A 60,367-nucleotide genomic window follows, 5' to 3' on the forward strand; every position below is an offset into this window, starting at 1 on the left:
GGTCTGAGGACCATGTCCTCTGTGATGCAGCCACTGACCAGTTCTGGGCTGGTACTGGGTTATGTACAGACCTGCACCTTGGCAGAATTATCTGGTGCGCTCCCTTACCCCTGCATCAGCAAAACAGAGGAGGTAGATCCTCTTATAATAACGTACTGACCTACAGGACGTTGTTCTTTAGGCACCAATACTGTACTGTGTAAAATTGTAAAAAAATTTAGAAGCATGATTTCCTTTCTGTAGCTAAATAGCCTCTGTGGAGTTTGAGTACACCCCCGGAGCTAGCCCTGTAACTGCAGATACCCTTTCTAGAGCATGCTGGTATAATGAATGCTTCTATATACCATATGTACATCCATTAACTTTTGGCTCTGTGATAGCCATTTTCGTGTTCAGAGTTAACTGTTCATTATGACTTTTTTTTTTTTTTACCCGGTGTCTGATGCATGTTGTTATATTGCATTACAGCAATTTCTTTTTTTTTTAATACATTTTAACAACTGATCTTTTTAAAGGATTGTGGAAAATACAGACAAATTGAGTCACCCACAGTTTCTCTGACATACTAAAAAATTTCTTAGAGTAGCAAAGAAACCTTCCACAGAAGGTTAAGCTACAGTCTTAACATATTCCATGCTTTTCAAAATTCTCTTTTTAATGCTTCAGACAGGGTTCTTTGGTGCTGAAATAAGGCTGATGTCATTTAAAGATGCTCATAAAACTAATTTCAAAGATAGATCAAATAGTCACAGATTGCTAGCAGCTAGGGAAGCCTATTGGAGAATTACCATTCATTGGCTTCTCCTGTTGTTACTTTCCATTCTGCTCTTGGTTTCTACCAGACTCAGACTACCTTTGCTTTGACATTTTTAGATTCTTAAAATAAGAACAAGGTTTAGTCTTGTTGCAGGAGCTACATATTCCAGTCCCTTCCATTAATTGTGAACTTAAATAGAATGTACAGACAGCTTATTCAGAATAGAATAGAATAGAATAGAATAGAATAGAATAGAATAGAATAGAATAGAATAGAATAGAATAGAATAGAATAGAATAGAATAGAATATTTCAGTTGGAAGGGACCTACAATGATCATCTAGTCCAACTGCCAAATTCCTGTCCAGCATGAACAGTCCCATGGTTTTGATCGTTTCAGCTGCTGCCACATGAAGTTTGGAAACTCAGAAATTTAAAGTGAAATCAATGAGGCACATACAAAAAGAATAAAATGAAACTGCTACATGCTGGCAAGGGTGTACTTACATTTACTTCACAGTAATGTCATCATTACCTAGCACTTCCTTAGGCTATGTTCTTAAGAACAAGTTTAAAAGTATTAACGATGTATACAGAAAGTTGTACAAGTCTATGCAAAGGCTGATGTGAGAAATAGTACCAACCTCAGCTCACCATCCATCTGCTCAGATTGGACTGCTAAAGTTTACTAAAAGTGATGAAAATTAACATGTGGAGTTAAGGAAGGGAAGATTTAACTTCTGGAGTTGAAGGCAAATCATAGAATTTAGGTTGGAAGGGATCTCAAGATCATTTTATCCAGTCTTCTGCTCAAATCTTGGACAACTTTGAAGTGGGAGCAGATTGCTCAGGCCCTTTGGTTGGGTTCTGAATATCTTTTTCCTGGCTGCATCTTCTGCCCATTGCCTCTAATCCTTCCTCTGTGCACCTCTGAGGAGCATCTGGCTCTGTCTTCTCTGCAACTTCCCAGGAGGTAGCTGTAGACAGCAATAAATTGTTCCTGAAGCCATTTCTACTCTGGGCTGAGCAAACCCAGCTCCCTCAGTCTTTCCTTCCAGATCACGTGCTCCAGCCCCTGAGCATCTTGGTGGTCCTCCAATGGGCTCAGTATGTCCAAGTCAAAAAAGCCCAAAGCTGCACACATCATTGCAAATGCTGTCTCACAAGTGCCAAACAGAGCCAAGATGCACCTCCCTTGTCCTGCTGGCTACACCCTTGCTATCGCAACCCAGTATGTGGTTGAGCACTTTTGCTGCAAAGGCACTCTGCTGACTCATGTTCAGCTTGATCTCCAGAAGGACCCCCAGGTCTTTTTCTGCAAAGTTGCTTTCTGGCTCAGTTCCCACCCTGTGATGTTATATGGGGTTACTCCATCTTAGATGCAGGACTACATTTTCCCTTGTTGAGATTCCTAAAACATTTGTCAGCCCGTTTCTTCAGCTTGTCAAGGTACCTCCCATGGCAGCCGCATCATTCAGCGCAATGACTGCTCCCCCCAGCTGGATATCATCTGTGAACTTGTGGAGGCCACATGCTGTTCCACTGTCAAAGCCATGAATGGAGAAGTTAAGCAACATTGGTTCCAATTCAAATGCCCAAGGAATACCACTTATAAATAGCCACCACAATACTTTCAGCCTGTTGCTCCAGCCTTTTTTTTACTCACTTTGTGATTCACCCAGCTAGTCCCTGTCTTCCTAGTTTAGCTCCAAAGATGCTGCAAGAGACAGAGTCAAAAGCTTGCCAGAGTGAAGGTAAATGACATCCACTGCTCTGCCCTCATCTTCAAGTGCAGTGATTACATTATAGAAGGAAATTAGGTTGGTTAAGCACAACTTGCGCTTGGTAAATCCATGCGCTCTTTTCCCAATCACTTTCTTCTCCCTTATGTACCTGGACGTGGCTTACAGAAGGATTTGCTGTTGATGTGTGTTAATAAATTGATCCTCAGAGTATGTTAATATAATTATAAACATTTTATTGTTCTGTTTTAGTGCAGCATCTTTGGCCTCCCTCACATTTTCAATTGCCACTTTCTCAATGAAGAGGCAAGTATTCTATTTCTGTTTGTGTTTCTGCCTGTAAACAGCATAAAATAGGTGTCCATAAACACTCTACTGAAGTCCACAAAGTCCTGTTCATTTATATGAGCTGAGAATCTGTTCCAGCTGTTGCTTCATGAATTCTTGAGGTAATTCATATACAGAGTGATTATTCTGTGTCCATGAGTGCCTCCATTCCTATGATTTTTGGGCAGGTATTACAGTATCTGGTTGGTCTTTGTCATGTGAGCATACTTTAATATTGCCTCGAACAGATAGATCCTCTTTCAGTGTCAGGCTTTTCAGGTTTTCGTTTTAACCATCCTGCTCTATTTTATAGGTGAGACCTAAAATTCTGAGACAAGACCTGAGGCAAAATAAAGGTTTGTGGCTAGATGCGAGGTTGATAAAATGTGCACAGCAGAAAAGAAGTGCATATTTTGTGCACCTACTCATATGCAATAGCTGCCTTTTTAAAAGCACAACAGTTTAGGGTGTCACCTTCCCTTCTGGGAGTCCATTTAGCTGCCGTGTAGAGTTGTGACTCTGACGTTGAGGACAGGTGACTTCATTCCCAGCAGAGCTTTGTAATCCTGGTAAAATCTTCCTGAATATTAATTGCCTCTTGCGCTAAGAATGGATGGCTCACAGGCTGACACCAGGCCCAGCACCACGACACCCTGCAACGGGCTGTGCAAACCCCAGCAGCAAGCAAGGTGCGCCTGCACAGCTGCCCTCCCGGGGAATTTCCCTGCCTATCCCCAGCCTGGAGAAATGGACGGATGGCAACTTGGACTGAGTGTGGACAGGAACTTGTGGAAGACAGTTGCAAGGTCCTTTACAAGGTAATGGCTGTTTTTCTGATTTCAACAACTAAATATTCTTATCTTGTACTATCTTTTTCTGCTCTTCTTTTGTTCTCTTAAAACACCATTGTGTTATACACGCACATACAACCACCACAAAAATTTCTGTTGAGAACCCTGCCAACTAAAAAGCTTTAGAGCAGCCACTGCATGAAAATGTACCCTCATACGTTTTGTGAAAAATCTGGAATTTCACTATACAGCATAGGAAATGTCATTTTTTTATATGTGTCTCTCTTGCCTACAACTACCTAGTGGATCTTCAAGTTCTTTCCAAGTAGGGTCCTGAGGCTCATGCACTAACTGGTCGTGCCTGAATACAGTGCTGGAAAGACCAGTGAACCATGGGTTTGTACCAGTGAGTGGGCAAGACTTGGCTAACTTAAGGGAGAACCCAACATTTTTGCTCTATTCCATTGCAAAGAGCTGGAACTGGCATTTCTTTTCTCTACGCTTAATTTCACCATACATAAAATGAAGTTAATAATACCTGCTTATCTCTGTAGGGTGTTATCTGGCTAACCTGCTGTTATAAAATTTATAACCCTGTGGCAAATACTTCCACATGATCTTCTGAGGATAGGACAAGGCAGGCCTCTAACGAGGACTGGCATCCAGTCTGTCCATCAAGAGGGTACGGATCTACAGAATGTCCCTCTGGCAGAGTGAAAGGTGGAGCATGCACCAGGTTGCACCGGTTCAGAGGTCCAGAGGCTGACACAGCCTTTATGCAACTCCTTTACCATGGTTTTGTCCTCCACACATCACACAGATACAGGGTATGCCCAGCACTGTTGCTATCACCCATGCTCACACAGTTGCAGCTGGAGACAGCGTAATAGCACACAGCTTGGGTGATCAGCACCCCTCCACCTAACTATGTTGCTATAAGCAGCTTCTGCAGGGGACAATGCCCTGTATTTCAGGCCACTACTAGTGCAGAAGCAAAGGTGCAAAATCTTCCCTACAAACAGCTACACGCCTTCAGGAGGCTGACACACCCAGTGAAGTGGGTGCAGTAGCAGTGACACACACCTATGGAAAAGGCTGGATTTGGTAGTTAGCGAGGCGCTGCAGATCTGACTATACATGTTGCTGTCATTTCAACATAGTGCCCTCAAAACATCAGCTGAGAGTTTGGCATAGCCATTCTCCAGCATGTACACATATGAAGCCCTCATTGCAAAAGCGTGCTTGCCACACCTCACAAATGATAGATGCTGTGACAGATATCATTGCAGATAAAAGTCTTAGCTATGTAAAAGTATGAGAAACCATGTAAGAAAAGTATCAGTGAGGCAGAATGAGATAGTATGCATACAGATTTTTATCATCCTTGTGTCCATGAAACACTCGTTTTTATAAGGAAGCTGAGACACAGGTAAAGCTGTGAACGTGTACCTGCTGGGTATACAACACACCTCAGGTGTGAAGTCTCCCACAGAGGAATTAATTATAAATTAGTCTCTTAGAATGGGGCTGGGAAGTACTGGAATAATGGCTCTTCTGGACCAGTACAGAACAGCAGCAGTTGAAGCTGGATGGAGCCCAGCTCTGCAGGCCAACGCTTCCAGTCACTGTCCAGATTTGTGAAAAACAGGGTTAGTTCTACAGTTTAAAACCTGTAAACATAATGTAGTCAAACCGTAGTTATATTTTCTTGGGAATAAAACCTGACGTAGCTTGAGAGAAAAGCTATCCACCATCTCCCTGGTCTTCTTCTTGGGAACAAATTTTGGGGTCGAAAGATAGAGAAGAACTGTCAATAAGTATATACTTATGAGTCCTGTGGAAACAAAAGTTGTATTGACTTCACTGGGAATTCTCTCTGATGGATCTGGCCCTTTGAGCATTTAAACCAGGATATTAAAACATATATTTATTCTGATATTTCAGATAAAGGCACAGCAAAAATAGCTGATGCTTAAAACATGAAGTTGATACAGACCAGAAATCAAATTCAGTGCTGGTGCTGGCAAGTGAGGTGGAACCTAGTGAGAACTTACATCAAAGGTAAGTTTTGGCCAAAGCCTGCACTGAGTGTTAACATCTCTGGATACTTTCTGATGCATCATTCTAGTATATTTGGTTTGGAAAAAGCTGTTTTGATGTATTTGAATGCATGAAAGGACAGAGGGCATCCAGCAGATGGTTTGGAAGACAAAAGCGCTGGATCTGTTTTTGATCCTGCCGAAGACTCCCTGTGCAAAAGCTGTGTAATCCCTGTGTGCCTGAGTTACCCCACCTCAAATTATGGGGTTAACAACATGTTACATAATAAACAAAAAAAAATTAATTAGTGCTGAGAGACACATTGTTGGTTTTAATGTTACTATTTAAAAAAATTATAGTTGTTTTAAAACGGCCTCTTTTAAGCATGTATGGTATAAAGCTGCCTTAAGCCAGTGTCTGTATTGAAGCAGATAGCAGCGGTACTATTGCATATGCATACACTTAAGCCTGTACTTGTTGATTCAAAGCTCAGACAAGCTTTTTTCTGCCCAGCTAGCAGTATTTATAAGGCATATCAGCTAGAAAGCTTCAGTGCAAGAAGCGTATAAATGTGACAGGCTGTGCAAGAAAATCCCGTGCACTGCAAATTGATGTGCTAATTTATTTCATCATTTTCCCTCTTAAAACATTCATGGAATCAAATGAAAAAATATAGTAGTTCAAGAGTTGAAGTAATCAAAACACATTTCTAAACTTGAGGCCTTTTGAACAATTAAATAATAATAACACTTAAATATTTGTGTGCCACCTTTACTGGTAAGTGAATAGGTTGTCCCTTACCGCATGGTGTAACATTTGGATCTTCTGTCAGATGCAGTGATTCAAGCCCTTTTATGGTTTCTCACCAGGAAAGTTCCTGGTTGTTGTGATTCTTTTTGTCGCAAGGCAAAGTTCACTTACTGCTGTTTTTGTCTTTTGGTGAGCTGCCTAGAGGGATCACTGGCGGCAACATACAAAGCTCTGACTGCTTTCTTCCTACTACACTTCATAAATATTATCCAACATATCTGTATTTCACTTTCCCCTTACAACAATCTCATTGCAAACCTGAAACAAAACCTGAGCGGGAATACTTGCAATTAGGACAGAATCATCTGCTCATTCATCAGACATTGGAATATGCTTCGCTGAAATTAATGAATGACTGCTTTTTCACATTCATTACTAAAGGCAGCAATCACCTGGACTACGTAACATGTCTATTGCTATTTATACATGTCATGAAGAAGTGGGAAATGGCTTGAGATAGTTCTGAAATGAGATATCTCATTATTTTTTTTACAAAAATATCTGGGAGTAATACAAACAGTTTGTATCTGGAATGGGAACTGGGAGGAGACCTTCCTTGGGGCAGGCTGTCCCACAGCTTCCTGTTACTTTCTGCACCTCTCCTGAGGCACGCAGGCTTGCCCGCTGCCAGCACAAGACCTGGAGCGCTGGACAAATGGCTGGAGTACAGCTGGGAATTCAGGAATTCCTCTGGTGTCAGCTGCCACAGACCTGTCTTTTCCAAGTGGAAATTTGTCCATCTGAGACGTCCAGGTTTTAGGAACGTGTAGATTACCAAGCAGAAGATGACAACGCTGGCTAAATAATTAAAGAATCATCTTTTTCTGACTACCATGCTGCAGATTTCCTTGGAGACTGCCTCGATGCTATGCCTTTGGGTGCCTTCCTCCTTCTGCTCCCTTTAAGTAGAAGACATAGGTCTCAGCTTTCTTAGAACGAGCACATCCTGCTGGGAGCACAAACGTAGGAAACTAGCTAGGATGTGTTTGGAAGCCCTCAGACACAGACCGAATTTTAAAAGCCTGTCCACGTGCTTGCAGGCTGAAAGTTTAACTAACGAGAATAGTTTGTCATAAAATTCATCACATTTTTTTAGAGCCAATGTCAAAGCACAAAAGCTGGTTAGATTGTTCATCTTCGTCCTGTTCTCCAAGCTCTGCAGCTCTGTTGTAGCTCTTTTCAAGGCTTAATTGCTTTGTAAAATTATCTATGTACAATCATATTGCCAATATAAAGGAATTAATTGCAATCAGGAAAAGTTATCTTATCTGAAATGGATGAAACAGTAAACTGGATTGTATAAACATTTTATAAACAATAATTATTGGTTTCAATTGTGCAAAAAAAGACTTCCATGGGATAAATAAATAATCATTTTAATAATAAAGTAAGCATATCTGGGCTGTAATATAAATAATAATTATGATTATGTATTAATATTGCTAATATGTCTTGTTCCTTTTTGTTCTTTGGTAGGCTGTGGATCTTGACTCCTTGTGTTAGTGGTAGTCCACATCTTGCCTGACATCAGGGATGGCAGGAGAGTGCGATCGTTTGTCACGTGGATTCATTCAGTAGTCCATTCTGTTTCAAACATGTGGCCAAGGCAAATGGCCATACACCAGTCTGAGGATTATGACTCATTCTGCTGGTTTCCTCTTGATTTTAATGATAATGTTAAAAAAAGTCCTGAAGCCGTGCTTTAGGCAAAGCCAAAGGCGTGCCAGGTTCCTAACTGCCCAGCGGTACACGGCAGTGGTTTCACCTGAAGGAGGCACAGGAACCACAGCTAACACCACGCTGCCTGCTGGCTACTTGGGAAGCAGGTTGCTGTTCAGCGTGCCCTACCCAGTGACAGATCCATTTCAGAGCTCTCACCAGCCCTCCTGCCATGATCAGTGCCATCAAAACAAAGCGTAATTCAAGTCAGTGCGATTCATACAGAGTTTTGATTGACTCTTCTCACGTGAGAGAAGTGGCAGCTGTCTGTACATCAGCATGGGGCAACCTTGCTTCGGCTCCGACTTTCAGGCAGCACGGGGATAAGTCGGACTGCCCTGTCCATCCAGGCCTCCAGCGGTTGACGTAGCTCCTCTTCCTTCTCCCAGTGCAGCCAGTCCCTACTCCCAAACACCTGCTGGTTTCCAAACTCCAGGCGCAGCAGCTCTGCCCGCGGTGGAGTGAGTAGCCATGGCCAGCGTGTCTCTCCCACCCATAGGGCTGGGATCGCAGCCGCCAGGGCGGTCCAGGAGTGGAGCGGAGCAGAGGGTGACTCACCCAGGGATGCGAGCTGTCCTCGCCACGGCCAGGTGGCAACAAGCGACACAGGTGCTGGTGCGCTGGGGGAGGGAGGGGGAGATACCATCTGATGTGCTGCCTGCCAGGAGGAAAGCTTGCAACCCTCAGCGGGGAGAACGACGCTGAGGGCGTCACGCAGCCACCCGCGCTACGCGGATCGCGGGAGAGGGAGGGCGAGGGACAGGCTGGCAGGAGGAGAGGCGAAGGGCATGAGGAGCAGCTGGTGCGCCCGCACCAGGCAGAGGGGTTGTTCGGGTTGAAATGTAGGGTGCAGAATGGGTGAACCGGGACTGCGCCCGCGGCCATGCCAGCCCTGGCCACTGAGGCTCCTTCTCCTGCAGCCCGCAGCCACGGTCCAGGCGGTCAGTTGGGGGTGTTAGGAGGATGGGGCAAAACTCTTTTCAGTGGTGCCCAGTGACAGGACAAGGGGCAATAGGCACAAAGTGAAGCACAGGAAGTTCCGTCTGAACATGAGGAAGAACTTCTTACCCCTGAGGGTGACGGAGCACTGGAACAGGCTGCCCAGGGAGGTGGTGGAGTCTCCTTCTCTGGAAATATTCAAGACCCGCCTGGACAACGTCCTGTGCAGCCTGCTGTAGGTGACCCTGCTTCGGCAGGGGGGTTGGACTAGATGACCCACAGAGGTCCCTTCCAACCCCTACCATTCTGTGATTCTGTGAACCCCTCTGCGCCATGAAGTGACCATAAAGGCTGCGGTCCAGCGGACGGAGTGAGGAGCGTGTGAAGACAGCTGGAGGAGGCCGGGCAAGTCGCTGGACAGGCAAAGTGCCGCCAGCTGCTGCCCGGCGGGGCAGGGAGATGGGGAATTCCCATTTTTATTGCTGGTTTTATCAGCGCCGGGAGAGGGAAGAGGTTTCAGCGGAGGCTTCTCGGCGTGGTCAGCTGCAGGGCCAGCACCTCCGCAGGCACAGCCTGAGGTGAAGTGAGCGCCGCTCAGGGATGCCTCGGCCTGTCCCTCAGGGGCGAGCGGGACGGGAAGGAGAGAGGAAGAAAAATGCAAACTGCTAAAAATGAGAAAAGGAAGAAAGGAAATAAAAGTTGACTGAAACATTTATTCCCCCGTCTGGTGAAAATATACCTATTTTTTTAAAAAAAAAAAAGGCAAATTAAGATAACGAGCATCTCCTTCCCACCCCGGACGCCCACGGAGGGAGGCGAGGGCTCCCCGCGCCACCCCGCACCTGCTCCCGCCGCCCTCCCCTCAGCCGGGAGGCGGCTGGGCCCCCGCACTGCGCCTGCGCGGCCGGGCCGGGCCGGGCCGGGCCGCATCCCGCGGGCAGCCGCCGGCGCTGCGGACGGTGTTGCGGTGCCGCGTCCTCCGCACCGCCCCCCGTCCGCCTCCGCCTCCTCCCTGCCCGCGGGGCACGGGAGCCGGTGACGGGAGCAAGGCGGAGTCTGGAGGGAAGATACCGAGAGATAGAGATTTAAATCACATCCCCGGCTGTAGAAGGGCAGCAGCAGCAGCAGCCCCGGCGCAGAGGCACGGACGCACGCGCCGAGACCAGGTCTGCCTGCCGGCTCCGCCGCTGCTGCTGCTGCTCGCCATGGGTGCCGCCGCCGCCGACCCCCCCAGCGCCGCGGGTCTGGTGTCCAGCGTGGTGAACGACACCCTCGAGTTCTACCGCTGGACCTGGAGCATCCGAGGTAACGCGGCAGGGCGGCCCCGGCACCGCCATCGCCGTGCCCGACACCCCCCCCCCCCCACCCCGCGGATCTGAGGCGCAGAGCTTCAAAATGGCTCCGTCTCCCGGGAGACGCGGGGGGCCGAGGCGATGTGAGTCCCCCGGCCGCTTCCCCTCTCGTCCTTCTGGGTGTGCGTGGGCGCTTTGTTTGTTTATCTCCCTTAATCCCGCGTCACGGCGCCGGGCGGCAAGGTGAGGGTGTCCCCGCGGGCCGGTGGCTTCCCGCAGCCGCCCTTCCCGCGGTCCCCTCTGCCCGCTGCGGGGGCCCGGCGCCGGGGGTCAGCGGGGCTCCGCGGTGGTTCCCGCCGGCGGCAGGTGGGGGTCCCGGTCCGGCGTCGTCTGGAGCTGGGCACGCCGGGTCGAGGAAGCGACGATGGTCACCATCGCTGCGGAAGCTTCTCGGTTGGCGTTACGTGTGCGTGGGTCGGTTCCGCTGCTCGCCGTTCATCGGCGCGCTCCGTTCGATCGTGGTGGCACCCCGCGACTGCGCCGTGGAAGGCGCCGAAGGAAGAGAAGACGTCTTGGAGTGTGGAGAAATGTGAAGAAGCAGCTGTCGGTGCTGGGACAGCAAACGAGACCGTGGCTGGCTGCGGTGACGGGTGGCTCTGGACGCGTCGGCCGGCGCGGGTGGCCCTTCTGCGTCGGTCAGGCGAAGCGAGCAGGGGAGAGTCGCACGGTTCGTGGCTGCTGTTGTGAGTGGCCTCGGGCAGTGGGCTGAAGAATCGCTCAGCTGGATGTTTGCTTCATTCTTCAGTTGTCCACACAGCGATGAGGTCTATGTTATTTTGATTTAAACTTAGAAATACGCGGAGCGAAACTCTGGAGGGAACGCAACTGTGGCTGTATTTTGTGGCAGTATGATAAAGTGAGAATGTGAGGCCTTCGTTGCAGACGGGAAGCTTGCTACTGCATCAGCAGTCTTTTCCACCTCCTTCTCTTCTGCCATCTGTCAGATAATAAATTAATCTTATGTTATAGATGGTGGGAACTCATTTCCTCCCCCCCCCCCCAATTTGCCTTCCCAGCCTATGTTCTGTTTTTACCATATTTTAAAAATTAGACCTGCATGCCTATTTTTTTTTCTTCTGTGTTTAAAACCTGCTAGAATATGAGACCAAATAGAAATGCTTGCAGCAGCACTGCATTGTAGTCTACCAGTGTTTGCTCTCTGCCTCTTGTAATATATAATTGTTTATAGACTGCCAGGTAATGCATGAAAGAGATGCTGTTCTAGCCAATCAATAGCATTTTCAGATGGATATAAAAATGGATGTGGGATGGAAGTTGATATCCTTATGGATTACTTCATTTGTTTGGAAAAAAGACTTCAAGTTCTGATACATTTTCTGAACTTCAAACATGTTATTGAAGTCTATATACGGACCACATCTATTATAACCAAAAATGACTGGGGGGGGAAAGAGGGATCAAAAGGGAAGTTTACATAAAGAATGTAAACCTCAGTAACCTACATTAATACTATGCATAGGGCAAACTTTTCTTTCCTCCTCCTACTGCTTTGGAGAACCTTAAGTAGTATTGGGATGGCATTGTGATGGCATCTAAAATATACTTAGGTCTTTTAGTAAAGCAAGTTTTAGATTACTGCTTTAAGTTCAGTACTGTGGGTGGAGAGCTTCATGTTCAGATTCTGGACTTCATCAGCTCCCTGCAAAGATAGTGTTGGACAGAGCCTAAGTCACATCAGAAGCGTGTTACTGTTCTTATTTATACCCAGTAGAAAGTAAAACAAGGTCCTCCTGCAGTTTTTACAGTCAGATATGGATATGTGAAACATGCAATATCACACAATGAAGTTACAAGGTAGCTCCGGATAAGAAAGTGTCATTTATGAGGCAACGCTGCATTGCTATTGAATGAAATCATATCTTGTTGCCCTAAGTTCTGCTTAAATACCTGCTCAGTTTGCTGCTTTTCTGCACGTGTCTTCATTCAGAAAAAAGTAGTAAACTCCATTTGCTGTCTCTGAGTGAATATATGTTAAAATCATGAATTCAGCGCTATTGTGTGAATTAATGCAATTCACCTTTCTGTCAAGAACTATGGCAGTGATGTTGCTCAACAAAAAACACCAATTATGGCATGCAAGACCATTGCCTAATGTTCAATATCATTAAATAAAAAAGTATACCACGCAGCAAAGTTGCTCAACAAATGATGCCATGCAATAGCATTACACAATAAGTCATACTGAAACACTACTACACAGCAAAATTACACAATAAAATGTGAAGAAATTTTATTCCCACTACTACTCCTACACAAAACTTTTTCATTCATGTAAAAGCAAGTTTGCTTATTCTCTCCAGTTTTTGCTTCCGTTTTTTATTGGACACCGAAGTCTGTCTTTAGCCCTGCGCTCAGTATTCAGTGGAATAGTCCTGCCAGCAGGTGTTTTCTAATGCTGTCCTGGACTCCTGTGATAAAACTTGTGTAGCCCTGTGCCAGAACATCCCACTGAGTCTTGTGCTGCTTTATTTTTGTGCTGTAGAGATTTGGTCTGTTTCCTCCCCTGCTTTGTGCTATTTAAAAAGCAAATGACTTTTTCTGAGGTAAAAAAAGAACCCCAAAAGACTGAGTATATGATGAGCCTAACATGATTTTTTTTTTTTAATGATGTCACAATTTTTTTTAATTGTTAAGCTTACTACCTGTAGCTAGCTTGTTTGTGGGTTTGTTTTTTGTTTGGTTTTTTTTTTTTTAATCTAGCATTTGGGGATAATAACAGTATTCTGTGACTTTTTCCCCATATATACTATCAAATACATTTTCAGCCTTAGCTTATTATGTTTTTCCTTGTGAATCTGTTGAAATGCCTTGTTTACTTTCCCCTCCTTCCTTGACTATCTTTTTAGACACATTTTGTGAAAGCTTGAAATCCACTGTAACCATATATTCACCTGAAAAGGCTGAAGGAGGTCATTTAGGAAGCCATAAACTTCAAGGAGAGGTAGAAAGGATAAAAGCATGGTCTTAGCGGTCATCAGGAGAAAAAAAAGGTGGTCGATGGACCAGTGACTATCAGGAAAGATGATCTAGGAATTCCGTGCCATTATTCCTGTAATAGGACCGATTACATGTAATAGGTAGGGCAGGGTTTCCTTCTTTCTCTCAGCTCGAGTAGCTGGTTGGGGTTAGATCTGCCAGGAAGGATTAGGGGTATGATTAGATGACTGAGCAAGTGACTTAAAGGGAGGTTCCAGGCTGAGTCCGGGGGAACTATTAAGATGAATAACTGGGGACATAATCCAGGAAAGAGGAGTGTGGAAATCTCAAAACGTGGGTGAAGAGACCATTGGCAGTTGAGGACGGGGAGTAGGAGACAGTGGCTTGCAAAGGAGATTTCTGAAATCCAATATCAAAAATATTTATTTTAAAGGATCTAGTTAATTTCAATGTATTGAGCTAAATAACAGAAGGATTTACTGACTTTGGGTGAGAATAATTGTTCCCAAAGCTCAAAGTTAAAAGGGGGCAAGGCCATCCCAGGCCACATGGAACTGCTTTGGAACAGCAACTATTTACAGCTGTTACAGTTAATAAGATTACAGACTTTTTCCATCAGGAGGAAAGGAGAGAGGAGAAAGATGCAAACTTTCACTTTAGTGGTAGTCTCCTAAATAACATCTTGTCCAGGAGCAGTATCAATCATAGCTTTTATCAGTTGGGTCAGAAGTGTAATGCAATGAGGATGGGAAACACAAGAAACTTAGACCTGCTTACCTGAAAGTGATCAGGTGGAGCAGGTTCTGTGAGAACTCAAATTGCCATAAAAACTTTCACCGGGAAGATCTAGGGACTAAGTTAAGAATGCTTAGGAGGTTCAGGTTCAGTTTCTTTTTCAGTCCAGGGAACAGAACTGGAAGAAGACGCGTTGTTTCTTCTTATTCCTTCATTCTTTCCTCCATGCAGAAATTGAGTGTGGCCGAAGGGTCCTGAATGTTTATGCTTGAGGAAAGTTCGTTGGGGTGGTTAGCAGAACAGTCTGAGTGCAAGTAGCACCGTGTTGTATTTGAGGATTTGTGCCACAAGTGTGCTGACAAGCAGAACCCCAATGAAAGCTCTTCAGAGAGTGACGATGAGGAGAGAGAATGAAGGGAAGATAAAGGTTCATGGAGCCAGTTTCACAGAAACAGACCGGAATGTGTTCCTGAGCTTTCAGAGGGCTGGCTGAGCATCGCACTCAGTGATTTGGCACAATACTTGTCTTTCAGATACAATTTTCTTCTCAAGGGAATGTTTTTTTCAATCGGTGACTGTGACTGGGTGAAACACAAGGATTAGACAGGAGGAAACACACCAGAAACTGGAGAAGCTAGTGTAGTTGGGTTTGGCAGTCTTGTGGCAGAAACACAACGAAAAACCTGTGGCAGGAGCAGCACTTGGAGAAATTGGTTACGGAAGTAAAGAATGTTAAAGGCTAGATTATGTGAGCCTACTGTCAACCAAACTGAGCACTAGGAGCATCCCAGTCTACTTGATTTGTTTCATTGAGCATCACATTTAACTGCCTGTCAGTGGAGGGAGGGACTTTACTAGTGAAGAAAAAACAGCTGTCAGTATTGAAGACAATTTGCTACACGTTTGAGGGAGATTCCACCCACATTTCATCACCAGGAGATATTATCAGATCGTGGAACTCAAAAGATAGATAATCAGAACAAACCAGATACCAAGCACCTTTAGAAATGGAAACATCATTTGGAAAAGTACGTTACTGAATGGAAATGTCTGCTTAGCAATTTTGGATCACCAAACTTCAAGAACTTGAGCCTGCGGTAGTAGCCTGAAGCAAAGCTGACACTATTGGCAGGGAACTGAGTCGTGAGTGGAAGACTTCTCTTTCCTAACATGAAGGAGGAATTGTTCTGTGTGATCATCTGCAACTCTCGGCTCTGGTAAAACGATGAAACAGAAAAAAAGCCTTCAAAGATCACCAGCAAGAATGTGGTACGAGCTTCTGTTTGCGCACTCATCAACATACTCCAGAAGCAAAAGGAAATGTTTGAACAGAATGGCAAGAACATAACTGAACTTCTGAAAATTCCTTTTAAGGCTGTGTAGATCGCATGTCGTGAAATCTTTGGAGGAAATAAGATGTTACAAATACTGATAAAGTAGATTCTGTGGAAAAAGGTTGGGAAACTGCTTTCTACAAAATTTAACCAAGCGGGTTGCATGATTTCGGTACCTACTGCAGAAGGCCAAATGTCTGGATGTTTAAAATTGCAGCACACCATAAATTACTCTTGTGGAGTTCTCGGGTAATGTTTCTTAGCTAAGGCTGCATGCCGTTAGTGAGGAGCAAATCAGCATGTGGTCCTGGAGCCCCATACTGTGACAAGAGCTGAAGAGTTCTTGAAATATCTGTGGCATGATGAAGATGCATTTATCCTGGGGACTGCACTGGTTACATAAATTGATTGAGCATAGTGGTTGAACTGTTGTTCGTAGGTAGCTGTCTCTAGTGGAATAAGCTTGCCTAGAAGTTGAGTGTGGTAGTCATTCTGTGTTTGTGCTGTGCGTGGGGTGAAGGAGCATGTAGCAGGGCTATGGTCATAGCTATGGAAGACCAGAAGAAGTTGTATTCAAGGCTGCTATGCTATACTATCCTGTGCAACCAGGAGAGATTGTCAAAGGCTGCATGAGGACAGTTAGTAGAGGAAGACAAAGGAAATGTAGGTTGCAGTTCCTTTTATGGTCTTGTAGATCAGGAGCCATGAGGAATGAGTGAGGCAAGACTCCACTCTTTCCTCTGCTAGTCCAGACAGGTTTTTGCACTTACTTGATTCATATGGAAAAGATTAAGGGAGCATTTAGATGAAAGGTGGATGAATGAAAAGGCTCCAAGCGGACATGGAGAGGACTTTGGGAGGAAGAATTTGCTAGGATGCAAGACGGGGGAGAAGGAAGGCTGTGGTGTGTACTGAAGAGGTTTTTTTGAGGTAAGGCAGATGGAGCTAAACATGAATGGCCTGAAAATCTGGAGCTAAATGACGGAATTTGCCATAAAAAGAATGAAAGTTTTGGCTTTTATGGAGCGTTGGTGAAAGTGGACTGTGCCTGGAGCACAGAAGTTGGGACAGTGTGCTTGTAAGGCCAGATCTCATCCATGAGGTTGGACTGCTCTGACTAGTAAACTGTTACGTGACAGCACTTTGCTTTCTCAGGCTGTATTTGAAAACAAAGTTGAAGCTATCATTGCATTTCATGAGGAACTCTTGTGTGTGAGACTATCTGACTGACATCGTTAGGAAGCTGTAGATAGGGGATGCATAGTTTCTGGATCTTGTTTAGATGGCAGATGGATACAACTGTGCTCAATTTTGTCAAGACTCAAGTGCTTCTGAGCATATGGACTTAAAGGTCTTTTGGCATTTTAAGGACATAAATGGAAGCAGCTCGGAAATTCAGGCCTGCCGAGACTTTGGTGTCAGCTCTGTGGGGATTTTCAGGACTGCACCCTAGGCTGTAGGTAAAGCAATAAGTAGCTCCAAGGCAAGCCTGGAGATGAGTGCAATGTGTTTTTTGTGTTAACTCCCATTGTGTGTGCTTGGATCTCAAGATAAACATGAGCTACTTCACCTTTCTCTCATGGAAGGTGAGGGGAATAAGCTACTTCTATTTGGCTTGCATTTGATGCAAGGTAATGGCACGCCTGTGGGCATTAACCACACTTGGTTGTGTCAGGTTAACTCACTTATATGCCTGCAAATCATCTCCTTTTTTTATGTACCTGAATAATTTCAGTGGTTTGATCCTTGACTACTGCCCCAGAGTGTTCTCTCTCTCTGTGACTTTGTGTATGCTTGTGCCATGAGAGTCTTCCCTAATTTCACTCTGTCCACCCGTCTCCCACATGAAATTGTCTGTTTCAGCATAAGCGTGGACTCTTGACTATTTGGTTTGTTTCCACCATATTTTCCGATTCCGCAAAAGTGTTGTCTTCCAGCTCTTGTATAGGTTATGCTTCAGTTTACATGCTTGACCGTGGCGTTTTTCTATTCTTACTTTTTTCTTTTTTCTCTACTTGTAGATATCATCTCCTTGTTTCCCTCTCCCAGTTATAGCAAATATGAGAGAATGTTTTATTGCTTTCTGAATGCTTACAGCATGTTGCTGGAGGAAGGGAATTTACAGCCTGTGTCTTCGACTTTTTTGCTGAGCCAGCAAATCTTATCTATCTAGGCAAGATTTTATGTTCTGCTATTCCTAGAGCAGCATTGTAACACCTTGTTTTTAAATTAAGATACTCTAAAGGGGAAAAAAAACCCAGGAAGTACAGGTGCTAAATTTAATAGCTGGGCTGTAAATGGGAGACTTTATAACCGCAGTTTCTGTGTTTGCATTTAATATCTAGTGGTTTACCAGGAACAGATGTGCCCAGTAGAAATACTTACACGTAGAGCACACCAAAATGTTTTCATACTTAGGTCAGATTTTCTTCTACTCCGTCTAATCTCAGTGATCCATGAATTTTTGTTGAAGACTGAGTATCTCTATTGCGGAAACCATTAGAGAAGCTTAGATTTGGGGGCCATATCTTATCATGAAAGGTAACACAACTGTAGAAGTGAAGAGACTAAGTGGTAGCAGTCATTTGGGTATGGCATTATCGAACGGCCAAACTAGTGATTTTACTTCTGTATACTCAGTGAGTGAAAGATTCAGACACTGATCATTCTTTGGTCGTTTTTGGGTATAAGAAAACTTTCTCATTCAGTTCATGTTTTGAAAATAATTTCAAAATTAGTGTCTTTTTGTTGTTTAGTGGCTTTTTTCCCCCCCTCCCCTCTAGATTTATCACTGTGGAAGGCATGTTGAGGAAGTAAATGTTCTGCAGCATTGTTTTTCTTTAGAGGCTCTGACTGATGTGCTTGTGTTAGGCTAACAGAAGACCTCATGTACCTCACAACTGTAAATTCTGCTTCTGTCCCTGAACTTTGAACATAAGAGCTAATATATTTCAATAATTCCTCTTATAGTGTTTACTCAGAACAGAATTCCCACCTTGTTCATACTGCTGTAAAACCAAGTTGGTGATCAGCATCCCAGGGAGATTTCTGTGCAGCTCCTTGCAAATGTTCTCCCATAGCTTTCTGGTATTATTTTTAGGTAGATTTCACTTGCCATTGCTGATTTTCAGACATGTTCAGTCACTGCACCTAGGAGTCTCTAAATGTTCGTCTGCAACCCCAAGTCATTCCGTAGTATGAGGGCAGAAACGTAAGTTGTTTACATTGGCTGTGTAGTTAAGCATCAGTATCCTTCCGCTGTGTTAGCACATTAGCAAGACATATATCAGTGCTGAACTTACTGTCCCGTGTATGCTGAGTATGTAACACATGTCTCTCTACAGTGGATAAGGCCTTGCAGAGTTATTATTAATCTGTTATTAATAATCCTTCACATTTTGCAAGGATATTGGCTTCTAGCTGAGGGAATCTAAGAAAAAAGTCTGTCTATGGAGAAGATTTATTCTATGATTATCCCTTTTGGCATTATAAAACCCTGAATCGTACTAGATGGGCCAGTAGTCTAATCTGTTACTGCAACACTGAACGTGCATGAATCAGAAGTTTGTATTACGGCTTACTGGTACCCCTACAACTATTTTCATCGTTCCAAAACCCACCACTTTTGTGTGAAGTAACGACATCTCCAGTCTGAGTTCTCAGAAATACAGTTTTCACTGAGACAGAGAAGTCTGAATAAAAGTTTCAGTAAAGAAAACAATGCAAAAGGAAAGCTTGTTGAAGTACGCTTTATGCAGCACTTTTATTTCTTTAGAAATACAGAGACATGGGCTGGATCATGGAGTTCTGCAGCTAGTTCATGAAACTGCATCCCATGGATTGGCTGGGTGGGTTTTTTTTGGTTGGGTGGTTTGGTTTTGGGTTTTTTTATGTGTTTTGTTCGTCTATTTACTCCATAACTTGTAACATTTAAGAAAAGGCATGCAGGTATCACTGCACTGGGAATAAATCTTGCTTTTGTGATGTTTGGAAATGTAAGCTTTGAAAATGTAAGAATGCTACATGCTTCAAGGGCTTACGATCTTGCAAATCTTGTGTAAGCTTCAATAAGGATTATGTTTTTATTATTCCTTGAAGCAGAGTGTTTGCACTGTCCTCACAAATAATCATAATCAACGGAGGAGGTGAATCAAAACTAATTTGAACAAGGCAATCTCTTACACTTGAAAATCCTGAAACTTGATGGAGAACTGATATGGCTCCTAAACTTCGTAATAATTCCGTTGTTATCCTTGTCTTTAAGCAAGTGTATCCTATATTTGCTGTGCAGAGGCACAAAGACAATATGGTATTAGTGATTGATTGATTGATTGGAGTCCCAAGAAGACTAGAATGCTAGTTAGAGTAATGGGAATGCCAGCTAAAATACATCTGACCTTTTAAAAACAAATTGGGATTCGGTGTTTCTGTTACTTTAATGGGAGTTTATGAAACACGTGCATATGACACAGGTGTTCATTAGCTGCAGGAGATGTTGTTCTTAGCTGTGTGGGATTTTGATTTTATGTTGCTGTGTATGGCTTTAAAGAATGCTAAACAGTTGGTTACAAAGCCTTGAAATTTAAAACAAAGCTGCAGCTGGTTATAGGCAGTATGCGCTAGTCTTGTCTGTAGTCCTTTAGGTTTTGGGGCAGGCATCTCTCAGTTTTGAGTGCAATAGGATTTGTACAGTTTTGCAAACTTTTAAAAGCTGTGGATTTTGTCTTGTTTTTCAGAGTATATGCTTTCATTGTTCATTGTGCTTGAGACTGAATATTTTTATTCTTGCGTCTTCGCTTGATGTTTCATAACTTGTTAAAAGAACAATGCTTTGCCAGAAAATTTTGATGTCTCTTGTTCTTGGCCTGAACAAATTAGTTTATTCTTGGCTAGTTAAAGCTTCAGAATAGACCAAATACTTAGATATTTCTGTTCATTCTTGAAGATCAAAATAAAAATGTTTTCTCTGTACTGTTCTGTATTTCAAAAAATTACTTAAATCAGGCCAGCTGTTGTGCTTTCTTGTGCCAGGTTTTGGGAACCTTTGTCCATATGGCATCATATGCATGTCATCATTAGCTTTACCAGTAACATATTCACCTCTTTGTTTTCTTCCCAGTCATAACCACCACTGATGCTATGGCATTATTGTGATAATACAGAATTCTTCTGTGACGGAAAGCGGCAGGGACTTGATTGGTCTAGTTAATTTTCCCTGTCAAACAGATGCAAGGGTGATTTAAATGTTTGTAGAGTATCCAGAGAAGAGCCATGAAAATGATTAAAGGGTTGGAAAATACTCCTTCAGGTGAATGAAGGTGTTTCTTTAAATATAATAAATAAGTAAGCAGCTAGTGAGTGACCCGATAGCAGTTTACAACTACCTAAATGTGTGTGGGGGAAGATTGATAGAAGGTGAGTCTTCAGTCTAGCAGAGAAAAGTATCATGAATTGATTACAACTTTATCTTAATTCCTTTGGGTTTAGGAGGAAGTTTATGCAGTGGGTCTAGTTACAGCAAGGTGTTATATGCTCTACTGGGTTCTCTGCCTCTGAAAAGATGTGTCCTCTAGTAAAGTGGGAAATTCTTGTAAAGCAGATCTTTTAGCTAAAAAATGTGCATTAAGGGAAGTTTTGTGGTCTTTGTTTTATAGATTAGATTGCAGTGTTCTTGAGTTAGGTACAGGTACCTTTTGACCCTGTCAGACTCCTTAGAAATACCCATGGTGCTAGAAGACTGCCAAGTGTGATGGGTGAAATAAAGGTGAGTAAGAAGCATAAACTGGACATGCCTTGTGTCCCAATCCTTTTGCGATCTGTCTGCACAATCCCTCCTAGGAGGATATAGACTTTTTTCTGGTTGAAACAAGAATGGTGCAATAGGCATGTTATTTTAGTTCATGCACTAGCTTCAATCCTCTGTCATAGGATTTATCATAAAGAAACTTGATAAACTGAGATAACAGAGGATTAAAGTGCAAGAAGTGCAATGAATAATCAATATCAAAGCAGCTAAGTTAATGCAAGCACTGGAGACCTTTAAAAGAATCATTCATATTGGGACTGTATAAACTGATTTATTAAAATTGTGATAAATAAGTGAATAGAAAATTTATACTTCTGTAGGTATTCAGTCCAAAGATATATGGCCTCTCAATTTGGACTCTGCAATGGTACTTCTCTAACAGTCTTCAGTATCGAGTTGTGCAGCCCGTGCAGTTAGTCGTGTACTGTTTTAAAGGCTACACTTACAGCTTCAGCTGTTACTGTTCCGTTTGTATATTCTGAGGTTTTAATCAGACTGAGCTTTTTTGAATCTCTGCAAACTTGTAACAATATATGTACTTTTAAGTGATTCTGATGCATTACCCCATTTAGTTTCCAAGCCTAGGGTCTAATCGTGTAGATGCTTGTTTGAGTTTACTTTCAACTGAGCCAGTCTGCAGTGAACCTTATTTTCACTTGGACTTATTTACAGGACCGAGCCAGTATTTTGAATATAAATGCAGAAGGAGAAGTATGTTGTATAGAATATTAATCTGTAACCAGAAAGAGGAGGGGGAAGGGGGTCACTAAAATACTGCAAAGGTATTTAATGTGAAAGCTTTCTAAACACGTTAAGGTGTATGAAGTTATGTTTCTCACATGTGTTCTTACATGATCCTTGTTGTCATTTTGTAAAATCCTCCAATTATACTGCTAGTGGAGCTACCAAGATGTGTGAAATTCTTAGATAATTAAAAAGTGTAGTTCATAGAACAATACTCCAATTAGATAATACTGGTTTGCCTTCCTTATACTGTAGAATTAAAATTTCATTCATCCAAGGAAGTCTTTCTTAAACTTGAGATTGGGCTTTGAGATGACTTCTTGTTAAAATCAACAGCATGATCTGCAGAGAGCTCTCACTGTTATGAACCACTTTTAAACAGTCACCATTATTTCTGCAGTGTCTTTAGAAATGTAATTGGACAGATGGATGTGCTGGATTGGCACTGTAAGTGTCTTTGCGCTGAGAATAGTATCAATAGCTATTAATAACTGTGAGAGGCTCTCCAGATAAATTAGTGAGTAGCGACCTTATACCTAAGGAATACATATGTTATTAAAGTAAAAATAAAGACTTACTAAGTTTCGAATTTGAATCTCATATGAATGCAGGGGGTTTCAAAAGTCATGTATTTTAGTTATGTAATGTTTTCTCTAAAACTAATACTAAAAGCAGAGATAGTCACCTTTGTACTGCTTCAGGATTTCTCCTGATGAATGTAGGAGAGACTATGCTATGCATTTGTTTGCTTATTTTTAAAGTTTGTACTTCCTCAGGAAAGAAAAATACAAGTAACATGCAGGAAATTTAACCATCTAAAATCTATTGGAAAGGAAATGCTGAACCACATTTAACAGAAGTATTTGCATATTAAAACACTTATAGTATGCTTCACAGAAGTTTCCTGTGACTTTTAACTCTAGATCGCCATCAGTGCAGCCTTACTTATTGAAACTCATCTCCATTTGCCTGCCATATTTCAGTAGAGGTTAATTATGTCCACTTTAGACATTACCAGGTAGGATAGTCAGTCCTTTTCACTGGTTGTGCTCTTGTTCTTACTTTGGAGAAAGAAATCAGATGGTTTCATGTGTGTATTTCCTGTGAATTGCCCCACGTAAAGAATTAAATCCTGCAGAGGTAGATGCCTGAGGGCAATTTAATTTATTTAGGTATATATATGAAAATATATTCTTCTGTTTCTTGTCTTTGCAGTGTGATACTTTAAAATGTATATACACAAAATGACAGGAAAACCGTGTGTATAGAAAATTACTGTTATATAAGGAAAGAACATGAAATATTTATATCAGGAACATGTTAGCAGGTACCGTATTCTACTCTGGATTCATCCTTACGATTGAGTGCAACTTTTAAATATTTGTTCTAAAACTTCTCCCACCTAACAAAAAAAAACCACTGTACTACAGCCTGTGTCATCACAACAGACATTTTATTTGTGATCAAATTAGAATCTAGGTCTTAGGATTTGAAAGACAAACGCATTAATCCCCTGAAAGATTCAGTGAGTCTCTGTCAATTTTAATCAGGTAAAGGCATTGGTCAGTTTGCTTCAAAGCAGTTGGAGGGATTTTTTAATTCAGGGAGCTGGCTGTTTTATTTCAAGCTCATTTCATCTTTCAGGTAATAATGTACCTATTGCGTGTGAGGTACTGCAGGATTTAATACAGTCATATGTCCCCTTAAGCTATCACAATTCTCTGTATTTTGCAGAAATCATTTGTGGTCATCAGCACCAGCTAGTAAGTAGGACACAAAATTGTGCCACTTTTGAAAAACGGGGAGGGGGGGGGGGGGGGGGAGGAGGATGTTGGAGTAGCTTGGGAGGTTTGTCACTTAAGAAGATGACTTAGAAGAATGAATTTATCTTGGTTTGAAAGAGGGTATCTGAAAAGAAGTGTGGAACAAGGGTCTGCATGTAACTGTGTTTTCCGTATAGAACACGGACAAGCAAGCTTTCCTGGTAAACTGAAATGTAATTGGTTTTGTGATGTCTTCTGTGCAACAAGAATGGTGTGTGGAGCTGATTTAATACTGAACAAGTTACTTTGCATTATCTGTGCGAGATCTTGTGATGAGCAAGTTTTCTAAATCTGGCAAGTTCTGGGATGAATAGTAGCACGTTTTCTGGTGCCACAGTAATAGTAAAAAATAATCCTATGTAGAGTCTCCTAAATGCGCTTAAAACAAAGACAAGGTGGTATTCTTAGTTAGCACAGTAGGAATTGGAATAAACTTTTTGGCTATTGATACACTTCTGGTTTGGCCAGGATGTGCTCAAGAACTGAATCCCCTACTGTATTCCCTCTCATACAGGAATTTTGTGTTCAAAGTGTCATTAATTGTCCTAGGAGAGGTCAGACCCAGCCCCCAAAATCCCAGTCAAATAGATTCCCTAGACAGTGTGTTGTGTGGTCTGTATCGGTAAGCTATGCTTTTCTTGCCAATATTTTAAGACTTGTCTCTGAGATGTGGTGGCTCACTGTCCAAAAACCCTGTGCAGAGGCAAAGTAACAGGCTGAAACCATGATACAGGTATGGAAGTGTAATGGCAGCTGCCCAGGTGCCCGTATGTTGTTGTCAGAGTTAAATATATGTATTGGTTTTCTCCACTGAAGTTCTTCAATTTCTAGTATTTGTGGAAAGAAGGTGAAAGAATTGTTTACGGCACTGATGAAGCGGGAGCCAAAGCCCACTTGCAGCTGGGCTTTCGTAAAAGTTGTCCCTTTGTCCTTCCTTTCACCCTCTAGTGAATCCTCATCCTTCCCTCTAGAAATCTTTGTCTCCTGCCACAAAAAGAAATCTGGAATACGTCATCGTTTCCTGTTTCAAGCAGTGGTGGTAACATTCATCTCCTGGGTAAAATTCAGATCTTTTCATGTTTTTCTTTGTCACTTTAGTGTTCAAGATACCATGAAACACTGGGTTAGAAAATAGAAGGCAAATTCTCAAATATGTGCTTGCCTCTTTATATCGCTTAGTGCGAGAAGGCTGGGAAAGCAACCGAGTCTCTTGCCTCACCGGCTCTTAACTCTTTGCACACTGCAGTGTCTGAAGTGAGATGTGGATTTGATTAAAGCATCTCACACATTGGCTACTCCCAGAGCTGTCTCTTAATGAAGAAGTGACAACTTTCTTCTTGCTTGGTGGAGATGAGTCTTTGCCCATTACTTCATATCTGGTGGATGCTGAGGTTCTCCATTTCTCTTGACTTTTAAGCGGTTTTATCTCTTATTTTTAAATCCAGTTTGGTAGAGCAATTGCTAAAAGCAAGCAGGAACTAAAGTGTAAGGGAGTGTGATTTCAGCTTCAATAGGTGGCATTTGGTGAGGTCTGGAAAATGGGGCTGTTCCTTTACATCCCACACACTACACTGTACTATAAAGCAATTGTTCTTATGTTTTGCAGAGAGTGCATTATATTGTAATAGAAATGTCTATTCCAGGGACTTGCTGAAAAGTAAGAGGTAACTAACTGTCTGCTCTCACTTTCTTCAGTTTTGTTTGCTGCCTGTGTTTCTACAACCAGTCTATCCGATTTTTTCACCAGTCCTCCCTGTACTCCTTACCCTGTCTTGCCCTTGGCTTCTGCTGGTGGCTGTGGTCTCAAGGCTGACTCCCATCATTCTGGCAGCATTAACCTTGCTGGAGGTTTCCATGCTTTAGGATGACTTCTCTGTTCTAGTATTATCAGCCATAAAGGAAGCAGCTAGGCTGGTTTCTCTTTCTTTTCTTCCACTTCTTTTTAGGCCTCCTAGCATCTTGCTTGCACAGGCAGATCAAGTATCGTTAAATATACTGAAAGCAGCAATAGTCAGTGCCATGTACACTGTCTTTCTGTAGATCACAATATGTGTTGTTCATTAGAGGGTCTCGCAAAACCTGCTTCTAAAGTGGGGTTCTAATTTATGATCTTAAGGGCAACCAAGGAAATGAGAGAAAAAAGTGGAGGAGGCATAATGGCAGTGATGTTCTGTACTTCCCTCATTGCATCGGAGTTCCTTATTTGGTAAATAAGAAGGGTTTTCTAACTTACCTGTTAGTATGCCTGGGATCAGGAATTAGTTTATGGTGTGGGGTTTTTTCACTGTCTTTGGTTTACCATGGAGAAAAGCAGTTCTCTGAAAGAGCTTGTCCTCTAGGCAAGTCTGTGGGCAACTGCATTGCTGTTTGTGAGTTTGCCCAGAAATGACTGAAGACAGGTGTGTTAGATGTCTGAGCTTCCCAAGGAGCCCTGTGGTTTGATTCCCATCTGAACTCCAGCTGGCATCTGGAAAGTAATCCAGTTAGTATCATAGAGCTGTGCAGTATCTGAAGTATTGATAATTATGGGATAGTTATCTTTTATCTCTTGCTATAACTAGACATTAGCCTTCATATGGGGGAGGAAGGAAACACTTCGTAAGGAGGTGTCACTGTAGTCTCTCCCTTCCCTCCTCTGTTGCAGAGCCATCTTCTAATCCTAGGTGTCACTGGCTAAGAGTGCTTTTTTGACACAGATCCAGAACTTAATATAGGATATTTTGGGCCCTAGAGTATAACTCCAGATCCCGTGAGTGACTGAAGGAGACTGTAATAAAACCTTTGTCTCTCATGTGGCAGCACAGGTTACTCTAACTGGAACCATTCCTTTAAACTCTTTTATTTAGCTGTTTTCCAGTAACGTTGTTAGTATTCTGTCTGAAACATATGAGACTGATGTATATCAAATAGCAAAGGTGCTTGGTTGGCATCATACAAGCTTTTTAGTGCTTAATTTTAAACTAATAAAAGCTATTAATTCTATCAGTATTTCGCTAAATTTGTGTATCTTTCATTTGCAGTGGTGTTGAATATTTGGTTATGTTGCTGTTGCAGTAACTGTTCATCATAAGCATCATTGGTTTTTGATGGATTGGTGGGTTGGGTTTGGGCGCTTGTGATTCTGTTTGCCTTACTGTTTTGGATTGTAGAACTGGGCAATAAAACTTGCATGACATAATGAATCACTGTGGGAGTTAATGTGATATAGTGGGGTTTTTTTAGAACAGTTTTCTTTAACCTTCCTAGAAAGAATGAGTGTGTGGTGTTTCTACTGTTTTATGCAGCTATTCCAGGAGAGAATAATACTTAACGTATGCAATGCTTAAAATGATGCTGAATTATCTGTTGTTCAGACCTTGTTGACTGCTTCTGTTTGCTTCACCCTCCCCAGACAAACGTGTTGATGATTGGCCCTTGATGCAGTCTCCATTTCCAACACTGACTATAAGCACTATTTATCTCCTCACTGTCTGGCTGGGCCCCAAATGGATGAAGACCAGAGAGCCCTTCCAGTTACGTTTCCTGTTGGTTGTTTACAACTTTGGGATGGTTCTACTCAACTTCTTCATTTTCAAAGAGGTGTGTATGCCTTCTCGCAGGAGGGAATTCGTATTTAAGTCTGATGGTGTCTACAGATTGCACAATGAAAATAATCTTACCTATTCGTAATGTCCGTTGAGGGTGAATGCTTTGCCCGGACTTTGAAAGCTGTGTTTGCCTCTGATGTGAGTGTTTCTGTAGCTAGTTATGTTCTGTTTGAGAATAAATGCACTAAATGAGTCTATATAGAGAGAGAATTTGTGTACTAGCATTCCAAGTTCTTCTTAGATTTATGTTATTGTATATAGTGGACAGATTAACTAAAGTCCATAGAGATTTAACACTTGTAACTGATTTTTGTTTTTTCAATAATCCTAAAGGATGTCAGAATGTAACTTGTTAGAAATTGACCTGTTTATTGGTGCCTTCAGTGTGTTTATCATTTTTAGAAATTCAGGTGTCTATTGTCTGTAGTGAGAAAAAGTACTGTCTGCAAGTTAGCTTTTAGAATAAGAATAAAAATGGAGTGAACTGCATCCTTATTTGAAAATGAAAGGATACAGTCTTCTAATATTTGGTTTGCAATGTTCTGAGTGTGTTAATTTATATAAATTTCAGTGTTGCTGCATTTCTCCTGTGTTAGGTTTTCAGTACAGAGAAAATGACTAGCTGTGATGCAGTGGATCAGCTCTTTAGCAGTAGCTAAGTGGGATTACTTAGCAGTTTGGTAATCATTATTCAAGGATAGCTGTCCAGGATATAGCTGATGCTAAGGAGTCGTTTATGCTGCTGTGACTTTGCTCATGCGGATTGAGAGTCTTCTTCCTGGAAGATCTCATAGAATAAACCTGCAAAATCTGTTTCTAGAAGTAAGCAAACAAACAGACCAGTTAAAATTACACCATTGCAGAACTCTGACTAGTCTGCTCCATACTTTTGCCAGGAAAGCATGACGTATCTGATGATGATCTGCATATTGACCCTTCCCGAGAGTTTCTGTAATCAAATCATTAACTCATTTCAGCCATTTTTTTAAGACATAGTTCAGTAAAATTTTAGCCATCACACCTCAATCGTCATTTTGTCTAAATTGTTTCCTTGCACTGTTCAACTGAGTCATAAACTACTACAGGTACAACAGAATTTAATGCTGACACCAAAGCGTAGGTTGTGGGAGTGGATGAAATCCAGTCATCGTGGCAGGTTAAAACTGAAACTCCTCTGAAATGAATTCTGCAGGTTTTTTGCCATGACTGTCTCTTTCACTTATTCTTTTAAATTAGTTTGTTTACCTGTAAGCTGAATTATACTAGACTTGTGGTCAATTAGTTTTCAAACCTGTGTTGCTTATAGGGTAACACATGTTTGTGTGGCATTTCCAAATCACTGAATTCACATAAAAACAAATAGGACTGCAAATATGTGTTTGCTGCTGATAGGCTGAAAGCTCGTAATGTGAGATACAGACAGAGGTTCTAGTTTCCTGCTATTTCAGAGGGTAGGCGTTTACTCAATGGATGTTAAGGCTGTGGACACAGCATTTACAGGAAGTGTCATTTCTTGATCCTGGAAAATGATAGGAGGAAGGTGTTTAAGGTCACTTTAAGGAGGCAACAACTGCTTCAAGCTATGTGAGGTTTACAATAGCAGTGTGCCACTGCTGTAATTCACATGAGTAAAGTAGTCATTATAAGTAAAATAGTACACAGTTTGTATTTTGTGAATGACTGTACAGTTTCCGGGTATTGCCTAGAACAGAATTTGAATGTGAAATGCCTTTAAATGCTGTTTAAATAATCATCCTGATGGCAAGCTGTATTGTTAATTTGTGATAACTTACATAAAAGTGGTAAGTCCACAAAGCACTGCTAGGTTGTATCGTCCAAGATTCCCATACATTGGACTCAAATTCTGATTCAAATTAGGAGCAAATTTTGCTTAGCATGCAGAAGTCCCAGATGCATAGACCCTATTTTGCAATGAAGTCTTTAATTTCTAATTCTGCTTTGAGGCAGTCTGGTGGAGTCAATTTACTGCCTTTTGCTAGGTGAACCTTGGTCAGATGACCCAGTAGGTTGCAGCAGAGATCGGTTAGTTTCTGTAACAGTATGGACTAAACTGCTCTCTGCTCTTCTCTGATATTGTCAAATGTGCCCATGCCTGTGAGGGACCACACTGGGAGAGTAGTGATGTTACAGCAGTTTGTAAATGGACTTGGATGATGCCAAGGTAGTTAAATTTCTTTTTTAGGATAATTTCTGTGGACAGTACTTTCACTTCCCTACTTAACAGACATGTGCAGCAAGTAAGTCCAGAATTTCACCAGGGTTTGTGTGTTGATTTTATGTGGATAACACTTGTCTCTGCATCTGTCTGCACTCGTAGTGCTGTGTGCAAGTTGAGATACCAAAGTAAACTCAAGTTTGATCTAAATGAGATGGAAATCAGGTTAGCGGTAAGAACAGTTGGTGCCTACCCATGTTTATTTTGGACATCTTTTTGTATCAACCTTCTTTACTTTTACAGCTCCCAATTTACAGGTTATGTCTGCTCCACTGCTGTCTTCTTTTTGATCCTTGACAGGATGGGATTATCTGTCTTTAAACAATCTTGGATCATAACATTTCATAAATGTCAAGATTAGAAGTATTACTTGAACCTTGTACAGCTCTAGGCAAGTGTTCTTCTTTCCAATGGGAAGTTGTTCAAATATCAAGTTTGTCTTCTCCTGTTCAGGTTATTGCAACATGGTTTATTTGGAGTGGCCCTACAGGAGCACTTCATGTGCTTTAGGCCACTTCTGTTGGCATGAAATGGGGAACTTCATCCAGTTTCTATCAATATGTTCTATGGATGCTCAGCATTGGCTGTTCAGGGATCTTTTTCTTGATTTTGAATGTAGACTGTTTTAAGAATAGTAGATCCAAATTATCTAATCCCTGTCTACTGGGGAGAGTTCTCTCTAATCCATCACGGGAATAGCGTTTCTGTCATTCATAGTGAAAGCAATTAGGTATTTTCTGTCTCTGAAACTAGAGCTGTGAGAGGGAATATGCATGTTTGAATAGTTTAAGGTCACACTGGAATTCTTATTAATTTGCACAGGACTGTAATTATCTGGGCAGATACAGTCAGAGAAAGATGAGTACTTTCTTCTTAATTTACAAGAAAAAATAGATACTGTGTAACAACAGGTTGTTAGAAATCAATATTGGCTTTCTTCAATAGTATTCTCAGGACTGATAAGGGTATTTGAAATATTTCTGTTCAGGTAAGTTTGATGTAAGAAATTTGCTGATAATTGTCGCAAACATGTTTTATGTAGTATCTTTGCCCTCATGTATGACTTTAATATTTTCAGCTGTTTTTGTCATCAAGAGCTCGAGGGTACAGCTATGTCTGCCAGACAGTGGATTATTCAGATAATGTTTATGAAGTTAGGGTGAGTATTTCTTTTTTGTATTCACATATGAATGTGTGTAATACATAGCACTATGTGATGGTTTAAGTCTTGTTTGAAAATAGTGTTTCCAAAGTTCTGCTGTCAGCCGTGACCATATCCCGTTATATTCTCACAGACCGCTTCAGGTTTGACTACATTGCACATAGCAGGTTTAATCAAAGTACAGCACAGTATTTGCTTTAACTTTCAGCTGACTGTTACAAGTAAGGGTAGCCTTAAAGATACCATCCTTGGCTTCATCCGTGGTTGTACAATCCAGGATAACCTTTGTATACATACTTTGGTTCCTAGACCTTGCTGAAGTTTCTGATACCAGGGTAACCACAGTAAAGGTGTAGTGTTCTAGCTAGATCAAAGCAAGTAAGATTTGTCAGCATATACTGTGGTTGCATTTCACTCATACTGGTGAGGCAACTTTTTGTCTCCTCTACAAATGTTTGGCTTCGTGAGGTCTTGCTGGCTTCTGGCAAATATATTATCAGCACATTTCTTTGTAGAAGCTTAGATTTCAAATGTGTGTTTTTTGGAAAGCATTCAAATTAAAATCAAAGTGCAGGTGCTTGTTAACTTCTGTAACGCTGTTGATTAGCTCATGTACTAAATCTTATCTTCCAGCAGAGCTGACACTTGTGAATCTCAGCTGTTCTTGCAAGTTTCACCTACAGATTAGAACATGTTCCTGAAAACGTAATGAAAGTGTGCTATAGTCTAAGTACATTTAATATTTATAACACATTTCAAAAAATGTCTGTCTACAAGGCTGTTCATGGGTAGTATTACTCAAAAGCTTATGCACATGACAGGAGTGATAGCGAGAAGGATAGGTTTGAGTCTTAGACCTTTATGTTTAATTGCTGGTATTGCAGAATAATTCTGCATGTAGATTTTTATTTGCCTTATGGTAGTCACCTAGCTGTTACCTTTGCCGATACTGTGCACTTACTATTTCAGTCACTAGAATGCTTCTGTTAAGAATTTTGTTTAAAAACAAAATCTAGCCAAATGTAACAAATGCTTGACAAGGTTGGTTTCAGTAGATAACCAAAGTAGAATGCCCTTGTACTCAGCTGGATGACATTGAGGACTGGTATGACATATATTGAAAGAATTTTTATATGAATTAAGTACAAGGGGTAATGAATTTTATTATGCAAAAAATTCTGTTTCATAGCCTCACTTTTAGGTGAAGGTGTTTGTGGGAGGCTGTGAAGGGGTCAAACCTGCCCAAAAGAATAATTTTGTTTTCTTCGTTATGACAAACAAAGCGTTATTATACAGTGAAATAAAGACAAAGTGATGTGCATAATGTATTTATTTCATATGATATGTCCAGAAAAGAAAGGTTGCTCTAGCAATTATCTACTCTTTGGATTTCTTGACTCCTTGAGTTTTTTGAAAACTTATGGATTTGCATAAACTTTATTCCGAAAGTTCTAATTTGTAACATGTTCAGTTTGCAACTGAGAGTTGGAGAAGCAAGGGAAATTGAGTTCTTTCAAGTTGTTGCAGCAACTGTATAGTATGTATCAGCTAAAACCCTTATCTTGATCATTAGCTGGTAGTTCTTTGGAATGAATTCTGAGTTTAGGTAAAAAAGTCACAAGTAGAAAACTACAATTTCCACAAGTGTACTTTGTCTAATTAAAAAGTCTGGGATACATTTCTGGCCTGCTTTACAGAGGTGTGTTGTTGTTTTTTTGACACTATAGGACAAAAAAAAAAATAATCATCATAAATCATCATTTTTCATAGCATAAACCTGCAAAAGCAGTTTTAAAATGTAAATAAATGTGGGTCTCTTTTTGCAGTTTTGCTTTTGGAATTGATAAACCTTGTAGCACATCTCTCACACCCTTTTAATAGATCTAGATACTGTATGTCTAGTATCTGTTGGCACTGGGTTTTGTCTGAAGAGGAATGCTGCACTGCAACAGTAGCATTAATTACAAATGCAATAGCTTTATTTGTAAGAGAATGAGTAAATAAGTCCTGTTTTAGTCGGATAAGGGAGGCCGGGACTAACTCAAATGGAAACAGCACTGAGCCCAAAAAGGGTTATGGAACATGCTCTGGGAAGTGACGGCTTCATGTATGACTTTGTTGTGAGGATTAGAAAGCTGGAACAAATATTGAGAAATATGGACTATTTACATGGTGGTCTAAATGGCAACACAGAAGCACCGGTGTGACCTCTGTTTCTACCTTTTTGGGAAAGTGCCACTATCAGGTTGCCATGTACTGGCCCCTTTTGACCAAAGCTCTTGCTCAAAATGGGGGGTCAAGAAACCATCCTTTGCTACTCAAGGGAGTACAGGGAGCTGGTAAACAGTCCCGTCCCCCTGTCCTGTGCCCCCCCCCCCCCCCCCCCCCCCCCCCCGCAAAAAAAAGCGTTTGGTGCCAGAAAATGTGTTTCCTCTCCAAGCCACGTCATGTGTCAAGACAGTAAGCCAATGATGATTTCAAGGGAACAGTTTAAAGGCGTCTGATGGCACTTTCTCTGTATAATCTAGCAGCACCAGTGATCTGTAGCTCACAGACCTCTTAAGCCAGACATAGCCTCTTTGTTTTGCCAGTTTTTAGGGGGATATTCTTCCAGGAATTTGTCTGTACAGTTTCTTCAACTTTATCAAGCTTCTGGCTTTCACTGACAATTAATTCACTGGCAGTGTAGGTAGTTTACACATAGTATGAAGAAGCTGGTCCTCCTGCTCTACTGTTTTGAACCTACCTACACCTGTTAATCTCACCCAGGCTCTCCTGGCTGTTATTCTGCAAGAGGCAACGGACAACTGGAGCAAGCAGGGATGGAAGTTAGATTCCCCAGTTGCAGGGGATGGAATTGAGATTCCACAGTTGCAGAAATAAACTCCTTTCTAAAAGACTTACCTTCTGGTTGTAGTAGGTAGCCACCTTACTGACTGCTGGCAAGAAGTTGAGGAGTGTGTTTTATAATTAGTTATATTAAAAAAAAAAAAAAGCTTCATAGCAAACAGGAAAGAAAAGGGGGAAGAACCCCACAAGAAGGGATTTTGAAGGAGCTGCAGCTGCATCTTGACGAACTGTTTTCGTTATAGCTTAGGAGTCAAAATAATAAATGCAAAGGGCTGAGATGTTAAATCCATGCTTTGTAGTACTTTCGAAGCTTCAGTATTTGGAGTGAACAATTTCCTGACACTGTCTAACTTAAGGCATGTTAGTGGCTGTGAATAGTCACTTTCCCCCTCTGCTTCCATTTGTGTTCTTGTTTCCCAGGTCAAGGTTCATCTATTTTATTAGCATTTCTGAAGAGCTGAGAATTAGGAATCTGGGGCTGTGTGAATTAGTTCCTCATTTTTAGTGTGCTGACTGTAATCCTAAAGCTGAGCTATGGTTGTCTTCTCGATTGTAGTTGTAATCTGCATTGTATTTATGTCTAGAGCCTGAATAGTTTCCTTTTATGAAATCAATATAATATTAATTTACTTGAAACTTCTGTGAAAAGGGAACTTCTCAAAATAGACTTCATGGTCCTGTAAACAAAATTCTGTAACAGAAGTAGAGAAATGAGTTCTCTTTAAAAGCCACTAATTTTTCATCTAAGAAGTACCTGTCCCTTCAAATCCTTAACAGAGGACTGTCTCCAGCCTGAAATTTGAAGGATGGTGCAGGAAGGGAGTCACATGTTAAAATATCCCTCTGTTCAAAAACCCTGCAGCGGGCACAGGTCATGGGATTGGACCTCTTGTTGACCCCCTTAATCCTAGGCTGTAATGTAATCTTTCTGTGCCATCTGGTGTTTTAAAAGACTTAGATTAACGCATATGAAAATTGCCAGAAAAGGTATGGTTCTGACTAGTAGTATTCATTTCAGGAATATGCCTTTTCAATGCATATTTTCTGTTAAGCTAAATCATTCTTTCATGCTGTGTCCAAAGAAAGGCTACAGGTTAGGTCCTAACTTCTGATGCTTTGCAGGAGGAGTTTAATAGTAACCAACTGCTCCTGGCATAGTTTACATACTGGTGTATTCTACTTTATTTCTGCCCTCTGTTACTGATTCCATGCATGGCCTTGGGCAAATGACTTAACATCTGTTTTGGTTTTTTTCTGCATCTGTAAGCTAATGATCAGAAAATCGGCGTAAGTCATTGGGAGCAATGAAATAGATCCTTACACAAAACCTGTCAAGTTTCAGACTAAATGGTAGTAAAATTGGAGGATAGGAAGAGAGCAGAAGAGCTTTCAGGCAAAAAAATCTACAGGATCACAAAAATCAGCAGGTATAATCGTGCAAAGAAATGGAGGTTATTTTTGTTCTGAAGTGATGGGAAACATTTTGATCAAAAGTTCAGCTGATTTTGATCTATAGGCTCTAAGTGCTTTCTGTGCGAGGGAGGTGAAATTCAAAAGAGGAGGAATGAGGTGTTTTAAATTACTTGTCCAGAAGTATGTAGTAAACCTGTGGCATCTTGGGCATAAGACATATCTTTGTTTGTTTGTTGTGTTTTTCTCCACTTACATTTTGGCTTATGCGATACAGTAAATGGGCAAATACGACTTACTGTCCCACTGTTTGCTTAACAAAATGCATATTGGCTTTGTAAGAGCTTTTATGGAAGTTTACTTGTGACTGACCTATAGATTCTTTAAAAGTTTCTCGGAAGGAAGTACCTCCAGAGAGCCTGGGTACTGTAGTGCTGGCTTGTCATTTTATGGACACAGTCCAAAGTGTTTATTGTTAACTCATGAGATGAAAAGATGCTTGTCTTAATTTATTGAAGAGATGCAGCTTTAGCAAAGATCTGTAAAAGATGCTGGACTGTTACGCTAATCCAACGAGTGTGAGACAAAGCCTTGATGTGGGAGTTATTAAACACCTCACTGCCTGTCCCAGAGGCAGAGCTGTACTGGATATTGAGTAACGTACATATATATTGGTGGTTCTTGCAGCCTGCCTGTGTGTCTGAGAACTCCCAAGATCTGTGGCAGTCACTTTTCTCTCATTAAGCCCCTCTCCAACTTTGGCAAGATAATAGTATCTTTATATAAAAAATTGGCAAAATCTGCCTCCTCTTCCTTGAGACCTCAAGTGGGCTAAATCACATCCAGAGAGTGAGAAGGGTATTCAGTAATGGATACGTAGAAGTCTGCAGTTTGGCAGCAGTAAGTTGTGCATTCCCTGTGGGAAACTGCAGAGTCTGCAATGCAGATCTGCAGCACACTTCTACTCCCATGCTGCTCTTTTGCTTCTGCTGTAATCTCTCCTAAAATGTTCACCAGTCCATTTATGGTTGTGGCAAGCTTACTCTGAGTAGAGATGTGTTCCTTTCCTGCTAGTCTGGAGGAAAACACCCTGCAGGCCTCTAGCATTGCTCTGTCCTGCACATTCTCCTGATTCCCCTTTCTCTCCTTGCCTAACAGTATGTGTGTATTGGAGAAGGGAAGCTGCTGCTCTTTTAATTTTTCTCTTCTGTTTCCCCTGGGGACTGAGAGGGTGGTGGAGGTATTTGACACCATGTTAAGGTAAGAAAGGCTGATTTGCCATCAGATGAGTCCTGAAAGACCAGGTGAACTGCTTACAAATAGGTGTGTTGTGACATTGCCTACTCTCCTTGCTGGTGGTGCCACTTCCAACTCTGTTTTTTTCATTCTATACATGAGTCACCACCTGGGATGTGTTCTGGTCGCACCCTTGCATAACAAGCTAGATGACTTACAATGCCAGGAACTAGACTTGTTGCTATGCTTTAGCATCTGGAAGGGAGCCCCCCCCCCCCCCCCATGCCCCCATATCATAGTATTAGCAAATTGCTGTGCAGAGCTTCTGGGCTTTACCTTGTACGACAGTATCTTGGTTTCAGCAGGAAGCCTATTCATGTTGCATCTTGGGCAAGATCCGCTGTCATCAGTGGATTAGAATAAGAATTTTGGGTGTATAGCACTGCTCTGTTGGGTAGTTGGGTTATATCTGTGCAGCTTGTGTGGCTACCGTGGCTACCGTGTCTCATTTCTCTATTCCCTGAGTGGTACAGAGTCACTGGGGAAATGCTGGTTTTGGGGTTGGGGGTTACTGAGCAGGCCAGAAGCAGCTGGGGGGAGTATTGCCCTAAGGGATGTGAAATCTGTACTGCACTTAGCTTGTAAGGGTGATTTGGTATCTTCCCACTCATATGTCTGTGATACCGAAATAATTTTATATAAGGCTTCAACTTTTGCAGCTTCATTGTGTTATATGTTTCTGTCTTGTTGTTCTGACCACCTCAAAGTGTTGCCTCGTTAATACGGGAAGCCGCATGGTGGTCTTCTCCCACAAAGCTTAGAATAGAGAATGAGGACACAAACTCCCTATGTTTAACTGGTAAACTGTTTAGAGATGGCAAAGCTTTTAATTATGTTAGCTGTTTTTTACGGTAGTCATTTGTGAGCAGTGGGCTCAGAATAATACTTCCATGTCCAGAATAGTTTGACAGACTATTGTTTTTGTTGTTATTCTCGTACCATCGGATGTCTGATGGCTCCATCTCAACCTTTACCAGGTTTTGTGGAAGTAAGAGATGCTCTTGTCTTGCAGTAGGTAGGTGGAGAGAACTTTATTCCATTCAACTTAGAATCTCTAAAACTTCTGTGTTGTCTGTCTTTTTTTAATTGCAGATAGCTGCTGCTTTGTGGTGGTATTATGTCTCTAAAGGAATTGAGTACTTGGATACAGTATTCTTCATCCTGAGGAAGAAATTTAACCAAATTAGTTTCCTTCATGTCTATCACCATTTCACCATGTTCACCTTGTGGTGGATTGGTATTAAGTGGGTTGCAGGTGGACAAGGTGAGTTCCCTTTCTCCCATACCCTTTTGACCACACATAGGGGAGATGTATTATAGTTTGGGATCAATGGAAAAAAGTTTTTGTAGATTTAACATTATAATATACAAGACTGTTTAAATAGCACTGAAGCAGTGCAGTAGCTTTAATGTGTACAATCTTTCTCTGTGGGAAACGTGGGGGAGGAAAAGATAACAGGGCAATCTAATGAATTGCAAAACTTTTTTTTTTCCTCATGGGCATCAATTTCAAGCCTGAAGTTCTGTTTTTAAAATTATCCTGTTTCTGTATGAAATAGAAAGATGAACATGTCTTGCCTAACTTTAATTTTTGCAGATACAGAGAACTGCAAAATCTAATTATGGGCCACAATCTGTGTGCAAATCTAATGAAATTAATGGAGACATTATTTTGGCATTATGTCTGAGTTTGGGGTTTGCTTTCTTTTTTATAAAGAGGCATGTATAAAATTCTGAAACCTTCCCTTGAAGGTGAGCCAATAAAGCTGTCAATTTACTTTTTAAGTAATTAAAAATTAATTATCAGCCTTTTTTTTTTCTTGCTTCCTTTCTAAAACCCCCATCAAAGAATTTCATTCCATTGTACTTGCCACATCCTCCCTTGCCTGCATTGTACCCTTGTTGCTGTTGTTTTGCCTTGTGTCTCTCAAATCATAAGCTCTACAGAGCTGAGGGTTCAGGGAAAATACCCTGTTTTGTTTGTAATGTGCTTCATAGGCTTAAGACACTGAAAATAACACATAGTAAACACCACACCAAACTAATATTTTGGGTCATGCACTAATACTTAATGCATGGGGGTTTTATGCTCTCATTTACTATAGATATCTTGTACTGAGTGATTACTTATATTCAAAAGAAGACAATTAAAATGAGTATCTGTGACTATCCTTGAATTTCTCCCAAGTAATCTGCAGGATGCAGGTACTTAACCAGACATTCCATGGTCTTTGTTGGCTACTGCACCCATAAAATAAGTTTATTGGAGACTGGATGCTTACTTATAGTCTTACTGAGAAATTCCCTGGGTATCTCAAAATGCCCTCTCCCTGGTTGCCTTTTCAGACTGCTCATGCTAAGTATCTGCAGTTTTCAATCAACAGTTGCAGCTATTTGCAAATTTATTTCAGGTTTTGGTGTTCTTGCACTGCCTCCTAGTTTCTAGCATCTGCAAAAGGAAAAGCAACAGTTGCTCTTCTGCATTTATGTAGCGCTACTGCGTAAATGTGGATAGATCTGTGTTCTTCTGTTTTCTAGTTGATAGCACATTGCCTACGTAGACAGATCTATTATAAACTAGACCCCAGTATAACAAACTAGGTCTGAACCACACGGACATCTGAGCTGTCTGATGTCAGCAGCTGTTGTCTGTATTGGCCTAATCTTATACATTGCAGCCTTTTTGAGCCTCTCTGGCAGTGTAAGAATACCTTAACAAGATATAATTTGTTACTGTTAAATGGCTGCTAATCCTGACAGAGCAAAGAGATCTTAATGCAAATGAGAACTGTCATCTTTGTTTCCAGCGTGGATCATTCTGGAAAAAGTTATACATTTATGTATTTAAGAATGCTGGATATTTTAAGTCATAAATAATGAAACTAAAGATGAGCAATTTAGACAAACTCACTTGGCAATGCCCTTAAATGTTTTATAACCTCAAGTGAAGTTTTGTTTTGTATGATTTTTTGGCCTCTTTAATCAGACTTCGACATGAGTTTCTTGGCTTAGTGCTAAGAAGTGAAGCTTGTGCATTTAAATATAGTTTAAAAGACTTAAGTTCACAGCCCCATACTTTATACTTTACATTGTCAGGTACTGCTTTGAATAACCCTTTAGCAAAAGAGTTGTGCTTATGCTGCAATAACTAATGTGGAATCCATGTGATTTATGTCTGTTCAACAAAAATCTTATGAAAATCTTTTGCATAAGTAGTTCCCTGAAAGATGTGACATACTACTTGCGTGAACAGCTATTTGTGTCAGCACATTTTGGCAGTCAGGTCTATACTATTGAATATTTCAAAGATGGAAGCCTGGCACATCCTGTGCGTTACAATTTTTTACTGTCACATGGAAAATGCTAGAAAAGACTTCCTTTTTCAAAATTACATTACAATCTTCCCTTCTGTTCCTGGACAGCTTTTTTTGGAGCTCAGATGAATGCATTTATTCATGTCATTATGTACATGTATTATGGATTAGCTGCCTGTGGCCCTAAATTTCAGAAATACCTGTGGTGGAAACGGTACTTGACCATATTGCAATTGGTAAGTAAAATTTCTTCCTTGATCTTAGAAGGCGTTGCCTCTGAATGAATTTGCATTTCCAGAGCTTTGGAGCAGCTGCTTCTCCTTCCAAAAGTTCTTAGCTGTCTGATGCTCACAGCTCAAGTTAGAATACTTCCTGGAGGTGGAAGTATTTATTTCATTTCTCAAAAAATACGCAACGTAGATAAGAGTTGTGTGAGTAAAGACTAATACTGCTTTGCTGGTTGCTTCAGCTAAATTGCAAAAACCAGTTCAAAAGGTAGAGAAAATCCAGATCGCTTGAAGTCTTCTGTTTCTGAAGACTGGTGCCAGGTACTGCAATAAACTTCGTGTCCCTGGTCAAGCATATGTGTATATGCGCGATGTGACAGCCAAATACAGCTTCCCTACCACCTCCCAATTGAGCAGTCGTGACTTGATGCATCAGTATACATAGGTGCAGTCAGACTTACAGAATATACGCAGATTTTTTTGATTCTGTATTTTCTGTCTTTCAGGTGCAGTTCCATGTGACTATTGGCCACACAGCCTTGTCTATTTATATTGATTGTCCTTTCCCTAAATGGATGCACTGGGGTGTAATTTTCTATGCTGTCACCTTCATTTTCTTGTTTGGTAACTTCTACTATCGGACATATAAGCTGCCCAAGGAACCCTTAAAGAATGGCAAAGTAGCAAATGGTGCTGTTGCAAATGGAGTAAGCAAACCAGAAAAGAACGCAGTGGTGGAAAATGGAAAGAAGCAGAAAAAGGGAAAAGCAAAAGGAGAGTAACTTGATCCAGGCCTTAACCATTGTTGGCAGTGAGGAACCTCGAGTTTGGTTTATAAAACGAAGAAAAAACCACTCTCTGTACCAATTAACCTTAGGTTGCTGAAGAGCTAGAACACAGGTATTTTCATTATTTATGAAGATTGTTTTAAGAACAACACTAAAGTTGAATTTCTATTGTAATTATGTAATTGTCATGCATATGGTCGCTGTGTAAACTTGTAGACTGCTGGTGTTGGTGAATGTAAGGAAGAATTGCAGTTGACTCCATGTTTAGCAGTCAAAAAGTTAATACTGCCATTGATACAGGCAGTTTTGTTGGCACCCACATTTCTTTGGGGGGGGGAGGGGAAGGAAGTAGTGTTTGGATACTTGTGTTTTCTTTCCAGAAAATTATTAAATTTCAAATTATGATGTCTTATCTAATCAGAATGTGCAACTTTTCTTGTCCTCCATGGAGAATATCTTCAGACACATTATGTTTGTGCTGTCAGAACAGTGTTTGACTTTTCAGACATTACTTGATTTAACTGTCATTTACAGGTTTGTTTTTTTTTTCTTGTGTGGAAATATACCTACCTCTTCATCTGCTGGAAAGAATATTGAGCATTAAATAACTGGTTTCTGAAATATGGAGTCCTCTAATATAAATATTTGCTAACACTAATTCAGGAGAAAATGTGGTTTCCTGTGAGATAAAAGGGATTTTTGGCGATATTTTTTGGTCAAGTCATCAATAACCTTTTTCAGTGCACATTTAAGTTTTGGAGTGGTACTTTAAGTATAGCTAAGTGAAGAAAACATTTTAAGAATGTATAAATATGGAACAATACATTGTTTGAAGCAAGCAGTGAAAGTAGGCCTGCTGCTTGTTGTCCGTGACCTGCATTAAACCTGTGGTGCTGACTGATACTGAAAATGGTAAGATAATGTTATGGTGGAGAGAAAACAGCAATATGTAATTCCATTTAAGAATGCTGTGTTTATGGGTCGTCGTGCTAACTAGAAGACAGTCACTTTATTGGGAGAGAGAATTTGGTTAAAAAGTACTAAATACAGCAAACACAAAATGTTGAAAAAGCTGTTACTGCTTGATACCTGTCAAAACTGTTTGTTTAGACACTTGAATACAAAGTATTGCTGGTAGTCAGGCCACCATTTTAACGTGAATGTCAGAGATGGGCTTCTGAAACTCTGTCCCCAAAATATTCTCGGCTCTTTTCAACCTAATTGACAAAGTGATTTAGTCAAAACTACTAAAATAAGTAGAAGCCTTTTAGATGGCTTTTCATCTTACATGGTGCATTAATAGACTTCTTACTGTTCCTTTTGTGAAGAAAATATGGAAAGAGTTACTCTCCTTCCAAATAACGTGACTGCTAAGAGAGATGTTTTGAGCTGCTTAGCATGTAATCAGTATAAGACGGAGTGGAGTTAGAAAGCATATCCTGAACTCCCAGTTTCCCTGCTCATCCACTGCAAGAGCTGCATTGTTGTTGTCTAAATGTATTCCTCCTAGCTCTGGTCAAGAACACATTTATTGTTGGTGATAAACTGGCATCCGGCAAGTGATGCCATTGTTGAAGGAAAAAAGTACGTGGAGCTGTAGGTGTAGTGTGACACATTTAATAATTTTTGCATCTCGATTATCCATTTGTGTGTATGTAATACGCAGACAGGTCACATCATCTGTCTCTCAGGTTTGTCTACATACTGAAAACCTTCTAAGCCCAAAAAACAGGTCCTAGGGAAAGAAGGATTGGATATAGTCTGTTGTATTCAAACTGAATTCCTAATGCTGGAGTTGGTTCAGCTGGGAGGTAGTTCATCCAGAATCTCCATCTCATCTGTGGATGTTATGGCAGAATATAGGATTGTGAAAGAACATCTCTGCGGAACTGTAATGCGTGTGACCAGTAAGTTTCCTATCTGCTGTATCTTGTGCTTCCAGCCTTTGTACTGATGCTTTTTGTATTTGCATAACTCTGTGTATTTATGTAGTGTGGGATGGGGAAGAGGGATAGTGGTCTACCTCTCCTTCTTGGACAAATGCCACTACCCTTAACCAAGCCAGAATGCTGGCTGACTGGGTAACTTTGGAATGGCTGAAGGAGCAAATAATTACAAAGCAAGCTAGCAGTTTTACAGCACAGCCGCTGCTCCAAGGTAGTGCTTGGTGTGAATGCACTTCCCCTACTGTAAATTCAAGGTAGCTTACCCTTCTTGGATTAAAGGGTAGCTTCTTTTTATTTGCCGTGGGATGTGGGCAGCCAGCTTGTAAATCTGTATCATTCCTTGTGTTGTGTTAAACTGGTTGTTTGCTCTGTCTTTCTTTTGATAAGCCAGATCAGATAAACTGATGCTTTTAATGTGATCTAGCTCTGAAAGAGCATACTGAGAAGTATTCCAGTACAGGTTCAGTTATGTCTTTGCTACACTTTGTAAAGTAAGAATTATGACTTGCATGTTGGCAAATATTTAGATAGCTGAAAGTCAAATCTTCTCTCCCCTCGTCATGCATGGAAGCTGCTTAAAGTTGATAACAACTTGAACCTTATAGACAGAACTTGAGTAGAATCCTACCTTCAAACTCTGCAGCACTTGGTAACTGCTAAGAAAAAATGAAACAGCGCGTTGTGAGAATGCATGCATGCATACACATCATGTTGTGTGGCCCTGTGGATAAAACTGGTTTGAGAGATTGGCATTTCACGGAAAAAAACCCCAGTTACTTAACTGCTGGAACACTGCTGTTTTGAGTCCATCTTCTGCAATGTGGCTTTCCTAGGTCTATTTCTGACAGATTTGATTGTTCATGTGATTTAGTCCCATTATGATATTGAATATAAAGGCCTTATTAAATGCATTTTTGTAGGCATGGTCTTGAGTGCAATACTTCTGTTTCTGACTATGCAGCCAGACTCACAATATACAGGGCTGAACTTGTACAGCTTTTTCTTTTTCAAAATTTGAGGCAATGATGCACATGTGAGATACTGTCAGATTCATTAAAGTCATCGCTGAGTCCACGGCACCTCAGAATTTTGCCATGAAAGTAATAGAGTATATGTTCAAATGTGTGTGTTTGCTGTACACAGAACTGAAACTTAAATTATAAAATCTACTTTGCATGGTATTTTTAAAATTTTTTTCTAAATGCTTCCAATTTATTTAAAAGTGAAATTCAAACTATTTGGAACTTTATTTTTTGCCAGTGAAAATACTTTTTTGCTAACAGTTCTGAAGCTGTCAGACAGGAGTCTCATAATTATTTGATGCCATATAAGTGATACCATTTCATTTGGCCTCCTCTCTAGCAGTGACAGTTGTTGGATTCTTTTAGCACTTTGTCAGTGTAAAATAAATACAAATTATCTACATATATGTGTATATATGTGTGTACACATACATGTTGTGTGTATATATATTCTTAGCAGGTTCTTTGAATATGTAAAGTAAATTATATTTCTTTCATGTGAAGTTGGCATGAGCTAATAGATCAGTTCCTACAGCTCGAGCAGTAAAACAAAGCAGTTTTCATTGATGCGATACCAGTCTTGCAGACATAAATAGTATTTGTCAGTCATTTTAGACATAGGATGGCAGACAAGCCAGAGCCATTTCTCCCAGTGTAATAAATACTTCGAGACATCAGTTGTAGATTCTGAGGGGAGGGACCTCAACTCAAAGGAGCTGAGAAATTATGCTGTTTTATAGTAGGGATCAATTTAGGAAACTGTATGAGTAATTTCTTCCAGGTAAGTCTTTGAAGTCATTGCAATCAAATTCTCTGTTTAACAACACACTTTTAAAATAAATACATACATACATGTTTCTCTGTAGGTTCAAAAGCATGGCTTATTTGATTATATGACCATTAACTAGTTCCAGCTCCAGATCCAGAGAAAAAGGTGAAGGCAAAATAAAGATGCTGCACATTTTTTTTTCAGGTTAACTTTAGGGTATGTTTCTTCCGAGTCAGTATTTGACCTTCATGTGCTGGAGAGGAAGGTAAGAAAGGAGTAAATAGCTATTGTGCTGAAAGGTTTCACTCCTAAAATAGCTTATGAGCACACTTGTTAACTCTTAAAAACTTGAGTAAAATTTTCATGGTACATAAAGTTAAACCGTGCATGGAGTTGGTGTGAGATAAGAGTCGTAATGTTTAAACAGGTGTTTAAAATTAGATCTGTTTCAGTTAAAATTGAAGAGAATGGGGAGCTTATTATGTATCTGGACAGTGTATTCATGTTGGTTAGAAGCACAGACCAAGCCAATTTGGCACTTAGAGCAAGTCACCCATATGACATCTCACTGTGTTGTGGTCTGATGAGTCGGCCCCTGTGCTAATGTAAGCAGTCGAAGCTCTGTGGAAATCGATGAGGTGTTTCCCATTTACCTCAGCAGAATAGGTTTAACCCTAAAGAACAGAGAAAATACTTGCTTTCTGCCAGTATCGCAGGAGGATGAGGGAAATGTGTGGTTCAGGATGCTGCTTTTGCATAAGGTGTTCAGACTTTTGTAAACAATGAAAATAAACATTACTTTTTTTCATGTTGTTTGAGGTTTTTTTATGCGTTCCATAGAATGTTCTTTTGTGTCCCGTCTTGCTTCAAGATGCTTGCTAATTTTAGTGTTGTGTAGGTTGTGTTGATGTAATCTGTTATATAGCCCAGAAGTTTGAGAGAAACACTGCTGTGGCACATCCTCCCATTTTAAGGCTTAGGGGACTTTCTAATTTTGGATATTGCCCCCAAATAGTTGTCTGGTGGCTTTGGAGTCACGCTTAAGGAAATGACTGAAAATAGGATGTCTACTGAAACAAGAAACAAGTCTCCTGGAGTACGTTCTGGCTGTGCAGCACATGTATCGGCATCCCATTTGGTCCATTTTAAGGCTGGGAGAAACTGAAAGTGTTGGGTGGAGCTGGCCCTTGCTTCTCTTGCAGTATGGCTTGTGGCTTCGATACGCAGGAGAGGGAAGGAAGGATCAGCAAGTGAAAAATGGATGTGATGCCTGACTGTAATGGTTCTAGCTGAGAAACCTTCTCAACAGATCTTCTATTTTGAGAAGTTGGTGGTAAGAGAATCCACGCGCTGTACTCGTGGCTCCAGATTGTTCGGTCTTGGAAATACTAACAATTAGGAATACAATTAGCCACGTGGTTTATCTTGTGCTGGACAGCACGTTGTGTTCATGTGATGTCTCTCATCCTGGAGAATCTGGAGCACTCTTGGCAGTGGGTATAATTCACAATTGCATGTTGCCATGTACGATAAGTTCCTTCATAGCTCCGCCACAAAGTGCGATCTCTGTCATCCACCTTATAATACTGAGTCGCACCTGTGTTGCGCTCCCCGCACCTAAGTGCAAATAGCTACTCCAGGTGTCAGGTAGCAGAGAATCAAGTCTGCCATCATAGCAGAATATGGTGTGGTCAATTATCTCTTGCATAAATTGCAGCTGTTGCTTCAGTTCATTCCTTACATCCTCCCTGGAATCAGAAAATACAAAGTGTTCAGAGCAGGGTTTGTCCCTTAGATGATTAACATACGCTGGTGGTAGGCACTTTCTCCAGGCGTCTCTTCCTTCACACTTATTCCCCAGTAGTAATTAAAAATAAGCACGTGTGCTCAAGTTAGATTTGTCAGATGATTGGATAGAATAGTCTGGATCCTTTGTTTTTCGTGTTTGGTTTTCTTTATTGTATCACTTGCTTCTTAACATCCAGGAAATTGGGGCTGGGGAGGGGCTTTACTGCCTGTTTGCCTGCTCAGCTCCAGGCACTGGCGTTGCCACATGAGAGTGGGTGAACGCATGCTGTAGTCTTAGGCACGGATGAAGCAGGTACTCAACAACAGTTCTGAAGCCAGTACTTGCTTGCTATGGACTAGTGCCTTTTTATGCTGGAGACTTCTCGGTAGCCTAGTGAATGCATACGCACTTTTCTGTTGATAGCCTGATGCATCAGTGACATCACATTTGACTTAATTACAAAGATACTTATTGATGGGCAAGATTAGGGCTCGTTTGATCCTCACGGTGCCAGTTGTCTAGGGCCTGATGAGTGCGTGCTGGCCTGACAGTATTCAGAGAGTGGCAGTAGTTTCTGCCAGAGCACCATACAGTCAGTACAGCTTTGAGGGTAAAAAGCTGTTTGCATTGTGATTCAGTACATGGGTACTGATACGAGCTCATATGGCATCACTGCTGTCTGTCAAATTGGTATCAGGTAGGTTTTAGTCTGCTAAATGAGAAGAAATCTTTGATTCTTGAAATGATTCAAAGATAAATGTTGTCTGTCCTTACCTTTAGCTTGAGAACTGTTATTCTTGCAGTGGTATCGTCCGTATTTGTTTCACGAGGAAACCACCTTTGTGCTGGTATGTTTTGAGTGTGTTCATGAGAGAAAACTAGAGAAATACTAGACATATCTTGGGCCAAAAGCTAGAGAACATGGAGTAGTTGCTCCTCTAGTTTTACCCTTACCACTAGACATTGCAGGAGTTTGACTACTCTGTCACTGTTACTGCAGTGTATTTATTATTTATAGATGCTGTAACAGCAGACAAGTAGTGTACTTGTGCATAAATACATTCTCAAGTACATAAAAATTGCTTTGTCTTAAAATACAATAGAGCGAGCTATTTATCTAACCACAAATGACTGTAGTGGAAGTAATGACAAATGTCGTAGTCCTGCGTTGGCAGGACTCACAATAATTAAGGTGTACTCTGTACTTTCTGTTTAATAATCTTTTTCAGAGCTTCTGAGGAGCTTCTTGCAATAACACCAAGTTCTGTGAAGATGAAAATTGCTATGTAACTGCTAAAAACTTGCTTTGCAGAGCTCCTATTGCTGCTTTGTTTCTTTTTTGTAAACGTATCTTCAGGTCAGATGCTTGCTTACTAAATTGTTCTAGAGTGGGATGTCCTTCACAGAAAGATCTTGTAGTAGTTGCAAGTGAGTAAAATGCTAAAATGGACTCTGGGGTGTTGTACAGTCAAGGGTTTCAAGTCTGTGGCATTGCTTGGTACACTGGCTGCATCCAGCCCATTCTTTTGTATTTACTGGACAGCAGATTCTCACCTGGGATTTGGTGTCTGACCTGGTTTCCACACGTTTGGCAGAAGGGGCAGGAGAAGTCCTTGGGCCAAAGAGGAATTTCTGGTTTTTTGCAGTTCTGCCTACTCTCAAATCGCCAAACTTGGCGGGGGGCATTTGCACACTTTCCTCTGACAGCTTGAGGTGCAGACTTTGAAGAAAATGTGGCTCTGGATTCAGTTCTCGTGAAGAACCTAGCATGCCTTTCAGTTCCCAGTTGCTTGACATAAACCAAATGTGCTGGAAATACTCCAGTTAAGTAGAAGGGGGGGACCCAACCCACAACCCACCTTTTATGATTTATTCGGAAAAATCAGGCTTTATGTAGTTGGTAGTTTTTTACTGAACGCTTCCCCTTTTTTCCCCTTTGCTCTCTTTAACCACTGTGCACACCTTTCTGCTTTGCTGGGGTGGCTCCTTGGATGAAGAATACTGTGTGTGTTCAGGAAATCATTTACTGCTGTGATGTGTCGCTGGGGCATTTGGAGTGACCTCTCTTAGTCTGAAATGCCAAATAGCAGCCGCGCGGTCTGAGCAGGCTGAGTAGTAACAGTATTTTGCATAAAATGGTCTCAAAGCATCACTACAGAACTGGATGTTCTGGGCACAATAAGCTAGAAAAAGGAACATTTTATTAAATTTTGTCTTCCTGCTTAACAAATATGGGGCTACAAGGACAAACCCCGGTTTTGTATTCTATAGTACGAAGGCGTATTGTATGCTCATAACCAGAGCTTATGGCTATGAGAGATGGAGAGTTTACTGCACTATAAAATCACTTTGTTAGAGATTTTATACTGAGCCATCCTCTTCTGTGATCAGAGTTTAATAAAAAATGGATTTTTATATAAATCTGACTTTTGTTTTTTATTTCAAAGTCAGGTAACTAGTACAAATATTTTCTTGCACAGGTAAAAATTCTTATCCTGACTTCCTGATGCTCTCTAGGTGAAGTTTCACTTATTTCAGTGGGAATTTTCACTAGCTAAGGACACTCCATGACATTAACAGAATTTATAAAAGCTCACTTACCATCTAGCCTCACATAGCACACTAAGATATTCACAGAATAATAGAAAAATAAGTACCAAAGACTTGAATTTTTTTTCTATTTGGACTTTTTTGAAGACTTACAATGAAGGTGTAATTACTTCAGTAAAACACGAGGAGAGGTGGCAATGTGTTTTGAACTTACGCGGTGCTGACTGTGGCACATTCCTTACTGGGAAAAAACCTGCTTTGTGCTGTGGACAAGCGCATGGGAAGATTTTGGGTTTTTTCCCCTCCCTTGCTTTCTACACTAACAATATACTTTTGATAAGGGCTCCGGTCTGAGATTGTATGTGCAACGCTTGTAGTTCAAACTCTTGAATGCCTCTGGTTATAGCAGCACTACAGAATGCACCCGGAGTAACATAACGATAAGCAGCCGGTGTAGGTTGCCTGTCTCACAGCTCCATGAGTCCCTTGGATCTGGAAGGCCGTGTTGAAAGCTACAGAGGTACTGATGTCCTGAAATCCTGGAACTGAACCATAAGGATAACATTTGGAGTTCTAAAGTAAGCAAGCCTTTTTTTTTTTTTTTTGTCTCCATACTTAGACTCACAAGTTACCTTGCAAAAGTATGGTTCAGCTCCTTTTTGGTACCTGTTTGGGGCAACTTCTTGTTCTTTCAACGTCAAGTCTGACATTATAAGCCTCTGGTCCTGCCACTGGCTACCAGGGAGCCGCACCGGGCTCTCAGCAGTTCCTTGCAAGGATTAGAAGATGGCTGCTCAGCAACTCCAGCAGGTGATGTGGTAAATACAAGGAATTCTTTTAGTTGTCTGTAACATATTTTGTTTGGAATTATAATGACTTACCAGGGCCTGTGTAGGTATTTTAGTCCGACTGAAATATTCTTGGTGTCGTCTTCCCATCGTATCTTGATGCATGTCTTCCATGGGGGGTAGAAACATACGCTGGGTTACAAACGGGTGCACAAAAGCATCAGTGGTTTGCTTGCTTTTGAATTGTAAGGATGCTGAAAATAATGCGTGGTTTTAGCTGGACAAGTGATTTTTGGGCTCTGCTCTCAGTTTAAATCTCGGTGTAGCAATTTTGGCAGCATAACTTCTTGAGGCAATGTGGTTCTTTTTTTGTTTGTTAGAACAGGCACAGAACTCTGTACAGTGCCTCCTTCACTGAGCAAAACTCCCTGTGTAAGCAAAATGCCAGACACCAAGATTAGCTATCAGCATTGTTATGGCCTGGTGTGAGCAGTGTATTCTGGATCTGAATTATAAAATAAAAAAAATTCCATAATCTGCCAGAAAGCGGATAGAGTCAACAGCTTTTTTCCGGCACTGTGACTAGGCCAGGCTATAGAGATATGTGCCATTATTAGCTGCAAAGGCGATGTTTAGCAACCAGGAATTCAGAAAGAAACACAGCTTTGTTTGTGGCCTAAATCCCTGAGTTAAATAAATTTAAGAAGTCATTACATTCAACACAACTTCATCATCTCTTTCTCCAGCATTAAGGAATAAGGTAAAGAAGAAAAATCCCTGAAGGGTGCTCATGGCGGTTATCACTTACTGTTCTTTTTGTGCCCTCTGCTATTTTAGTAGCAGACGCAACCAAATTAAGAAACACTCTCATTATTGCTTACTAATGCTCTTTATTTTAAGAAAATCAGTATCAGCTTTTAAAGCCTCAGCTGGAACCTCTGTATCTTTGTTGTTTAGATAAAATAACCTTCATCTTTGTGAAGAATGCTTTAGAGAAGAGATTAATGGTACACTCAGAGACGGGGGGGGCTAATTGTATTTCTCGATGTCTTTTTTCAGCCATTATAATGCAGTCGGAACGTTTGAGCCAGAATTTCAGTTCCTGAAGCTGGAAATTCTGGAGCAGAAGCAGCATTTTATGTTAGCAAGGAGGAATCCGTACACACCTGGTGGGATGGACCTGTCATCCTGTGGAAAGTGAAAGAATTAGAAAATAGAGGAATACTTGGCCCTGAGCCCCTTTACAGTGTTCTCATGGCTGGTCATTCCTGTTCCTTGGGACTGGTTACCTTTGCAGACTTACTAGGTTGACTGAACAGCAGTTTAAATAGGTAAATAAAAACAGCAGGTGCTGAATTTCCGCTGTATGCCATTCAGTGAGGAAAGTGAAGATTCCCATAGCTGGAAACGGCGTCCACTTGCAAAACATTTTTTAGGTGGCACTTGGATTTAGCAAGTTTCGCACAGCCTGCACGCTGTTACCAGCTTACGCTGCGCAGGGCTGGCTACCGGTGAGCGGTGGTGAAGGCACAGCCAGCTCGATGACGCCTTTCACTGCAGTGTTTCCTTAGGAAAACTTGGAGCCTTTCCTAACTGCTGATGTTTTCTGAGGAGAAGGTAAATAATCTTCTGGCATCAATAAGTAGGGCGTTTCTGCAGCTCCACCTCCTTGGCGTTAAAAATTTAACTGATGGGCAGTCTTAAAGTGGCTTTTCTGGTGTCCACCCACCACCCTAAATGCAAAAGCTGCTCTTTAAGGAGCTCCTCAACATCTGTAAAAGACCGCTCTCGGGTGTTTAGTTCTGGGGTATTTTTTTACCTTAACAGCGAAAGGATACCAGAAGAGGAGACCTGTAGTTTACCTGGAATGGCTACTGTGCTGTTTAACTGCAGGAGGTTTGTATGTTTTCCAGAGGCTACAGGCAAGGATGAGAGAGGATTGAACAAGTTCTGAGCAGACACCCTTTCTGCAGTGTAGTGTCATGCCTTAACAATAGTGTTATCCCTCCTGGCAGCGCTACAAAGTAAGGAGATTGTTTATTCGACAATAAAAAGTGGGGTAGGTAATTTGTATTAGTGCTAGCTCTTTGTTAATATTCTTTTTCAATAAAAAAAAAAAAGAGAGACATTCACAAGGTGGTTGGAATGCTTGGTAAACAACCAGAAACAAGACTTGCAAGGACTTGGGGAGCGATGACTCTCTCCTTTGATCCTGTTCCTTCCGCAGCCGTGGGCAGGCTAAGGCCGGGCTGCTGCTGCGTCTGCAAGCTCTGCACAGGACTCATCGTGCCGAGGGATGGGGAACGGGGTCCCCCGGCCACGGCAGCCCCCCTGGGCACGGCCGCGCAGAGAACCAGCAGAGCTTCTGCTCTCCTGCCCGTCCCCAGAGCAGCAGGAATCTTCTCGGGCGGTGAACATCCTGCCACGTGCTGTTTGTGCCGTTGCAGCTTCTGCAGTTTCGGGTCTGGGAGAAGAGACCAAATCACTTTGCTCAGCATTCAGTTGGAGTTTTGCTGAATGCTGAAAGCAAATGCCAAATCCCACTGTCTTGGTCGTTAATAATGAAGTCTTTTTAATTTGGGATGTAATTAGCTTACATCATGGAAGTTTTCTAGATAAGCCTTTTCTCTCAAACAGCTGAAAAGCAGTCGTATGGAAATATTCATAACTGCACAAAACAAAGCTAAAATGATTTTGCTTAAAAAGCTGCTAACACAACTGCAGTTGTGCTAACCATAAAATCAGAAAGTACTTTCTTTTGCTGCGTGTGTGGATGTACGCACCCAGGCACCCCCGTTGTTACCGAAATGATGATGTCGCACTTGTCGCTTTTGCCAGTCCTTCTGTTTCCCAGGTGCATGTGTCATCTCTTATGTTGGGTCTGTACGGGCTATTTTCTGTGTTTCTGATGGTAAAATCAAAGTAACCTCCTGCTGCTGCTGTGTTTTCCTGCAACTCTTGCAAAGTAAATTGTACGAATCCCCAACGTCTTCCCGGTGTTGCTAAGGAGTGGTCCCCGATACATCAGTTTAGCTGTTTGTATGCAAGCACTGAAGCCTTTGTCAGCCGCAAAATGACAACTCTTCGTTAGCTTTGGCGATCTCTGAGCAACAGGAGGGAGATTTTTTTATAATGCCAAGGAGCTGCTTTGTCTTGCGACTCCAGAGCTCGTAAAGCACGGTGCTGATGATCAGCTGGTTTGACTGTGGGTTTTACGTGTGTATTTTATCACTTCCTAATGAAGACTAACGAGGTGGCTGTACCACAGCTGGCAACGAAATATGGACTAGAAATCAGCTTCTTTGAAATGCCAGCAGCAGCTTGGGACTAGGCTGGTGGCTTCCCCTGAAAGGCTCATCCCCTCGCTGGGGTCCAACCCCTTCGACGGGTGTCCCCACGGGGGTGGCAGTCACCCCTCCGCTCCCTCCCTCTTGCCAGCCTAACCTTCTGCTCGTGCCCATCGCTTCTGGAAAGGGCTGACCGATCTGGCTCCCGCCGCCGAAGCGCTGGGTAGGGCGGGAAGACGTGACGCGATGTCACCGAGCAACGAGGCGACGTGAGTGCGTTCGCTCTCCGTGTCGCCCAGGCTGCTGGCTGCGCGAGGCCGCCTGCCCGTCGCCTGCTGACAGCCCTGCCCTATCTCCCCTGCCATCCTGCCCACCGGCTGATTTTGCTTGGCTCTACCGGTGACTCAGTCTATTAAATGGGCGTCATATTTTATTGCAAACCTGAGCTGATTAATTACATGCTGTGAGGCAAAAAAAAAATACAGGGCAGCTGTGGAGGGGGGGGTGATGCAATGGAGGTGCAAGCAGAAAAGTTGTCATGTCTGGAAAGGGAGAGAAAAAGGGTTAAAGGAGCTGAACGTAGCTGGAAGAGCCGCTTTGCCAAGTGGATCAGTCACCGGAGACGTCGGGAAAGTGTTGCTGGGTGCGATGCCCAGCCACCACGCCAGCTCCCATGGCTCCCCTCGCAGGGCCGAAGGGATGCAGAGCTCCGTGTTCCTCTCAAAACGTGGTCACTGCCATCTCTGCTAGTTTTAAAAAAAAAAACATCGCAATGCTTTTGAGGAAAGATTTTGAAGGTTCTTTGAAACGGTGAGTGGCTGGGCTGGCACGGCGGGTTCCAGCACGAAGAGGAGTGTAGAAGCGTGATGCTCCTGCAGCCCCAGCGTTCCTCCCCCCAGTAATAAAGCAGGAGAAGGAGGTGCCCACACATCCTGGCTTTCTGTTTGGATCGGCATAGTAACTTCGCAGCCTGACTGCACGTCGGCATTGTAGCCTAGTTGGAAAAGGGCAAGGCACCCCTCGTTAGGGAGAGCCGGAGAGGTCCCGGCGGCGGGGTGTCTCAGCTCTCGCCCGTGGGGAGGGAGGACGTGGCTCCGTCCCTTTGCGGGGAGCAGTCGCGGGGAAAAGCAAGTGTGAGCGGGGTGAGTAAGGCAGGGGAGGAGGGCAACGTCCCATCCCGCTGCCAGCTCTGCCTCTCGGGGCGCAGGCTGGGAACGCCTCTCTTAAAAGAGGGCTCTGTGAACACCAGCAAAAAAGAAAAAAAAAACATTTAAACCCATTTGAAAATTTTGGGTCCAAGACAAGGAGTAAGTGGCATGGTTTAATAAGCTGGGAGCCGAGCACGTGACTCACTCGAGCGACCTTTTGTGAAGGGGAAGGTAGCAGGTATCGTGCTGAAATTACTATGGGTGGCAGCTCACGCCCTTGGAAGCGCTGGCGAAGCCAATTTAATTTTTGCTGTACATGTTTGTTGCTTGTGCTTGAAATCACACAGAAGGGAACAGTTCTGCTTGCTCTGGAAAACAGACTGCCTCTCAGCTGGCGCATCCCTGGGTGGAGGGTTGACCCTGGCTGGACCCCAGGTGCCCACCAAAGCCCCTCCATCACTGTCCTCCTCGGCTGGACAGGGGAGAGGAAATACAGTGAAAGTTTCATGGGTCGAGATAAGGACAGGGAGAGATCACTCACCAGTTACCGTCACAGGCAAAACAGACCCAGCTCAAGGAAATTAGTTTAATTTATTGCTAATTAACAATGACTAGGATAATGAGAAATAAGAGCAACTCTAAAAAAGACTTTCCCCCACCCTTCCCTTCTTCCCGGGCTCAGCTTCACTCCTGATTTTCTCTCCCTCCCCTCCCTGAGCGGCACAGGGGGACGGGGAATGGGGGTTACAGTCAGTTCATCACACGCTGTCTCTGCCGCTCCTTCCTCCTCAGGGGAGGACTCTTCACACCCTGCCCCTGCTCCAACGTGAGGTCCTTCTCAGAGGAGACAGTTCTCCACGAACTCCTCCAATGTGAGTCTTGTGACCACGGGGTGACAAGTTCTGCCAGCAAACCTGCTCCGGAGTAGGCTCCTCTCTCCACAGGGCACAACCTCTTCAGAAATCTCGACCAACGCAGGGATGGGCAGAGGGAGGCTGGAGGTGACTCAGCTGGTAGTGGAGAGGGTGGACTATGGAGGATCCAAAGCAGGAGATTAGAGAGAGAGCTCAGGGCTCAGCTGGCCCATCATTTACCAACGAGTATACAGAGAGAGTCTGGGTTACTGTGAAGTCATGACTAATGGACAGCCAGCTACTTGCTGGAACTAATGGTAATTCCCAGGAAAAGCAGAACTCCACCCATCTGGGTGGTTCAGAAATTGAACCCTCAACAGTCACCAACACTTGTTGTAAGCACGGCACATGAGGTTCAGCTTCCAGAGCCACGGCCAAAAGCTCAACAAGGAAAGACAACCTTAAAAAAGGACGTGAACAAATAACACATGACAAGGAGGGGTCCAGAAGCCTTTTAAACCAGCAGAGATACTGTATTTTTTGTGAAATATGCCGCAGACCAGCATGGGGCTTGTGCTCCTGGAGAGAGATGAGGCACGCAAAGGGCAAAGCCTGATGGATGTCCCTGAAAAACAGCGGGCAGCAGTTGCAGCAGCTCCCTACAAAGGAGATGGGGGAGAAAAGGTAAAAACATAAATATTTCTGTTATGCATTTCGAAAGAAGCAGGACGGTGTATTCAAGCAAAATGAGAGAAGTAATTTTTTAGCTGCTAAATTAAAGTGAGAGTGTTAAAAATCTGTATTAGTCATAAATAGGTATGTCTTGCTACAGAGTCAGGAGGCCTGGAAGATCTGCCTGGGAGATAAAAGGCCCGCTCACGTGCATTTTGAATACATCCTGGTGTAGCTGGGGAATTCCTGAAGCCTGACAGAGTATTAGCAGTGAGCCACTGTAAAAAGGCGTAAAGATGAGCCTGGTAATTGTGCGACATTTAGCCTGACACCGACCCAAGACGAACCGATGAGCCTGCTGACAGAGGGGCTGAGCTGACAGATGACAGGAATGGAAAATAATGCTGCTCACTGTGATGAAGAGGAGAAAGATGAGGAGGATTTTTCTGCGTGGAGACTGTGCTCTGTGTAGGGAGGTGCTTGGTCTTCTGTGTATCTTTTGGTTCAGTACCATACAACACTTTTGTGAAAACATCGTTAAGTTGTATCAGAAAGAGCAGAAAAAGCTGGATGGGCAGAGGAGCAGGGGAAAAGTGAGAAGCGGCAGAGAGGACAGTGAGGTCGGAGGAGGAGGAGGAAGGGAGCAGGAAAGGAGGCACTCCAGGAGCTGGAGCAGATGGCCATCGTGCTGTTGAGCACCCAGGCTGGAGCAGGTTTATCCTGAAGGACCACAGCCCGTGGAGGACCCCACACTGCAGCAGGGGAAAAGCGTAAGGAGGGAGGAGCGGCAGAGAGGACCTGTCGTGGACTGACCCCAGCTCCCATTCCCCGTCCTCCTGTGTAACATGCGGGGAGCAGGAGGCAGAGGAGTTGGGAACAAAGCTGAGCCTGGGAAAAGAGGGAGAAGAAAGGTGTTATTTTAATGTTTGTCTTTGTTTCTCACTGCCTGAATTTATTTTGACTGGCAACAAATTAATGTATTTTTCACCCAAACAAGTCCAGTTTGCTAGACGGTAACTGATAAGTCCTTGCCTTAACACAAGACCTTTTTCATCCCATTTTCGGAGGAGAGGGGGTGCGTGAGCAGCTAGGTGGCAGTTTGGCAGTTTGCAAAGGCTGACCCACCACGTACGGTTCCCAGGAAGCAAAGAGCAAATGCATTAGCTTATTTTAAGAAAGGGATGATTAATAAAGCTAATAAATAAAAGGTAAGGAGGCCAAATGTGGGGATGTATCCTTGCTCCTCCCGGGAGCTCCCTGACAGAATTTTCAGCCTGCCTTAGGATGTTGTAAGTCAGGGTCCCGATGCCATCCCAGGCTATTCCAAAAACTGGAAATGAACGCTATTGGTAGATTGATTTTTCCTTACAGGTATTTTTGCCCTTATATACATCTACTAGTTCAAAAAACTCCAGTGGTTGCCCTCCAAATGATTGATTTTTAATCTTGTTTGCCCTTCATGCTTGATTTAACTAAGGAGAAGGAGCTCTTGCAAGAGTTTGCAGCTGTCAGCCTGTGCCGTACTCCCTGTAATCCATCCCCTGTGTGCCCGAACTGCAACCACCAGGCTCCCCACGGCTGCTGAGGCTCGAGACCGACGAAGAGCTGGGCGATGCTTTCCAGAAACCTCCACCAGAGGGAACTCACCGACCTGCCAGCGCGGGCAGGGCTGCAGCCCGGGGACAGTGCCGCTGGGAACTGCTGTAACGGCAGCGGAGCGCAATGCGGGACCAGCAAGGAGGATTTCAGGGGAGAGAAATGTTGGACCAGCTTGAAGGCCAAGTGCAGGGTCCTGCACGTGGGTCGGGACAATCCCAAACACAAGTACAGGCTGGGCAGAGAGTGGCTCGAGAGCAGCCCTGAGGAGAAGGACTTGGGGGTGCTGGTGGATGAGAAGCTCAACATGAGCTGGCAATGTGCGCTGGCAGACCAGAAAGCAAACCGCATCCTGAGCTGCATCCGGAGAAGCGTGGCCAGCAGGTTCAGGGAGGGGATTCTGCCCCTTCACTCCGCTCTCGTGAGACCCAATCTGGAGTCCTGTGTCCAGCTCTGGAGCCCCCAACATAAGAAGGACATGGATGTGTTGGAGCGGGTCAAAAGGAGGGCCACGAAGATGATCAGAGGGCTGGAGTACCTCTCCTATGAGGTACCTCATAGTATAGGCATGAGGACAGGCTAAGAGAGTTGGGGCTGTTCAGCCTGGAGAAGAGAAGGCTCCAGGGTGACCTTATAGCAGCCCTTCAGTACCTGAGGGGGGGTCTACGGGAAGGATGGAGAGTGACTTTTCACAAGGGTGTGTAGTGATAGGACGAGGGGGAACGGCTGTAAACTAAAAGAGGGCAGAATTAGATTAGATATGAGGAAGAAATTCTTCACCATGAGGGCGGTGAGGCGCTGGCACAGGTTGCTCAGAGAAGCTGTGGCTGCCCCCTCCCTAGCAGTGTTCAAGGCCAGGTTGGATGGAGCTCTGAGCAACCTGGTCTGGTGGAAGGTGTCCCTGCCCATGGCTGGGGGTTGGAACCAGATGATCTTTAAGGTCCCTTCCAGCCCTTACTGTTCTATTATTCTAAATCCAGCGGGGAGATGTCTGCACCACAGCTCCAGCGACCCCAGCCCGATGGAAGCAAGGCGCTGGGAAATGGGGGTTTGGTGGCCCTTTCCCGGGGAGTGGAGTGGGGGCCGTGAGCCAGCGTCAGGCCCTGCTGTGGGACAGGAGTGCAGGGCTGCTCTGGAGCCCAGTGCACACCCCCATGACAGCACCCTGCTGTGTTTCCTTCCTTTGCTGTCTGACCTGCTTTGGGGGAGGTGGCCTCAGTCCTGGCTGGTTTGACATGGCCGAGATTTTCTGGAAAAAAGTCTGCTTTTTTTCTATACTTCCGGCCATTGAGGGACATGATGTGGGATACTGGGGTATAAACAACCATCTCATAAAACAACAGCAATTGCTGTTCCACAGCGATCTATTTTTACTGTGCTAATCACTCGTGAACATTTTAAATGGGCAGCTGATGACTGTCCTTTGTAGGCAGGCTAGAAAATGAGACAATTTTACCATGCCGGTAAGTCACAAACATCCACAGAGGTTTTATAAACCCAGCAAACTCCCTGATCACAGATTTTTGTTCATATTATTATTATTCCAGGCTTTTATTTCCCCATTAAATGCTGCAAAGGGCATGTAAAATGCTAGGCATGGTCTCAGAAAGGCTGGCCCTGCAAGGATATGCCATTCATCTTTCGCCTTCAGCTTCCGAAAAATCAATAATAAGCATCTTATTTCAGGGTTGAAAGAGAAGATTTTTACCATCCAGCAGGACATCTGAGTTATTGACCTTGAATGCTAATCAGTATGTTTGAATGTTCTCACCAGGTTCAGAGCTGAAGCTAAAAAAAAATCTAATTAAATCAGCAGGGGGCACGATTTCTTCAAAATATCACAGGATTACCCAGCCGTTCGCCGGGTTTTCCTTCTGTTACAGAGCGCAGGGCTGCCCACCTATACTGTTTTTAAAGATCTAATATGTTTTTTCTCAGTTAACCTGTTCAGCCCCTGAGCTGCCCCGGGGGGAGCCTCAGGTGTTCCCAGCGTAGTTCATGGCCCTGCAAAGGGACCCTCTGGCCCAGCAGTGGGTCAGCCCTGCAGGGCGTCATCCTGGAGTCATTTTTTCTTCTTTTTCTGGATGTCCCAATTTCCCTGGGGCAGCCCAAGCCTCGGGTTCCTTGCCATTAGCCTGTGGTATGTCGAAGAAGAAGTGCTGGATCACATCTGCCCACGGCTGTGGGTCATGGGCACCGAGCCCAAAGGTCCTGGTGGGCAGTAGGAGTCTTGCCTGCACCCTTGAAATCCTCCTTAGCAATAAGCAAACAGGAAGGCGAAACTGAGATGAACATAGACTAGCATGCAACGTCTAGGAGAGCAGGTGCCGCTTTTGGATGTGGTAAGAAGAAAATCTGGGGCTTACTACACCAACACAGGAATTGCCACACCAGCAGGGACCCTAGAAAAGACCAGAGAAAAGCCCACCTAGGTCAGAGCCCTGGCTCTGCCAGGAGACAGTAAGTCTGTAGGGAAGGTGTCTAAAAAGAGGGTACGTTTAGTGTATCCATCCTCTCCCTCCAGAAATCAGTCAGTAGCGCTGGGATTTCCTGAGGCTGGATCCAGTCAATGGAGCCTTATAACCACGAGTGGCTTTACGCACAGAAAGGCTGTAGTGGGGACACAAGCAAACATTTTGGATCACCATCTGCCCAGCTGAGTCTAGCTATGGCTTTCAGTTTCATATCAGATCTTGAATCTTGAAAAGCTCAGGTTTTCGGCCCTGTTTTTTCCTCTGAAACTTATCTTTAAAGGATAGGTACTCCAGATGACTGGCTTTACAAACAAAAAAGAGGGAAGAATTCCTGAAAAATGACTCTTCTCATTTTTAATTAGCAAACTCCGACTAATAGCTATGGGTAGCTTTAAGTGTGTGATTTGTTTCTTTCACAGACGTACTCGTGAACGGCCTTACCCATTCCCAGTATGTGTGCTACATCTCTGCCAGAGGCTCCTCCGAGGACTGCATCGTTGGGGACAGTACCTGAGAGGGATGCAGGTGACAGAAGCAAAAATAACCAGTGCTGATTAGGAGCATGGATGAGACTTGCTGCCAGAAAATGTGATGTAGTTCTTAAGGAAATCTTATAAATGCTAAAATGCTGAAAGATAGTATCTTCCAGTAGCTTCCCAGGGAAATTATTCCCCTCCCCCCCCCCGTATTTAGCTTGTTCCCAGTTATGTCAAATTGCAAATGCTC

General features: G+C 42.6%; 1 protein-coding gene across 1 annotated transcript; it reads left to right on the forward strand.

Annotated features, from left to right (window-relative positions):
* The first annotated feature begins 10,040 nt into the window (after nucleotides 1–10,040).
* On the forward strand, nucleotides 10,041–45,291 carry ELOVL4 (ELOVL fatty acid elongase 4). The gene is made up of 6 exons (XM_075414463.1): nucleotides 10,041–10,429; nucleotides 27,268–27,455; nucleotides 30,778–30,858; nucleotides 37,510–37,681; nucleotides 39,840–39,967; nucleotides 40,465–45,291. The coding sequence occupies exons 1-6, from the start codon at nucleotides 10,330–10,332 to the stop codon at nucleotides 40,738–40,740; spliced, it is 945 nt and encodes a 314-aa protein (XP_075270578.1). The 5' UTR covers nucleotides 10,041–10,329; the 3' UTR covers nucleotides 40,741–45,291.
* Nucleotides 45,292–60,367: the final 15,076 nt, after the last annotated feature.

Source organism: Opisthocomus hoazin, chromosome 2 (assembly GCF_030867145.1).
Source record: "Opisthocomus hoazin isolate bOpiHoa1 chromosome 2, bOpiHoa1.hap1, whole genome shotgun sequence".
Taxonomy (NCBI): Eukaryota; Metazoa; Chordata; class Aves; order Opisthocomiformes; family Opisthocomidae; genus Opisthocomus; species Opisthocomus hoazin.

Coding starts and splice junctions, on each gene's coding strand:
- ELOVL4 (XM_075414463.1), top strand. CDS start 10,330: ATGGGTGCCGCCGCCGCCGACCCCCCCAGCGCCGCGGGTCTGGTGTCC. Junction 10,430..27,267: donor CTGGACCTGGAGCATCCGAG/GTAACGCGGCAG, acceptor CACCCTCCCCAG/ACAAACGTGTTGATGATTGG. Junction 30,859..37,509: donor ATAATGTTTATGAAGTTAGG/GTGAGTATTTCT, acceptor TTTTAATTGCAG/ATAGCTGCTGCTTTGTGGTG.